Source organism: Muntiacus reevesi, chromosome 20, assembly GCF_963930625.1.
Source record: "Muntiacus reevesi chromosome 20, mMunRee1.1, whole genome shotgun sequence".
NCBI classification, from domain to species: domain Eukaryota; kingdom Metazoa; phylum Chordata; class Mammalia; order Artiodactyla; family Cervidae; genus Muntiacus; species Muntiacus reevesi.
Genome location: NC_089268.1, coordinates 19,390,582 through 19,458,796, shown reverse-complemented (window position 1 = coordinate 19,458,796; position 68,215 = coordinate 19,390,582). Strand labels below are relative to the sequence as shown.

The window sequence follows — 68,215 nt, the reverse complement described above, 5'->3', positions numbered from 1 at the left end:
GCAGCTCCAGGCCCTCCTTGGTCACGGAGACCAGACTCTTCCCATCAAACTCCTTGAGCTGCTGCACACAGTACTCATCGATGGGCTCCGTCATGTACACCACCTCAAAGCCCCGCTTCCGCACGCGTTCCACAAACGCAGAGTTGGCAACCTGTTCTTTGCTCTCACCTGTAGGATTATTCAGTGTGACTCAAAGGCCAAAATGCCTCATATCCTGCCAGTTCCCCAAGACCCTTGAGTGTTCTCCCCACACCTCTTAAAAAAGGCTTTGATTAGACCCAGGTTCCAACGCACCAGTGATGTAATAGATGGACTTCTGGGTCTCCTTCATGCGAGACACATATTCTGAGAGAGAAGTCATCTCGTCTCCAGACTGGGACGTGTGATAGCGCAGCAGCTCAGAAAGGCGTCGCCGGTTAGTGGAGTCCTCGTGGATTCCAAGCTTTATGGGTGGGGAAAAAATAATTTTGTTAAGAAGTAACTTCTTATCCTCCAAGTGAATTAAAGAAAAAAAAAATCCATTATAATTAAGCAAATACTTCCTGCTTACCTTCAGGTTTTTAGAGAATGCCTCATAGAATTTCTTGTAGTTCTCCTTGTCTTCTGCTAGCTCAGAGAAGAGCTCAAGGCACTTCTTAACAATGTTCTTACGAATAACCTTCAAGATTTTGCTCTGCTGGAGCATTTCTCGGGAGATGTTCAGAGGAAGGTCTTCAGAGTCAACCACCCCACGGATGAAGTCTGAAATCAAATATGGAAGCTGGGTTTTAAAGATACAGGAGTGGCGGGGATAAAGATAACAGGTATATAAGGTCATCTGGATTTAACAAAAGGACTGATTTTCTCACCAAACCTTCCCTTGTTAGGTTGCAGAAGCTCTTTAATCTAAGATAAGAACTCCAGTCCCCCTGAGAACGCTGAAACGAACGACATTAGGGCAAAAAGATAACTTACTGAGATATTCCGGAATCAATTCATCACAGCTGTCCATGATGAAGACACGGCGGACATACAGTTTGATGTTGTTCTTTTTCTTTTTGTTCTCGAAGAGGTCAAAAGGAGCCCGACGGGGGATGAACAGCAGTGCTCTGAATTCCAATTGACCTTCTACAGAGAAGTGCTGAAAGAAATCCAAGATAAGCCAACTATGTACTTCAAGACAAGAGTGACTTTTTGTCCCAATACCAAAATGTCCAGTTATTTGAAACAAAAATCTTCCTATCCCTGTAAAGAAAATTTAAGCCCTAATGCCCTAAATGAATCCTATATGGTACAAGCACTGTATAATCTTTGGGTCAAAGACTTCAGGTGGGTAAAGCTGCCAGAGACAGTGAGGTCACAGGGGAAGATGTCATTTCTCCACCCTGGAAGGGTCCATTAGCAAATAAAACGCGTAGCATTCATAGTTCCCAGCTACCAACCAGTTACCAAAAGTTCCATTTGTCCATATCAGCTCCTCCTATTGAGCCAACAAGCAAGACGTCTTACCTTCACTGCCAAGTGATCTTCCCAGTCATTGGTAAGACTCTTATAGAACTCGCCATATTCCTCCTGGGTGATGTCATCAGGGTTCCTGGTCCAGATGGGCTTGGTCTTGTTCAGTTCTTCCTGATCAATGTACTTCTCCTTTATCTTCTTTGTTTTCTTTTTCTTATCTTTGCCACTATCATCCTCCTCGTCTGAGCCCACATCTTCAATCTTAGGCTTCTCTTCATCATCTTTATCTTCCTCTTCTTTCTCACCTTTCTCTTCTTCAGCCTCATCATCACTGATTTCCTTCTCACGTTCTTTCTCCAGCTAGAAGTATCAAAGATGACAGTGTCAAGAGTACAAAAAAGCAAAAAAAAAAAAAAACCCCCAAAGTCCATGCAATTCTCTAAAGCAGCAGTTACCAGTCCATACTCACATAAAGTGTGATGGGATAGCCTATGAACTGTGAGTGCTTCTTTACCACTTCTTTGACCCGCCTCTCTTCTAAGTACTCTGTCTGGTCTTCCTTCAGGTGGAGAATCACTTTGGTACCACGGCCAATAGGTTCACCTAGAAAAAATTAACCAGAACAGAGTGTAAGGAACTAAAGAAACGCAGAACTGTGACTGCTTTACACATACAGTTCAAGATCTTCATTTCTGTTTCCCCAGACACCGTAACAGGAATGCTAACTCACCATGGTCAGCACGGACAGTGAAGGAACCCCCAGCAGAAGACTCCCAAGCATACTGTTCATCATCGTTGTGCTTTGTGATCACAACCACTTTCTCTGCCACTAGGTAGGCAGAGTAGAAGCCCACACCAAATTGCCCAATCATGGAGATGTCTGCACCAGCCTGCCAAAATGTTTAAAAATGTCAAACTCAAGTTTCAAAGAAATGGCAAAGCAAACACCAATAATATAAATGGGGTGTGCCTAACCAACCACGTACCTGAAGAGCCTCCATAAACGCTTTAGTGCCAGACTTGGCAATGGTTCCCAAATTATTTACAAGATCAGCTTTGGTCATGCCAATGCCCGTGTCTACCAGAGTCAGAGTACGCTCCTGGGGGTTTGGGATGATGTCAATTTTCAGCTCTTTACCACTGTCCAATTTGGAAGGGTCTGTCAGGCTCTCATAGCGAATCTTGTCCAACGCCTGAAAGTACAAGATTGCAATTTTACAATTCTGCTTCCTCAAATGCCATTTCACCCAAAAGAAAGTTTTTTAAATTCTCCAAACACCCTAATTCCGATTACCCCTTTAGCTTGTAGGTTGAGAATGACATCCAGTGGGTTACAGTACCCCATCTATCCACAGAGAGCAAGGCAATAGTTTTTGGAACGACAGTTAAGTTTATATCCCCTTTATCAGTAAACACCACAAAATGCCAAACCACTCCCACTTTCCCTCTCTTGGAGTACTTGAAAAACAAAAAACCAGTATCAATGAAGACATTCAAGGCACTCACATCAGAAGCATTACTGATCAACTCCCGAAGAAAAATTTCCTTGTTGGAATAGAAGGTGTTGATAATAAGAGACATGAGTTGGGCAATTTCTGCCTGGAAGGCAAATGTCTCCACCTCCTCCTCTCCATGGTGCACTTCCTCAGGCATCTAAAATAAAACAAGAATTTAAGACTCCTCAAGTTCACCCTCAGCCACAATACAGACTCTACTCAAGCTGCTTTGAGCTGGGTACTAAGCCTGGAAAATCCTCCCCCTCTATCAATTTCAGGCAGCATCTTAGAAACAATGTGGGGAGGGGCGCGCCTAACACGTTGAACAAATTGCGTTAATATTTCTTGTATTTTGAAGCCAAACTGCCGTTAAGTGATCATAGATCAGCACAATCTAGTTCATTGGTTAGGCACTCCAACCCAGGTATCTCGAACGCTTGAGGTAGAGCCACACAAATTTAAATACGCAAATTACTGACTATAGTTCTATCTTAAAGGTAACTAGTTTCACATTAAAGGGCAATGATTTAAAACTGTCCTCCCATTAGATAACTCCAAAGAGATAATGTGGTACTGCTGCCTCCCGTAGGGAGCTGTCCCATAGAAACAGCTAACTCGAGATTGGCGGGATGCCCATCCAGGTGGGCTATTAAGACAAAGAACCGATAAAGCAAGGGCTCCGTCGTGACCCCTCAGCACACGTGACTGAAACTCAAGACCAACCAAACACTAAGATGGTGGCCTTAGTCTGCGGGCCGACTCTCGTCACGGCTGGACATGCGTCGACCACGCGAGGAGGGGGCGCCACCGCGCAGCCTCCCTTCGCCCCAGCATCCGGGCACCAGGGCGGGGCGCCGGGCTCCACAAGCTTCCAGAACAATCTCAGCTCTCGGAGAGGGGCGGGGGGAAGGGACGTGCCCACGAATCCCAGAGCCTTCCCCCTCCGCTCGCCAGCCCCTCCTCCACCGAGACGCAGGAAAGATCTGGAAGGATGGAGGAAGCACGATATACGCCGCCGGCGACCGAAAACGGAGCTTGCCGCAGACCCTCACGGAAAAGCCCCGAACAAAAGGACTTTAAAAAAAAAAATTGCGTCCTACAAAAGAATTGGCACAACCTGGTCATGAGCAGCCTTGCTGAGTCACAGCGGGCGCGCCCACCCGCCCCGCTCGGGGACCCTCCCGGGCCCCGTAGCCGCGTCCGGAAGTGGAGAGGCAAACATGGCAGCGTCCCGGGCCGGCGCGGCCACCACGTGCAGTGCCTACCCCTCCGCCCCATTCTGCGGCCCCAAAAAACGACGCTTAATAGCTGCGGAAAAGCAGCCCCGCCGCCAACAGTAGAAAAGTGTCTAATTAAGAGCTCGCTCCCACCCCCCCCCCCCAAGAGAAGAAATGGGAGCGTTACGCCAGAAGCCGCCCCAAAACAAGATGTAGGTCTCGGAAAGGACGGATGGGCCGAAAGCTACGCGAAAGAACAAGCTACCTGAAAAGCCCAGATAAGGCCGGAACCTTACCTTCAAAGATAAGAATTACAGGTACTAGAGAACACCGAATGGGCAATGGCTGCCTCAGGCTCACTTGCCTCAAGAAGGCTGCACGGGGGTGACTCAAGAGAACGGCTGTGTGCCCCCAATCGCTTTATATAAGGCGAAGCACAGCTCAGCTGCCCGCCCCCGGATCCCTCCGCCTTAAAGGAGGATGCCTGTCGGCCGCGCACCTGCCACCGCCCGCCCGCCCGCCCACCGTGACGTCACGGTCCAAAATAAGGGAGGGGGCCGTGAAAGGCGGGAGCCGCCGGCCCGGAGAGCTCACGTATTTATTGATGTTCACAGCCCCGTTTCCGCGCTCCAAAAACAGGACACCATCAGAAACAGATGTTGGGAGTGCTCATATAACATAGGCGGTGGAACTAGAGGCGAGGATTCGCCACTGACCTCTGTAAAAACCTGCAGGTCAGGCGTCTCCACTCCCGAGAGTCCCAGCCTCGGGACTAAGGTCCAAGCCTAAACAGGGGTCACCCACTCCCCGCTACGCTCCTAGGTTCGACCTCCTCATTAGAAGCTGCCCTACACATACTCCAACTGCCTGATGCGGGAAAGGGGTCTTTTCCGCGGGCGTTGCGGAATTAAAGAGGTCCCGCTTCGTGGGCACGCCCGGAATACAAGCCCCCCCGGGGGCGGGCCGGCGTTTCGCCGCGGGGCGTGGCTCCGGCTGCGGGTCGGGCGCTGGCTCCAGCCGGCGAGGGGACTCTTTGCCTGCACACGCGGCGGAAGGAGCCAGGGCGGCGGTGCTGCGACACTTCCAGCAGCTTCCAGACCGGCCAGGGCGGCCCTGCCCCGCCCCTTCCCTTGAGGCCCCGCCCCACCCTCTGCGGCCTGGGCTGTGTCTGCGGCGGCTCCGCCCCGCAACCGTACTGCTCGGATCCTGGGGGCCAAGGAGGCTATACCCTCATCTCGTTTCCACTAGGAAACTGCAGATGGGACCCTCTACCCTACCCGCCAGGCCCAGCTAGCCCGGCACTGCGTCCTTGGTGGGGTGGAGCGGGGATGACCCCACTTCTCCTCCCATCACCGGCCGGTGGGGCGGCTCTGAGGGCTCCGGCTTCAGAGAGCAGACACGGGATGGGGTCGCGTACCCGACGGACCGCCCCCACCCTCCTCCCCCAGCTTCTGCAGCCGCCCACAGGTGCGGGAGCGCCGAGACTTGCATATCGAGTTGTTTCTCAATCTGGCTTCCTTTTTCTTTTTCCCCCCACCTTCTTCCCTCCTCCTGCAGCTGCTTACGTATGGGAAAAGTCGGGTCTCTAAGGACTCCTGCAGGGTGGCAGGAGTTCTTGTCAGCATGAGGACTCTGGTCAGAGTGTGGCCTGCTCTAGATGCCAGAACCAAGTCGTTCCCCTTCGGCTGTGGCGCCGGAGCCTCAAGGCCATGGGCCTGCCCAGGGAGTGCCAGACGGACGCCCACTTCTGCTGTCTCTGCCCCGTTTGGGTACCCTCCAGCTGGTGAGCTGGCCTTGCTTTTCCAAGGCCTTACCTCTGAAACCTCCTTCACGCAGATACCCTCCAGGAGAGAATGGCCCCTCCCTACGCCGTGACCCTTTGGATGTCCAGCAACTCCTTTTGTGACCTTCTTTGTCGGTCCCTGGCATCCTGGGGAGAGTTGCCCCACCACCCACCCGCGGACCTCCCTCAGCAGCCCTGAGACTGGTGCCCAGTCTCATTCTTTAACATTTTCTTTGTTCCTGTGTTGAGTTCCAGGGAACAAAGGGCCCTTGCCTCTCTTCTCCTTGGCCCACACTACAGCCCTCAACAGCTCTGCCCCCATTACCTCAATTTCATCTCTCCATAGACTTCTACTTCTCTCCCTTATGGTTTGGGAGAAGCCTGTGGCTGGGAGAAGTCAATGACTCTGGGAAGGGGCATGGGCGCTGCTGCTAGGAGGGGCCCCCAGCTGCTCTGTTCCTGATGGAAACCTCAAACCAGGAGCATCACCCCCGCCCCAGTGCACAGAAGGGGTTAGTTAATTAGACACCTTCGTGGTTCACTAGAGCATTCGCAGTATTTCACAGTCCTGTGAAGGGGTGGGAATGAGTCTGCACACCTAGAAAGTGGGAGAGGAAGGCCTTAGTGAGTACCCCTGGGTGGGTCAGCTCAGAGCCTTCGCTCCACTAACTCCCGTGCTCCCTGCTGCAGAAATCAGTAGTGCGGATGACGTTTCCCTTCCCAGGCTCAAGCCGGAAGCAGAACAAGAATCACTCCTGTGGACCAGCGTCGGGACCAAAAATTCCTCAGGGGGTTCCTGATGGGAAAATCTCAAATCTCAACACCAGCACAGAAATTCTGATTTCTTTTATGGAAGCCTCCCAGGATGACCTCTTCAGCTCACTGACACTCACTAAGCCCCACTTGTAAGCCTTGCCTTACCACGCAGAGATGCGGCAACAAGACAAGAAGTCCTCAGCCCACTGGGGGGAGCTGCGGCAGACCAGTTGTGAATCAGAGCGGCTAGAAGCAGGGGAGAAACCTCAGAGCCTCCCAGCTCAGCCTGGGGAAGGTGGCCGGCACAGGTCTACCCCCAGCAAAGGGGAAGCATGGGGAAGGCACAGCCCTGACAGAGGGACCAGGAACCCTCAAGGGAGGCAAAGTAAAAATGAAAGAAAGTGAAGTCGCTCAGTCGTGTCCGACTCTTTGGCTCCTCCGTCCATGAATTTTCCAGGCAAGAATACTGGAGTGGGTTGCCATTTCCTTCTCCAGGGGATCTTCCCAACCCAGAGATAGAATCCGGGTCTCCCGCACTGCAGGCAGACACTTTACCATCTGAGCCACCAGGGAAACCCAGGGAGGCAGGGGGCACTGAAAGCGGCTCAGCAGGCAGCAGTTGGGTCACATAGGGTCACAATGCCATGCTAAGTAATTCTGACCTTAACTTAGGGTCAGGGGAGTAACTTAAGGCTGTTAAAGGTGACTTGACCCCACCCCACCCCGACCTCCAGAAGTTTTTTCTCAGCAGCATTTGCAATCCTTGATGTTCCCAAGATACCCTTTATTTCCAACCAGGCCTCAAAGACCCAGCCTCACCTTCTGCTGCCTGGAGCAACGCCAGATGAACAAGGACTGACAAACCATGGCCCTCAGCCAGTGGTCTTATCACTTGCTTTTGTGTGGCCTGTGAATGAAAATGGTTTTTACGATGTTTAATGGTTGAAACAAATCAAAGAAAAGATAGTATTTTGGCATGTGAAAAGTATGTGAGGACTTTCCTGGTGGTCCAGTGGCTAAGACTCTGTACTCCCAAAGCAGGGGGCCTGGGTTCCATTGATGGTCAGGGAACTAGATCTCACATGCCACAGCTAAAAGATCCCACATGCTGCACCTAAGACCTGGTGCACCCAAGTAAAATAAATATTTTTTAAAGTAGATGAAGTTTGAATTTGTGTCCATAAAGTTTTACTGAAACACAGCTTTACTTCTCTGTGTACATGTTGTCTTCAGTTTGTTTCACACCATAATGAGGGAGATGATAGTTGAGATAGAGACCATATAGCTTGCAAAGTGTAAATATTTACCCTCTCACCTTTTTCAGAAAAGCGCTGCAGACCCCCGATCTAGCTAAAGCAAAGTAGGGTCTTGCAGGCCACACTAGACCTGGATAGAGGCTTCCTGCTGCTGCTCATTCTGGAACTTCGAGTTAGGAAGTGCAAATGGTTGTTCATGGGGGTCAGGGGGTCACTGAGGGGGGTTTAGATACAGGGCAATGGATGAATCAAACAACTTCGGGCATCAGGACATCAGAGACTGTATAAGCATGGAGACGTAATAGATGTGAATTTGATCCCTGGGTCAGGAAGATCCCCTGGAGGAGAACACAGACAACCTACTCCAGTATTCTTGCCTGGAGAATCCCATGGACAGAGGAGCCTGGCAGGCTGCAGTCCATAGGGTCACACAGAGTCAGACATGACTGAAGCGACTCAGCATGCACGTAGCTCTGGATCCTTAACCCCCAGAACAGGCAGCCCCCCAAGTTCAGAGCCTGCCAGGCATCCTCTATCAGTTTTGGTCTTCCTGGTTTCACCAAGTTTACATCTCTCAATTCCTGAGCTGACATCCTCCTTGGCCAATGGACCTGACATTAAGATACGTTGGGACAGCTGAGCAGGTCTGCAGGGCCAACCAGTGTTCCATCTCTTTGCCTTAGTTTCCATGTTCTGCTGGGACATGCCTTGCACAGCATTTGCTCATTTGATTGTTATGTTATTTTTTGATGCAGTGGCAAACGGAAATTTTTGTTCATTTTCTGTTTCCTGGAGAGTCTGAAAAGCAATTGATTGTTGTGTATTGATCCCACAACTTGGTAAGCTATGTTACTAATTCTTAATTTGTCTTTCAGTATTTGTTTTATAGTTTTTCTTGTTTTCTAGTACAACCCTAGCTATCATCTGAGAACAATGATATTTTGGTTTTTGCCTTTCTAACCCTTGTGTGTCTTATTTCTTGTTATACTGCACCAGCTAGGACCTGCAGAAAAATGATGTGTGAAAAGAGTGGTCCTGGCATCCCTGTCTCCTTTCTGATCAGAAAAGGAATCCATTATCATTGAGCATATTTACTGTCTCTGCTCCCCACTTGTGATAAATCTTAAACTGAATAAGTATCAGGATTTTTTTTTGGCATCTATTGAAAATATTGTTTTTAAAATTTCCTTTATCTATTGATATTTTTAATTCATTAACAGACTTACTAATGTTACACTGAGATTATCTATTTTCTTTTAAGTTTTGTAGAACCCATCTATAAAACTGCCTGTTGTTTCTATTGTTTTGTATATGAAAACATTTTAGGGGCTTCCCTGATGGTGCAGTGGCTGAGACTCTATGCTCCCAATGAAGGTGGCCCTGGGTTCGATCCCTGGTCAGGGAACTAGATCCCCATGTGTTGTGCCGCAACTAAGACCTGGTGCAGCCAAATAAATAAATAATACATAAGATTTAAAAATTTTTAAATAAAACATTTTAATTAGAAACTCAATTTTTTTCATGATATAAGTGCACTCAAGTTTTCTACTACTTACTCCTTGAGTGAATTTTGTTTAATAATTTTTCCGGATGTTTCTTGAAAGCTTTAAAGATTATGACATTCTATTTCCTTGACTAACTTTTAAATCTCTGTTCTGTCTCAAGTATATCTCCTTTTTCACTCCTACAATTCTTTCTTGTGTCTTTTCCTTTTTTATAATAATCAGTTTCACCAGGGACTTATCTATTTTATTTACATAATTTTTCTGCTTAATTCTTTAATTTTTTTTTTTTACTTTATTCCTTTATTTTTTAAATTTCTGCTAAACTTTTTCTCATGACTTCTATTTTCAGGGGATCGAGTCTGTTGTTCTTTTTCTATTTTCTTAACTTCAATACTTGGCATATTAAATTTCAGCCTTTCTCCTTTTCAGACATAAGGATTTAAGGCTATAAGTTTCTTCTCAAGTACTATTTTAGCTATATCCCACAAATTTCAATATATATATTATTTTTAACTCAGTTTAAAGGATTTTGATTACCCTTATGGTACCTTTGTTGATCCATTTATAAGTGCTTAAAATGGTCAGTTGTTTTATATTATCTTTTCATTTATGCCGACAATATACAATGGTATGTATGGTGCTGAACTTTTGTATTTGAGTCTTCCTTTGTAATCTAGGATGTGGTTAATATTTATAAACCCTCCATGTATGCTTGAGAAGAAGTATCTATCACCTAGCTGTTGGATAAGTCTAAATACATTAAACCTACTAAATCAAGCCAGTTAATTGTGTTGTTCCAAACAAACAAAACACCCACTTGGAGACTCCTTGGGACATAGCTTGGAGAAGGGAGAGGCTGAAGGTGGGGAGCTCACACAGGGGTGGGGCAGAGGCAGGGTGCATGCCTTTTCTGAGGTAGGGTGACAGAAGTGGGCCTGAGGCAATGCTCTGTGCTCCCAGAGCAGGGCCCGGATTCTATCCGTGGTTGGGGAACTAGATCCTGCATGCCACAACTAGAAAGATCCTACATGCTGCAGCTAAAGATCCTGCTCGCTGCATCGAGCAGATCCTACGTGCTGCAACTAAGATCTGGTGCAGCTAATAAATGTATAAAAATTAAAAATATCAAAAAAAGAAATGGGGATGGGGAGGGAGGGTCAGGATGGGGACACATGTACACCCATGGCTGATTCACGTGAATGTATGGCAAAAACCACCACAATATTGTAAAGTAATTAACCTCCAATTAAATTTAAAAAAAAAAAATGGGGGCTGAGGGGAGGAGGACCACTGGGTTGGAGGGGTCTAGAAGTCTGTTTCAGGATCGTAGGGCATCAAAGAGTGACGTTCAGGAGGCAAAGGCTGACGGCTGAAGTCAGGGGCAAGAACGAAATATGTCAGGAGAGTAGGGTGCGAAAGCCAGAAATTGTGGTCTAAGCCATTCAGGAATTGTAAATGGGGCACACCTTTGGTAACTTTCTCTTTAATATTCAATATCAGTGTCTTGACTCAAAGGGCATAGTTATAAGTGGCCTGGGGGTGTGTGGCAGTCCTGCCTACCTGCTGTGGTCAGCCCAGCCCTCAAATGCCTGTCCTCCTGCCATTACACCCACCAGGCAGCCCTTTTTGTCCTGGGTGTTGTTCAGTGTTCTGGGTCCCCTCTGACTAAGAAGGGAAAGCGTAACCCCAAACCGGCTCAGCTCAGAGCAGATTATAGTCAGAAAGGTGCAGGGGGCAGGTGACACCACAAACAGCTCTGACCTGCTTAACTCTGCTGCCTGACACCTGTCCTGCTCCAGGCACAAGGCTCAGTGTGCAGGTCTCAACTGCCTGGATTTCTGGGTTAGTCACAGGACTCAAGGCTTGCCTGGTCCACCTGCACCAGGTAAGAGACGGGCAGGGCCATGGTACTGCTGGTGGGCGGTGAGGAACTCACCGACAGGACCGGCTGAGGCTGCACATCAGGAACGACCTTGCTGGTTTCTCCCCGGAAGGATGTCAAGGGAATTGGGGGTCCTAGGGGGCTTAGAATCCTGGGATGTTAGAAGATGCCTCTCTGGAACGTTCTGGAGGCAGGTGATGGTGCCACCCTATCACGTGAGGCTCTGGACCTTTTCCCATGCCCTTCACTACCTTGAAACGTGTGTGTGAGTGAGATGAGGGCTGAGAGACACAGAGAAACAGAGACTTAAACGTACCTGGTGCTTTGAAGTTTACAAAATGTTTTCCCATCCGTTAAACTTTCCAACCTCGGTTTTATGGACGAAAACAGGCATTGGCCATCGTCAGCCCTCCTTAGGATTATTAGACGTTCGTAGGAGTCAATATATGTAAAAGGAGCCACAGGTGAGCGTTATTCATTAACTCCGTGGAGTTTCACAACCGGGAGAGGTAGGCTAGGGAAGTATTATTACCCCTGCTTTACAGATGAGCGGCTGTGAGATGGAAAGCGCTTGGCTCAAGGTCGGCCCCCCCACCCCAACTGGCAGGGGCCAGATGCGAAGGAGGGCTGCGCGGATGCAGGCCGCGCTCCCGCGAGGGGGCGCGCGCAGCACGCTGACGTCGCGCCCCCAGCCCGCCGCGGGGCGGGGCTGAGAAGGACGCAGGCGCCCCTCGTTCGCGTCCCTGCCTGGCGGTTCTCGGCTGTCGCGCGTGAGGCAGGGACCCGAGTGCTCGTTCGCACTTGGCTGGGCTGAAGGAAATGAGGTCTGGTTCTCGAGGCTTCCCGGGGCTGAAGGTGCAGGGGAGGGGCCCGAACAGCGTGGAGGGAGAAGCGGGTCGCTTAGATGGGGGCTGGGAGCCCACCAGAGGTCGCCCTAATGACTCTTGGCACCTGTCTCTAGGGCTCGCATCTCCCGCACCCAGGCTCTCCCGCAGACTCGCTTAATTCCCTTAGCAAGTCTGTACACGTCACCCCATTTAAAGAACAAGAATCTGGGCCACAGAGGATGGGTGACACAGATGGTTCTTGGCAGGACCAAGATGGAATCCTCGTCTCTGAATCTGTACCACGTCCCCACCCCGTACAAAGTTCCTGGGAGCGGGTAGCTGTCCTGAGCAGAAGCCCCTGCTCTTGTGAGGTCCTGCTGACTCATTTAGCATTTGCCCTGCTGTCTGGAGCCAGAACGCCAGCGGGCTCACTGGCAGGGATCACCCGAACCGCCAAGGCTGTGGGGCTGTGGTGAGCACACTCTCCCGAGGGCACCCACGCAGGAAGCCGGGTCAGGTGGAGATGAGCGGGAGGAACCCAGCTGGGACACAGGCTCCTGGTGGGTTGTGGGGAAACGTGGGTTCTGCTCACCTTCACCCTCCCTACCAGCTTGCCCCAGGAACCAGACAGGCCTCCCTGGAAGCCTGGCTTCCCTCCTTCAGACTGCCACTCTTCCTGTGTGTGTCAAGACTTGGGTTTCACGCAGGGCCTGCTGGCCAGAACCCGGCTATCTCTTTAAGGTGACTCTGCACTTCTCTGCTCACATCCATTTTGAATCACTATCAAGAGTTTTACATCCTGAGAATAATTTTCCCAATAATGGGGGGGGGGGAGGTGTTTCATTTCAAGCACCTGCTTGCGTCATATTACCCCACACCCTACTCTTCCCATCTTCATTCCAAAGACTACAAACAGGTATATTCCAATTCATCAGTTATACCTGATGGTTCACTTCTGTTTTTAAGGATGATGGCTAATTTTGCTGGGGCTCTTTAACTTTTCAAAGATTTGAAGCCCCAACAATTCACCAAATAAGATTAAAAAAGGAAAGTTTCTGTGGGGCTGTGGCGGCCACCTCAGGGAGTACAGCAGCCTATGCACACACCACTGCTTGGGGTATAAATGTCAAACGAAGGCAGGCGATGACCAAAACAAGCCCAGTCTTTGCCCACTTTACAGGAACCAAAGTGCCGGGAGGAAACGTGAGGCCCCAGAGGCCTGCCTCCCACAGCAACGTTGCTTGCAGAGCGCCCGCTGGTGGTCAGAAACCGTCACTGCACTTGGGCCGGCAGGAGCTGTTGTCTAACCCCCAGAGCTTTCTAAGCGCCCGGCTCTCAGGGTGAGGATGGTGATGTCATGAGTAAAATGAATGAGATTCACATTTTTTGATAATTGCGTTAGAAAAATTTTTGGAAAAGATATTCTAGTACTCATCTTCAAACATCAGTTTCAGTCAGGGGACTTCCAGTGGCTAAGACTCCACATTCCCAACGCAGGGGGCTTGGGTTCAATCCCTGCTCAGGGAACTAGATCCCACATGATCAAGCACAGTCAGATAAATAAATTTTTTTTCAAAGTTCAGAAAGATGTGACTGTAATCTAAAATGTTTGTCCTTCAAGTCACTGCTGGAGTTGAACTGAGTCCTACCACACAGCTGGAGTCTGGCCTGCAAAGACTGTGAGGGGGACAAGCAGATTCAAGGAAGTGAACATTTCTGAGTATCTCTGGGAGCTTAGAGTGAAAACGTAAAATGTGGACCTGAACCTGAAAAACATGACTGGTAACTGGAGTAAGATAAGAGCATAAGCCACAGTTACAAAAGGTGCAGAAGGGGAAGGAACTGTGGAAACTGGTGGCTGCTGGTGGTGGAGGAAAATCAGGAAATGCCTGGCGTGCTCCAGGATAGACCAGCCTGTGACCCAATGTTCTTTTCAGATTATTCTGCAGCCGTGTGTGTGATGGGCTGCAGTAGACCTGGCTGGAGTCCTGAAAAGCCAGGCAAGAGGCAGGAAGGGGCCCAGGAAAGAAGCACAGGTTCCCTGAAGGGCTGTGCTGAGGAAGGAGCCCTGTAGGACTGTCCGCTGTGGGTACCATGGGTCTGTAGAGGAGGAAAGGGAGCAGAGAAAGGGTGTGGCTTTCTCGCAGCCTCGTGACCAAAGGGCTCTGCAGGGATGGGAGAAGACTCAGGGCACCCCTTGCTTTTGAAACTGATAGGAAAGGAACACCTTGTTTCCCACCAGCCTCAGATTACGTGTCCCGGTTTGATGTGTACCCTGGGGTATATCTGTGGGCTCCAGTTCCCCATATGATAATACTTAACTCTCTGTTAGGACTTCGGAGCTAATCAAAGACCCTTAAAAATGTGCCAACAGCCCTTAAAGAAGTCTTCAATTAAACTGTCAGAAGTAAAGCCCTGACAGAAGTGTCAAGGGCATGGGGGAGCAGTGGGGGGGGGGGGGTAGGGGTCAATGTCAGCTCAGTGGCCAGAGCTCTGGTTTCACTTCCTATCAGGAAGAGCTCTTTCTGAGAAGGGGGACTCCAGTGTATGGCCCCCTCCACCGAGTCCTCTCACGGTCCTGAGTCACTGCACACCTCCCCAGGCCAAAGTCTGGGAAGAGAAAGGGGCCCAGCTTCAACAAGGACACACAGGCCCCTTGTTCGCCAAGAAGTCTGCCTTGACTTCGGGGTCAGGGCCTAGTGCCAGGCAGGGCAGAACCCTCCGGCTGCAGCCTCTTCCTGCTGGTGGGGTGGGGGTGGGGAGGTGGAGCTGGCTGCTTTTAGAGAGCTCCCTCCCCAGGGTTGGGGTGAGGACAGAAAGGAGGGGGTGACATTGAAGACAAAAGAAAGATGGGGCACTGTCTCCACGCCCAGGCCTCTGAAAGGAGGAATGAAATGGCAAAAGGAAATAGCCTTTCTCCATCTCAGCCAACAGTCTGGGTGTCCTGGCTCCAGGCCTGTCTCTCTTCTGCGGCCCCAGCAGGAGGCACTGTAGTGCCTCTGAGACTACAGAGGACCAACTCCACCCCTCATGCCTTGGACCCAGGCCCAGTGCTGGCCAAGGCCCATCTGGGTCATGCTCATCCCCCCAGACTCAGGCTGCCATCCCTCTAGCCTCTCCAGGGCGTGAAGCCAGGGCTGCAGGACACAGGGAGCCACAGAGGAAAAAAAAAAAAAGTTTATTTAATCAGCCTTTGAAGGCACCTGGTTTGAGTATAAAAAAAGGCAGTAAAATGGCAAATGTACAGGGTTCATAATGGATAGGAACATGGAGAGGTGGGAGGAAGAGGCACATGGGGAGAAGGGGGCTGCAGAAATACCAGATCAGACTTCAGAACAAGCAGTCCTGGCCCCCGGCCACCCTCGGTACAGGCAGACAGACAAAACACACAACTCACACTCTCTGAGCCTAGGAACCCCTGCCACTCTGCCCGGGCAGGCATTGGTCAGAGCCAAGAGTGGGGGGTGCACGTGAGCAGAGACTGCATCCCCTCCCTCGGCTCTGACCCTCCAGCCCATAGTGTCCCCATGTTCATCCACACAGGCTCTCTCCTTGGGGCCTGGATGCCGGGCCCAGCGCAGGCCATGAGCAAGCAGAAGATGGCTAGACAAGAAAACCTCCAGAGGACCCCTGCCCACCCCTAAAGGGGAAGGCAGAAGCCGGCAGCTGGTGCCATCTTGCTATCCATCCGTGGTCACACGACTGCCCGGAACAGGAAGGAGAAGACAGCCCCCAGGGCCAGGCCCAGAGACAGAAAGAAGGCCATGATGGCTCCAGCTGTCTCTGCCTCAGCCGGCTTCACTTTCCTAAAGGAGGGAGGACGAGCCGACCTTAGGATGTCCCCAACCCCAGTCCCCAGCCTCACCCAGAGCATCCCATTCTGCTGACCCACCCACCTGTCCTCCTCTCCCTCTTGGGGAGGGGGTGTGTCATAGGGCTGTCTCTACCTTTCCCTAGGAGCCCCTCCTTCCCTCCCACTGCCTGGGCCCCAAGAGCCAGTGGGCTCCTCTCTCAGCCTGGAAACCCTGAGCTCCACGATCAGGAGTCTCCTTCCGCCCATGCTCCCTCTGCTGAGTATCCCCAGCTGGAGCACTAGACCGCATCCGAGGCCACCATACTCCCCACTCACTTGGGCCCGAAGCACATGCAGAGACTGGCGAGGTAGCCATTGGAGAAGGCGAAGCCAGCCATGAAGATGATGAACCAGGAGTCGTGGTCAAAGACCACAGGCAGGTTGCGGCGGGGCTGGACGTTACACAGCAGCAACAGGGGCACGAAGGCCAGCCGGGCCAGCACCAGGCTCGGCAGCCAGTAGCTGTCCTTCCCAGGCTGCGGGGGCCAGGCCATGCCACAGTCAGGCTGGGCCAGCCCCCAGGGGCCCTCAGGAGGCCCTCAGGACCTGAATTGAAACCTCCAAGCCTAGTTACCCTTGTAGGGTACTGATCGGGAGTGGCCATGGTAGATAGAGCCTTCTGGCCATGTGCTACAGCGTGACCTGGGTGGTGATTATCAGGGGTATGTGTATGTTTACGTGTGTGTGTGTGTGTGTGTAGTCATTCAACTGTACATCTACAACTTTTACACCTTTTTATACACAGATGTCTCAGTTTTTAAAAAAAAGCACGTGGGGAGGGAGGCGGGAGGGGGAATCGGGATGGGGAACACATGTAAATCCATGGCTGATTCATGTCAATGTATGGCAAAAACCACTACAATATTGTAAAGTAATTAGCCTCCAACTAATAAAAATAAATGAAAATAAATAAAAGCACGGTCCCCTTTCCACCATACTTTCTCGGTTCCCTCCCTGGGTGTCTGTCTGGACTCTCCCACCTCACAGGGGCTTGGAGACCCTCCTTCACTTACCCACATGGTGATGGCTGTGAGGCTCCGGCCCAGCCAGTCAAAGACATTGAAAGTCAAGAAACAGGACACGGGAATGAAGTAGGCCTCTGGAAGACAAAGAGGAGATTAGGAGAGGGTTAGGGGGTCCAAGAAAGGCAGGATCTAGCAACCCTGACTCACTGGGACTTGGGTTTCCCAGCTGTGAAATGGAGAAGATGCTTCCAGGCCGGGGAAGGGTAAATGGACCAGCAGAGTCTGGCTGCGGAGGCAACAGCCCAGGCTCCCCTCTCCCAGGCTCCTAGCCCTGCTCTCGAGTCCCTGTCCCCCATCCGGGGAACCCATGGTTTCCTCACTCCAGGCGCTGGTGCCGTCAATGCTGGACTCAACTTCAGCTGTCACGGCAGGAAACAGCCCAATGGTGATGGTGAAGACGAAGCAGACGGAGAAGGCTGGGACTAAGATCTGGAGGAAAGGGACGCTGGTCTGTGTCTTCATGGTGGTTGTGCATCATTAAAGAATCAAAATTCCCCAATACACACACATGCACGTGCACATACATGCAGGAAAATTCAGGAAAGTGGCCAGTCTCCAGTCAGAAAGGGAAGGGATGGGCATGGGGTCAGAAAGGATCAGAAAAAAGGGAAGGGAGGGGTAGAATGCAGGATGCCCCAGCCCCACATACACTTTTGAGGATAGTGCGGACAGAGTGGCTTTCCTCGGTGGGCTGAGAGCTGGGGGCTGATAATTTGGTCTCCTCTTGGCCTGCTTTTGATTCCTCTCCTGGGGGGGTGACAGGTGGTAAGAGGGTCTTCAAGTTATGGGAGGAACAGAGCAACAGGAAATGACACAATCCCCAAAAGGGCTGCGGTCAGCTGGGGGTGGACACCCCCTTAAACCAGTGCACAGCCCCACCCAAGGCTTAGCCCAGATGGTCTCCAACCCCCAATGCCCAAGTCCTCTGGGTCCTGACCTCTCCCAGGAGTCTCAGGTCAGGCCACGCCCTGCCCCCAAATCCGTAATTGCTTCCCAGTTGCATTCAAAGTCACCCAGGATCTCCGCCAGCTTCTCTAGCCCAGCCCTTGTTTACTGGTGTTACCCCTCACCCCCGCATCCCTCTGGCATCACTGCAGGAGGCTCATTCTTGCCCCCAGCTCATGCTAGCCCCCTGCTGAGTAGCCATCCTCCACCCCAGCTTCCTCAGGTTCTTCAGACCTTTACTAATGAGGTCCAGCTTGGTCTCCTGCTCCCCAGGCCCTTCGAGCTTGAGCTGCCGGTAATAGCGGTAGAATTCCTATCAAGTGAAGGAAGGTGGATTCAGAAGCAGAATCTCAAAAAAAAAAAAAAGGAAAGAAAGAAAGAAGCAGAATCTCCAGAGCTTCTCCTTCCCACAGGTTTCGTCCCCTTGGCCTGGAGCCCTGGGCCCCCTCTCTCCCTGCCAAGATCTCCAAACCTGGGGTTCGAATGCTCACCAGCCGTGGCAGGCCCAGATAACAGATGATGGTCAAAATGATAACTCCACAGGCTGTGATAAAATAGCCAAAGGCACTTTCCGACAGCTCGGAGCCACCTGGGGCGGAGGGTGTCAGCGATCAGAGGTCGGCCCCGTCCCCTCCTCCCCGCAACCACCAGGGTGACAGGCAGACAGATGGCAGGACTTACTGGCGATGGCGCAGATCATGGCCACGGAGGCGAAGAAGCCTGCCAGGCCCTGGCCACTCATGATGGGGGCTGTGTAGCTGGCGGGCAGGAGGCCAGCCAGGCCAAACAGGCTGCCCTGCAGGATGGCGCCGAAAGCTGTGCAACAGGGTGGACAGTGGAAGGGAGAGGGGAGCCGGGTGGGTCGTGGGGCCTTGGCAAGTCCTGCTTGACTCCCAGTAAGTCCTGACGCTGAGCAGCCCCTTTTCTTCCCGCTCCCGGGGCCCCGTCTCCCAGCCCTGGTCCTTCCCTGCTCAGGCTCTTGAATCCTCACCACCCAGAGAGAGGAAGTTTCCTCTCTGACCAACCATGGGACTTTTGCCCAGGTCCCCACCCAGCCCTGCTTACAGTTAATGAGCATGATCTTGAGCATGGTGATGACGAAGAAGGACAGCGCATGCAGGGGCACCTTCACCAGGATGGCAGTGATCAGGAACACCAAGAGGATGGCCACCAGGCTGCCCAGGATCCGCACAGACTGGGGGATCCTGTTGGAGAGGAGGCCGTGGCAGAGATGGGTGGTGAAGCCGGCGGCCCAGCCCAGAGAGAGCAGGAGGCAGCGAGGGGGTCAGGGTGGGGGCCTAGGGGCTCACTTCTGATGCAGGAAGGAGTTGAGGCAGGTGAAGATCAGCAGGGGCACCATGGCACATAAGGTCATGACGTTGTTGAAGATGGCGCTGAGATGGTTCCGCTCTGGCGAGGGTGTCGGGGGGCTGGCTGAGGCCTGGATGTCCTTGCTTACTTCAGCAGGGGCCAAGGACATATTCTGGGACATGTCCAGGCGGCTTGTGAAATACTGTAAGGGTTACAGAGAGGAGTGTTGGCACCTTTCACCCTGTGCCTGCAAGCACGTATCCAGGCCCTAAATGCCCAGTGGATGAGCCCCTGGGAGCCCATTCCCTCATCTCACCTTAGTGGCTGTCATGAAGAAATTCCAGGGCAGCAGCGTGCCCAGACCCAGTACGAAGAAGATAAGCCAGACGGCTTTGTACCTGGGGATGAGAGAGAAAAGTGGGGCCAGGTGACCCACCATCCCACCTTCCTTCCCAAATCAAACCTGGGGCAGCCCCACCCCCTTCCATCTCTCCAGCTGTCCCAGGGCGCAGAACGTGCAGAGGAGGAGGTGGCCTGGGATGGGGGAAAGGGCACAGATGAGTCCCGAGGGGGAGGGGGATCAGGGACATAGGACCGAAGGGCATGGCCAGAGAACCTTGGTTCTCAGTCCCAAAGACTCGGGGGACCCTGCAGGCTTGGGAACCGATCTGACCCACACATCCGGAGGTGTTTTTGGAAATCTTGCTAAAGGCTGGGGGGTGGGCGGGTGAGTGAGAAAGCAAAACACAAGTCTTCTACCCCTGCTGGGTAGGCTGGAAGTGACTACACTGTCTGGGCAGGACTGTGTGGCTTTCTAAAAAGGAATCTGAGGTCAGGAAACTCCCAGACCATTCTGGATCTAGGAGGACAGGGATGCGGGTGTCTTGGGACAGCTGGGAAATGAGGGAGCTGTTTTTTCCTGGCCCAGACAGAACCAGCTTTGTAGGCTGCACCACATAGGAGGCCGGGAGGGATGGGCCACGAGACGTCATCTGGGCTCCAGAGTGTAAATAAGAGCCTCCCAGCCTGGGTCAGGACACTCACTTGCCCCAAGTCCTACACCTTGGGGCCTGTCTGGGATGGGACAGCTTCTCCCAGGCAGCCCTGTGGTCCCCAAATGTGTCTGCCATACTTTCCCCAGTGTCCACACCTGCTGTCTTCACAGAGCTGGCAGGGACAAGCCCAGGGCAGTGAGGAAACTGGTCGGGCCAGAGAGCAGGGCTTGGCCCCGCGTCCCAGGTGGGCAAGTCTGAGTCCTGACAAATGCAGCCCCCTCCCATCTCCCTCCTATAGTGTCACCCTGAGGAAGAGAGGCGAGGCCTGGATTCAGAGGCCCAGATGAAGGGCGCAGCTCCCAGCCAAGGTCCCACAGGATAGGGACCCAGTGTGGGGCCACTGGAGGAGGCGGAGGGGGGTTCAGAGGGCTGCCACCAGAATGGGGGTGCTGGGATGGGGTGGTAGGCAGCCTGGGAAAGAAGGACACCAGGGAGGGATCCTAGCAAACAACCTTGGGCCCTGTACTTACTACATCTCCTTAAATTCCCTCCCATCCGAGTAAACCCCACCTCTGCTTCACAAGTGGGAGGCGGTCCCAGAGAGATAAAGCTAAGTGCCTAAGATCCCACCGCCAGAAGTGACGGTATGGCGCAGAGGGCCGGGATGAGCAGGGGATGGGGCTGGGGGACTGTGATGAAAAGATGTTTTGGGGACCAGGCATGGCTTCATCAACTTTCTTGGGGTCCAGACTCCTGGAAGAACTTGAATACAGCTACAATCTCTTCCCCCAGAACACACACGCATGCCACAGCTGTGGGTCTAACTGGAGGGAAGTCCCAGGCTCCGGAGGTGGGGAAGTGAGAGGGAGGTCAAAGCCAGGACCAGGGCGGGCCAAAGTCATCTGAGGCCGAGGCCAGCTCCATCCGCTGGCCAGCCTGGGAATGAGGGGTGCTGCCAAATGTCTCCCCGCGGTGCTGGCGGGAGGAGCCGGAAGCTGCCGAAGAGCAAAACTGGGAACTCCAACAGGCCAGGGAGGGGCCACCACCACCGCCCTGGGCCTCCCTGGGGACATCGCGTTCAGCACGCAGCCATGACACGCAGGGCCCCCGGATGCAAACATGACTTGTAGCTACCTGGCTGGAAGGCTCATCAACAGTGGCAATCCCAAATTCCAAAGGATACAGCACCCAGCCCCCCTGGAGACCCATTCCCGCTCCCCTGGATCCACAGCCCAGGTCCCCCTCCCCAGTACCTGTCCTGAGGCTGGTGACTGGTTGTCATGGTGACGGCGTTCTTGGTTGTGCCTGGCTGACAGCTTCCTCCCTCCGGTGCTTGCTGGGGGCAGAAGCAGTGTGAGGCCCTGTCGTGGCCCTGCTTCCCTACAGGCCTCTTCAGACTCTTGGTGGGTGAGGAGGGCCAGGCCGACAGAGCATGCAGGCTGCAGGGTCCTGAAGGCCCCGCTCCTGGCCCTGCCTCTCAAGGCTGCTCCTTTTGACCCCCTCAGGCCAGTCCCGCTGAGCCCCCCTGCCTGCTCAGACACTACCTGGCTCCCGGCCTGGCCTGGCCACTGCCTCCGCTATTTTTATCCCGCAGCTGAGGCTGTCTGTGAGCAGGGAAACAGGGGAGGGTGGAGAGCAGGAGAGGAGGAGGAGGAGAAAGTATGGCTGAGAGGGAGGGAAAAAAACAGGCAAAGGCATGACGGGGGTCATGAGAGGATGAGAGGGGTCAGTGACAGTGGACAGTGACAACGATGGAAGTGGGGACAGAGGAGGGAAACAGAAGAGAGATAAGGGGGAAGAGGGGGGAGGAGGACGCAAAACAAACAGATCTGCTGCAGCAGCAGCCTCAGGCGTGATGACCAGGCCAGCCAGAGAGGCCGGCCTGCCTCGCTCCCTCCCTCCCCAGGGCAGCCTCCCTCCCCGGGGCTCTCCCTCTGATCTCTCTGCTCTCCTGAGGAGCCCTTGGGCTCATGGCTAGGGCAGGCTCTGGAGAGCCTGTCCCCTCCTGCAGGCAACCCAGATGCCAGCCTCTCTGTGGGTGGCACCTTAACCATCCTTTCCAGCCAATGCCCAGAGTTTTCCTGGTTCCTGTCCTGTTTTCCAGGAAAACACTTCAGGACGTGCGTGTGGGCACAGCTGCTCCCTTGACCCCCGGGGACATCCCATCCCCCCTCCCCTGCTGGGTTCCTCTCTGACTCATTCCCAGGCCCCTGGCTTCTTCCCCTTTCTGAGAGCAAAGTTGGAAGCAAGATGGAGGGATGGGAGCAAGGGCCTGCCCAGTCCTCAGCCTCTCCCCTTCACACCCCTTCCCTGCTCGCCGCTCAGGTGGGGGGGGAGGGCGTGGTTCCCTGGCACTAGGAGAGGAACCGGCTTTCCCTTGGATGGCATGGAAAGCCAAGCAGGAATCGCTTCTTGGCCTTTTGGCTAAGATCAAGTGTAGAAAGCCAGCCAGGCACGTGCGAGCTCTGGAGCCAGCTCTGCCCTTCTGGGTGAGGACTGGCTTCCTCACCCACCTGGACCAGCACTCACCGGATGCCCAGACTTGCCAGCAGAAGGTTCGGGGCAGAGGGGGTCCGGGCGGTCTGTGGGAGGTGGTCCTAGCTCAGAGGCAGGTGGCAGGTCTTGTCCATGGGCTCCTCCTGAATAAGGGTCCAGAGTGAAAATTGCGGCAGCGGGCGTATTGGGAGAGAACCCCCCAGGTCCTGCTGGGGGACAGAGCACCTCCATTCTGAGAAGCCTTCTCCACTAACACAGCCAGGGAGATAAAAGCCAGCCCTTATCTCCCACCAGCAGTCTCAGCAGGAGAGCTGAGGGGGTGGGTCCACACCCAGGTGCAGCCAGTACTCCAGGCCCCAGCCTGAGATGGACAGCCCTAGGGCCTCTGAGAAAGGACCTGGACAGACCTTTCTGCTCCTCCCCAAAATTCCTCTCCACCCCTCCCTGCGTCAACTCCAGCCTCTCCGAAGGCCTTCCTCCCCTCCTCCCCCCACCACACCTGGATGATGACAGCACAGGGGCGGGAGAGGCAGACCCAGACACCCCAGAAGGAGGCAGAGGGCTTCTTCCACTCTTCCTTCCTTTCCACAAATATGTACCGAGGACCCCTGCATGCCAGCCAGGCAATGTTCTAGGCGCTTGGGAGAGCGGTGAACGACAGTTTTTACATTTTCTAGAAGGACGGGGGTGGAGGTGAGAGGGCTCTACTCTGGGGGGTGGGCAGAGGAGGTGAGAGACTCATGTTTTCTATTAGGTAGAAGGAGGGAAACCCCCAGCTTCTCACTTCAGCCAACCCTGTGCTCCACCCACAGGCAAGATTCCTGGCAGTCAAGAGCAGGTGCAGTTTCAACATAGGTGGAGACTGGGGTGGCAGACGGAGTATCTCCTCTTTTTCAGGAAACCCTGGCTTAGGCTTAGGAGTATTCCTTTCTGCCCTCTGGCCCTCCTCTTCACCTCCCCCAGCCCCACCCCTACTCTGTGCTCTAGGCTGCCCCCAACCCCAGCCCTGGGCACAACTCAACTCCAGGGGCAGCCCACTCCTCCTGCCCACATCCTGAATGTCAGTCACCCCTTTTGCTTTTGTCTGCCTTGGCCCAATCAAGGATTTGATACCAGTTCAGAACAACTGGTTTCCCTCCAGCCATGCCCTGGCCTGCCCAGATGGGGCCCTGATAGCAGCCACCAAACTGGGCACCTCCCTCGCCCCCTGGTCCCCTGGCTCCCAACACCTCTCACCCACACCAACTTCTAGAGACATCTCTGTGGTGGCATCAAATTCACCACTTCCCTGGATCCCATATGGGGCAGCCACTACCTGCAGATACCCTCTCTGGCCCTTGGCTGCCTTCACCACCACCATAAGCTAATACAGATTGTCTCCATTGAACAGATGAGTACAGCTGAAGTTCAGAAAGGTTGAATCATTTGCCTAAGGCAACAGAACTAGTGAACGAGGGAACTGGAATTCAAAACTCAATGTGAAGTTTACTCTAGGCTCCTTCTGGGGCGGGGAGGGAGGTTTAAGGGCAGCTTCCCAGCCAGTCTCATATACTGGGAGGGGGGGTAACTCTACTCCAACTAAGGGGTTAAAAAATAAGGTGGGGGGGGGAAAATAAGGTGGGGGTTAAAAAGTAAGGTGGGGTTAAAAAGTATGGTGGGGGTCAGGTCATCTCCAGTCTGACTTGTGTTGGGTGTAAGGCGCTCCTCCACCCCATTACACACACATCCTGGCAAAGAGAGCTCACACAGAGTAAGAAAAGCCAAGATGATCTGGAGGTGACCGTGACCGAGAGGAAGGGGCAAGGAGTGGCCCCAACAGGGGTGAGAGGCAGGGGTGGGAGCAGCTTTCATCCGCCACAGCTCTCCCCCGGGAAGAAAATCTGGGATGTCCTTTAAAGTGAGGCAAGGGTGTTCTCTCTGCGAATAAACGAGGACGCGCCCAGGAAGGGAGGGAGGCCAGGTACACGGGTTCGGCCAATAAAAGGCCGGGTGTTAAAGAGACAGCGCCTCGACCTCTACTCCGCGTGCTCTCCTGTCCATTCCCCGCACCCGGCGCAGTTAACGGTGCGGCCCCTCCCCAGTCCCAACGACGAGATTGATCGAGATTAACCTTCAACTCGCCCGCCCCTTGGGGAGGTCAGCTCGGCCACAGGCAGTTTCAGGCCCGGTAGCCAGGTCGTCCCCGCCTGCTGGGGTCCAGGTCCCCGCACAGTAACCCTACGCCCGGGCCCCGGCGCGCCACGTGCTGCGCGGCTCCGCACGGGGGCCCCACCACGCATCCCCCAGTCCCGGCGGCGCAGCTGCCAGGCCCAGCCTCCCTGCCCGCGTGGCAGGAGGCAAAAGCGGCGCGCCTTCCGCCCCGGCGACCCCCGGCCCCCTCTCACCCGCCGGGCAGCACCTGCTGGGAAAGAGTTCTCCCGCGTGGGGATCTGCGCGCTCTCCCGGGCCGCTTCCCGCGCCCGCCCGAGCACATTCAAACCCGCCCTCCGCTCGCCCCGCCCCGGCGCGCCCCCGCCCGCATCCGCTCCCCGGCGCTCGCCGCGGCCCCGCCCCCGCCCCGCCCCCCGCACGCCTGCCGGGAGCAACAAGGGACCCCCGGAACCGAGACCCCGTACCTGCCTGGCCCACCCTTTGTACTATTTCTGTATACTGGACCTCTGGGGGCCCTGCCCCGCCAAACGCTGCCCCATCACGGAGCACGTGGGGCTGAGTACATCCCTGGTCTGCTTGCTGGGGTTACACAAACTCCTACACGGCCGTCTCGGGACTCTCCCAGCGACAAACCTGCTCAGGCAGATCCGGAGCCCCCCGCCCTCCCCCCTCCGCCCCCTCCAAACCGTTGTGGCTCGCGAAGCTGCCTCCTACATACACCACTCTCCCACCGCACCTTTTTCCTTTCCAGCGCTCCCTTCCCTTTTCAGTGCACTTTCTTCGTTTGGAGCTATCCTCTCAGTCCCCATGCCGGGGCATCCCTCTGACCGAATCAGTATGATGGGTGACCAGGGTTTTCCCACCTCGAACACTTACAGATCCGCTCACCCACAACTGTGATTTAGAGAGAGATGTGTGTAGGGGGTGGGGGAGAAGGTTGGGGGAGGGGGTGGCAGCCCTACTCTAGCCCTCTTATGATTCACCCTTTCTAAATCCAGAACTTTGGAAAAGCTAAGATACTGCTGGGAACGGGAAAAGTCTTACATCCTGAGTGAATCCTGTAATCCTGATACTCAGAGAGGGAAGCCTTGCTGAGCCCCACATCCTCCCAATCTGAGGAGGAAGGGGGTGGGCACGCTGAGGGATGATTAGTCCTTCTTGTACCTGCAAGGAAGGAGAAAGGATTCCCTCCTTTTTGGTTGGTCAGTAAATTTAGGGGACAGGGGATTCACTGCCCCTGCAGCAGCCCTCAGTACAGGAGGACGATCCAAAGGCTAGAGAGATGCTGAGGACAGAAAATCCAGTCCAGTCCCACTCCTTTAACCCAATTACCCAAGAGGCTTTTACCCTGGAGAAAGTCACAGACACTAATTAACAATTAGCAGTACTATGTTAGTACTAACACCGTCTCTCCAGTGAACAGACTGGGCTTTGAGGCAAAGGGTAATTTTTCTTCTTAGGACTGATCAGTGGAGTCACCCCAAGATACTCAGAACTGCTGTTGCCAGCCTACTGGCTCGGAAACCCACAGAGACATGATACACCATCATCCCCCGGCCTTAACCAGCAGAGGGCAGGAAGAGGGATATGAGTAGTGTTTATCTAGGCACTGCCCCACAGCTGGAGGGCAGCTTCATGTCTGGGTCTCCCCCACCCAATTCCTACCCTGTGTTTGTCCAGCGTCTTTCATCCTCTGTGGGCCCTCCTCTCCCCTTTTTCTTGGCCCCTGTCTCTGCCCATCCTCATTTCCCGTCTCTGAGCCTGTGGGGGTGGTGGGCTTTAGTGGCCAAATGGATCTGGCATGCATGGCCAGGCTGGTGGCCAGTGGCTGCAGTTGTGTGCAAAGGGGGCTGGAAGCGGAAAGAGACTGGGAGGAAGTGGTGAGGGTCCCAGGCCTGACAGGGGAAGGCTGGTTCCCCTCCCCACCCCCGCTGAAGCCTAGCCCGCTAGTAGATGGCAGCAGGCAGGGCTGTTATTGCTGGACAGAAGCCTGTCTGGCACTCTCCTTGCCTGGGCCCCCAGCCAGCACCCACACCCCTCCAGCACCGCCTCTCTACGCAGGGATGGTTGCTGAGGGCCAGGGCCCTCTGCTGGACAGCCTCGGAGCCCAACTCACAGTGGCCTGGGCCCACCAGGCCCAGCCATTCGCTGCCCAATCTTTTGGCTCCCTCAGGTCCAGTAGGGTGTGAAATGCTGATCCAGCTGCACCCCCACCCCCACCCGATCCCCCACCTCTGTGAGGCTGTGACCTGTGACTCCCTCCTCCCCCTTCCAGGCCCCAAGGGTGCCTCATCACCTCACACACACAGTCCTATCTTTTCCTAGCCCTGCCTCCGTCTGCATTTGCTCTAAGTGTGTTTGCTTGGCTCTGCAGTTTGTCACCAACATGACTCATGACTGTATGTTCTCAGTTGTGTTTGTGACTCTATCTCCATGGCCTAGCGGCAGGGCTGGGGCCAGAGAGAGGCCAAAGAGGCAACTTGCCTGAGGTGCAATATTTAAGGGGGAGCCCAAATATTCCAGAATCCAGATAAATAATGTGTTAATACAATATTTTAAAAAAACTTAAAGTTAATGAAAGAAACAAAAATCCATGACGAACAAAATATCAGCTAAGATGAAGACAGAATCCAGCCCTCTCAGTCAGATACCTTGTCCTTCACCTTCCTTACTGGGTGTGTAAAGGGGTCAGGGTTCAGGAAGACTGGACTTGGTTTTCCAGCTTCATGTCTCAGACCTCTGCCCCATCCTTGGCTCCGAGGTCTCTGACCCTGGACACATCTGCAAGTGATTAGGGGAGGGCAGTCATCTCACCACGGCCTCCAAAGTCCGCCAGAAACCGCAGATGCAAACTCCGTTGATTTCCACCACCCCACAAGAGCCCCGCCCACTCCGTTCTCTGCCCCGCCCCGCCCCACCCCACCCCGCCCGCCCGGGAAACAGCAGGCCCCGCCCCCTCGCCGCTGCCCCGCCCCTCGCCACTGCCCCGTCCCCTCGCCGCTGCCCGCCTCTGCTGCCCGCGCACCTGCTGGGACTTCCCAGGGGGCCTCCGGTGTCAGGGAGCCGGGACGGAAATTCCCAGGCCAGTTGGCCCCTGGTCCCCGTTTGGCCTCCTCCCTGCGGGACTGGTGTCGTCGCCATGGCCGGAAACTGCAGACAGCGCCGGGTCTGACCCTTCTGTACCACCGGGCGGGGAAGGGGCTGCCAGCTTACTACCCCGGCATCCGCCCCGCGCACGGTTGCAGACTCCCGAAAGAGGAACTCTCCGGGAGGCCAGCGGGAGGAAAAGCCTGGAGCGGACTGAATAAATAAGGCGCCCGGGGCCTTGGAAGGGACCAGGGGTTCGAATCTCCTTTACCCCGCCCCTCCCCAGGCTACCTCTCTGAGTGGGCGGGGGTGGGGCGCGAGCACGTGCACTGGCTTTTGATGACTCCAGGAGGAAGCAGATGGTGTCCGGGCGTGGGGAGGCGGGGTCTGGCGGAAAGCCCCGCGGGGCCGGCTTGGGGGCCCACAGCTCTGATCTCGAGTCTCCCCCCCAGGCCAGCCTTCTAACGGGGTGTGCAGACAGGGTGAGGGTCCTGAAAGGGGCTCGTCACCTGTCGTCCTCACTTTACCGCTTTGAACCGGGAGCCCGGGGCTGGGTGGAGGCGGGTAGGAGGGAGGAGTATTGCGGAAGAACTGTAAGCAAATTTTCTGGAAGCAGGTATGCAAATTGCCTCTGACAACTCTTGTTTGAGATCCCCAAGGGGCCTCCCACTGGAGAAGAGAAATGAAGAGGTGAATTCCTCAGATCACATGCCACCTACCCTGTACCCCCTAGATACCATACTGGGCAGAGTACCCCTCAGGGGTATGCATCTCAAGTCTGCTTCTCTGGGGTTCTGCCCACAGGATCCCTCCGAAAACAAATCTCCCTCTTCCCACACCAGTAGCTGAGAAGAGTGTCCACACTCGCTGGAGGACATTAACCTCCTTACCTTGAACTGCCAGCAAGACCCAAGACTGCTGACTCCCAGTGTGAGACATTTAGGTTAGAAAGAGAAACAGCTTCCACGGCATTGGGACTGAGAGGGACAATGACAGAGGTAGCAAAAGGAAGGCTTGAGGTGTTCCCCCACCCGTTCTCCTCTGGACAGTTTCGACTGTCCTGCAGTGCAGGAGTGTGACAGGACTGTCAAAGGCATCCTAAGAATTAAAGGCAACAAATTATTTATTGAGCCCCTATTGCATACTGGGCTTTGGGAGCAGGACTAACTCCCTAGGGAACCAAGTTCATATTATTTGGGAAATCTCAAATCAGAGACAGTCTGGATTAGCCGAATTTTCCATTGTCCCAGGGTTAAGCATTGTTCCTCTTTGGACCTCCGGTCTCCATTTGCCTGGGTGGTGGAGTGTCAGTTCCCCTCCCTCCAGGGGCCAGAGGTGATTAGAATGTAGGGAAGAATGCAGGGAGGGAGGGATGGTGATCTCTTTTCTGGAAGCAGAGCATCCTTCCAATCCTTTCTGCTGGGAGGAGGGGCCATGTCCTAGCTGGACCCCTCTCATGCTCAGTCCCCCACCGCGTCTTCTGCCCACTGGGCAGGCTGCAGTCAGTGATGGAGCCAGGACTGTCTTACTCTGAAATAAAGCATTTCAGGGGGCACAGCTGCTACCAGGATTCATGGCCTCATTTTTGGGAGGCTAGCCTCTCCCTCCTCTCCAGGCGGGCCACTCTGGAAGTCTCCCCGGTGTCCGGTGGGCGTCTCTGACTGAGGACGAACAACAGACAGCCCAGCAAAGCCTCTCGCAAATCCTGGGAGCCCAGGCGGCGGGCCAGCCGGCGCAGCAGGGGCAGGAGGTGCTGGCGGGCCAGGCGGGCAGCAGGCAGCAGCAGGCGGGCCAGCAGCGTGCGGAGCAGCAGCGGGAGCAGAGGAGCAGGCATGGCTGGCGACTTGCAAGGTGATCCAGACTCCAGGCTCTCCTTTCTGCTCCCTTCTCACCTGGCAAAGACACGAGGAGGTGGGCAGGAGTAGACTCCTGCTTCAGTTTACACCCGCCAGCCCCCAGATCTCAGTTCATGGATCGTTTTAGCTTTCTGGAAGCCCTTTCTCTGGGAAGGGTGGCTGGGGCCGGAGGAGTCTCATCACAGCACGGATGGAGATGGAGTCAAGGCAAGAGTGAAGCCCGTGCTGGGACCTCCAGCTCGCCATTTCCAGCCTCTGGGGTTCCTACTGTCCCTGGAATCCTCCCTTCCGTCAGTCACCTGCTCCTTCTACACACCCTCAGTCACCTGGCATTCCCTAACCCCTCTCCCTCAATCCAGCAAGAGTTCTTCCCTAGACAATTCTAAATTCTCTTTTCAGGGACCTTGATCCAACCAGACCTGACACTTCATACCCTCCCAGTTCCCCACCCCCACCCATGGGCAGCAGCTCTCACCAGTGAGACTGCTGCTCAGTCTGGATGTCTGGCTGAATTTGCCTGTAGGGGCCACATCCTCACTGAACACTGCACAGGGCTGCCCCGCCCAGCTCAGCCCCACCCAGAACAGCTTGCCTGGGTTGGGGGAGCAAGGGAGAGACAGCTGTGTTCTGGTATCTGGTAGGTGAAGGGAGGGGGCAACTGGGCTGGAAGAAGAGATGCAGTCATTTCTCCTACCGGATGCAGACCTCAGAGTCTAAACCCAGACTGCACTTTCTAATGGTGTGATCTGGGGCACATTGATTCTTCTAGGTTCCGGTCACCTCATCTGTTACCTCAATACTTGGGAGGAGTAACTGGAGTGGGACAATGTATGAGACCCACTGACCCAAACCTCAGAAGCACTAAGGCTGCAACCCACACACCGGGCATGCTCAGAGCAGCCTAGGCAGAGAATAGGACCAGGGCAGGCGTTGTGGGCTGTCTCCTGGGGAGTGGAGAAGTGGGGTCAGAGTTCATATCATAGCTGGACACAGCGAGGTGGAACTCCCACTCAGGGATGGGAAGAGGCATACTCATGTCAGGACCCTGCCCACATTTTTCTCTGGAAGATTAAATGGAGTTCCATGAGATAGCCAGGTAGAGACAGTTCAGATTTGTTTTTTTGTTTGTTTTTAAATACCTCATACTGACATGTGCACACTGCTATATTTGAAATAGATAGCCAACAACCACCCGCTGTATAGCACAAGAAACTCTGCTCCATGCTCCATAATAACCTAAATGGGAAAAAAATTGAAAAAGAATTTTTTTGTATATGTATACATACGTATATATTCAGGTATACAATATGTATAACTGAATCACTTTGCTGTACACCCAAAACTAACACAATATTCTTTTTTTTAACACAATATTCTTAATCAACTATACTCCAATATAAAATAAAAAATTTTTTAAATAGTACATAAGGTAAATACCTCATTCTTCTACTTCCTAAAATTGGTATAATTTCTGCCTGGATGGACTCAGATGAGATAATGGCCATAAAAGTGTTTTGTAGAATAAGGACATGGGAATATGATCATTTATCATCAACCTGTCACCACCCACCATTAGCATCATCATGATCTCCACGTCTCCACCATCAACAACCTTGAAGGAAGAAAACTTTCAGTTTTGTCAAAAAGGTCTGTCCTCCTTCTACCCAGAGGAAGCAGGGAGTGGGTGGCAGCTAGAGTACAGATGTATAGATGTGGTCTTCCTTTCCTTCCTGCCCCTTCCAGAGGAGTTGTGATGGTCAGTGTCTTCCCTGGACTATGGTTGGGACATGTATTAAGTACGTGAGTGTGTCACGCCTGTGAGTTCATTTTGTTGTTCAGTCATTCAGTCGTGTCTGACTCTTTGTGACCCCATGGACTGCAGCACGCCAGGCTTCCCTGTCCTTCACCATCTCCTAGAGTTTGCTCAAGCTCATGTCCATTGAGTTGGTGATGCCATCCAACCATCTCATCCTCTGTTGCCCCTTTCTCCTCCACCTTCAACTTTTTTCCCATTATCAGGGTCTTTTCCAATGAGTCAGCTTTTCGCATTCAGGTGGCCAAAGTGTTAGAGCTTCAGCATCAGTCCTTCCAATGAATATTCAGGATTGATTTCCTTTAGGATTGATTGGTTTGATCTTGCTCTCCAAGGGACTCTCAAGAGACTTCTCCAGCACCACAGTTCGAAGGCATCAATTCTTCGGTGCTCAGCCTTTTTTATTGTCCTGCTCTCATATCCATTCATCTCATATCCTGCTCTCATTTCCGACTGCTGGAAAAACCATAGCTTTGACTATACGGACCCTTGTAGGCAAAGTAATATCTCTGCTTTTTAATATGCTGTCTAGGTTTGTCATTGCATTTCTTTCAAGGAGCAGGCAAGGAGTTCATGATCTCACTCAGTTTTCATCATTGCTCTTCAGGGAAATGACTGTTATGACCTTTGTACAGATAAGGAGACTGAGGTTTAGAGGGGTTAAGCAATTTACCCCAGATCACACAGAGGATAAATGATCTGGTCACCCCACCAAGACCTGCCCCTCCTCCAGGCTCTCCCATATCTGTAAGAGGCAACTACCTCTTTCTAATTACTCTGACCAAAATCCTGGAAGTTATCCTTCACCTCTGTCTTCTTATCACCGTTCACTACCCGCATTAGTAAATCCTGAGGGTTCTGTTTGTCATCTTTCACCTGAATTATTATAATAGCCTTCTAACTGGTGTTCTTGTTTCTCTTTTCCATACAGTGACCAGGGTGATCTTTCTAAAACATGAGTCAGATCCTGTCCTTTTTCTGCTTAAACTACCTTTTCATTAAGAATTAAACCCAAAGTCTTTAACTGTGAACTCTGAGGCCCTGGCTTCCAAGTTCTAGCCCTTGCCTGTCTTACTGTGGCAGCCACACTGGCTTCCTGCTGCTCCTTAACTGTGCCAGACATGTTTTTTTCTCAGGGCCTTTGCACCTACCATTGCTCCTGCCTACAAGGCGCTATCTTCAGGCATCCATATGGTTCCATCGCTCACCTCTAAATCTTGGTTCAAATGTTATGCATCCACTCTATTTAACAGGACATTCACACCACTCCATCCTGCCTTTTCTCCATCCTCTCTTTTGCTTTATTGACCTCCTCAGCAAATCCTTCTCACAAACTGTATATCCTCCTTCCTTATCTTGCTGATTGTCTGTGTCCTAGAATATAAACTCCATGAGAGTAGGGACTTATGTCTGTTTTGTCTGCTGCTCTGTCCCCAGTGCTCAGCAATAAATATTTCTCGTAAGAATAAATAAGTATGTATTCTGTCGAGGGCTCCAAATCCAGGCCTGCTTGCTGCAGAGCCTGTGCTATTGAGCCCCAGAGCTCTGTGAATCTGAACACATTTCTAGGATGTGTGCAGAACCTCTGTAGGCCACAGTCAGCTGGAAAGAGCCACTCAGAGGGGAGGAACTGACCACGGTAAGCCCAAGAGAGGGGAAGTAGGTTCCCTCTGGGATCTGCCAAAGTATGTAATCTCCAGAGAAACTTAGAGGTCCCACCATGCACTGATCCAGATCTACAATTGCTGTGACCTTGGGTAAGTCACAACCCATCCCTCCCAATTCAGTATACACAGATGTGAGATCCTCTGAAACCGTGCACAAGCCCCCGTGTCCTTGTCTTCTTAAGTAAAATGTTGACTCAAGAGTTCATGACTGGGAATGTGAAGATGTAGAAGCAAAGAATAGCTGTTGGACTAAAGAGCTGGTAACAGTTTAGACTCTAATTCTGCCACATAAAACAATCACCGAACATCCAACAGTGAGATCCTTGGATCCTGGGCCTGGGGCTGGACTTCTGTCCCTTCCCTGTCCCCTGCAGACAGTGAGGGGCTCCAGGGGCCTGGGACAGTGAGGCAAGTAAAGGAAACAGGATGTTGTCTCCGGTAACAATGGGAAACCCCAAGAGGGGGTTGGGAAGGGAGGTGGGGGAAGGGCCGCAGCTGTGTCCAGGGCCTGGATCTGGTTTCAGTTCGTTCTCTACCCATTATCCCCTCTTGGGATTAACTCACTTCATCTCCTTCCCACTTTCACCTGGGATTAATCCCACCAAGTGGCCTTCCCCAAGGCAGAAAAGGATTTCCTCAGCCTTTCCTGGAAAGATAACCATCCCTTTTGGCAACAGAGCTGCCGGGGAGCAGTTCCTTCTAGTTCCTGATTTAGCTTTGTGTAATGGATCCTGATTGCATGGCTCTGACCTCTGCCCCCAATCCTCTGCTGGCAGGGGAGGAAATTGGCTAAAACTCCTGTTCCTCAAAGTCAATTAAAAAAAAAGATGTATTTGGGTGCCAACTTGTGAAGTTAAGGCCTGTAGGCTGAGTCATAAATGACCCCTGAGGTCCTTTCAGTGGTTTTCCCTGGTACCCAGGCTTCCCAGAAATGTCCTGGGGACTCCCTCCCCCCATACATAGACATCATTTTTTTATATAATTTTCTTTATTTATGTATTTATTTATTGGCTATGCTGGGTTTTAGTTGCTGCATGGGCTTTTCTCTGTTATGATGAGTGGGGGCTGCTTTCTAGTTGCAGTGTGAGGTCTTCTCATTTCAGTAGCTTCTGTTGTTGCTGAGCACAGTCTTCAGGGTGCACGGGCTTCAGCAGTTGAGGTTCCCAGGCTCTAAAGCACAGGCTCCATAGTTGTAGTGCACAGGCTTAGTTGCTCCAAGGCATGTGGGATCTTCCTGGACCAGGGATCGAACTCACATCGCCTGCATTGGCAGGTGGATTCTCTACCACTCAGCCCCCAGGGAAGCCCACATAGACATCATTTAATTGGGCCGTTCATGTCAACAGCAAGCATGTACGCAGTGCTGAGGACACAGGACACACACATCAAGAGTCAACAGCATGACCAACAAGGACATGGGCAAAAACTAGTTCAGTGGTGAGAGCTGGGAATAGAGCTGACGGGTTCTCATGAGACCTGGGAGCACTGGGCCTTCTGCTCCTCCCACCCCTGTCTGCTGTCTTCATCTAGGGCTTCAAAGCCCTGTACCACCCTGCCAGTCATTCTGCTAGGACCCAGACAGACCCGGGAAGAGTGTTTCCAATGGTCACTCCAATCTGGATTCACCCTCCGGCTCTGGGGCCCTCAGTGCTGCCCTGGATGACCAAGCATGCTGGACAAGGCCAACTGGGGGTGTGAGTGACTTCCTGGAGTTGTGCTGCTTGGCGGTCCTCCTCGCTACAGTGCTAATCATCATATAATCTGCTTCAGGCAGGATCAAGAGTTGGGAGATGTCCAGAGCTTGGCTTTTAGAAGGTGTTCAATAAATAACATTTTCCTGCCTGATTGGGAGTTGGGGATTTGCAGATACAAACTGTTATATATAAGATGGATAAACAACAGGGTCCTACTGTAAAGTACAGAGCTATCTTCAATATCCTGTGATAAACCATAATGGAAAAGAATAGGAAAAAGAATATATACAGGTAGAACTGAATCACTTTGCTATACAGCAGAAAATCAACACACACTGTAAATCAACTACACTGCAACTGAAAAAAAAGAATGTCCTTTCTTCTATCATTTTGGGTTGTCTTTCCCAGGACATCCTGCATCTAAGGCCAGCCAGACAGGTTGCTCCCTGAAGGCCTGGTACGAGGCACCCTGACACCCATAAACAGCCAGTGAGACTGGGTGCTGGGGTTCATTTATCACTTGAAGAAGCCATGGAGGCCTGGATTCTGGTTCTGCCGTGTTCCAGGGTCATCATCCCTAGGGGTGGTCAGCACTGGGCTGTAGCCAGTGGGCCATTGAGAGTGATGTCAACCCCCAAACAAGGATGCTGAAAAGAGGTCAGAGAGGCCTCACCGAGGGCAGGGAATGCTGAGGGGAGCAGGTGCCGAGAAGCAGGTGCGGAGGCCAGCCAGGTATAGGACATGTCACTGGGGAGGGGCAGAGTCCCAGCCTTATCACTATCACAGTACCTCTCAGCCTGCGACAGTAGTCACTAATCTACCTAATTGGGGCCACTGTGAGGATTTGAGACCTGAACGTGGTGACAGCTAAGAGAACACTGTCAGTCCTCCAAGGTTAGAGAGGGATGATCCATTTCCAAGACCACCTTTCCTCTGCCCACCAGTTCCAGTCAACGACAGACCCATGAACTGGCAATCAGCCCATAAGACACACACGAGAGACAGGTTCATAGGACGTTTAGAAGGGACTTTCCCTGAAGGTTAAGACTCTTTGCTCCCAATGCAGGGAGCACAGTTTTGATCCCTGATCAGGGAGCTAGATTCTGCTTGCGGGGTGGGAAGGGGTGGGGTAGGGTGGGTGGAAGACATGAAGAAAGGGGTTGCCCGAAAGAGTAGCTAGAGCTGACAGGTGCGGCCCTTCCCTACCACAAGAACAGTTGCTCTGGACTGGGGGAGGGAGGCTCAGAGAGGGGCCTGTATAGAATGCAGCTCATTGTCCCCACGGAAACAACTGCACCTCTCCCCAGACTCAGCTGACAGGCCCTGAGGTGGGAGGTGGGAGCCCCGTCCATTCGGCAAGGCATCGCAGAAACAGTCAGCTGTTGGAGTAGACAGCTGCTGCCTGGACCTGGGGGGGAGGGCGTGGACCAAGCGGGTGAGGAAGGATGCACCTGGCACGGTTGTGTGGGGGTGGGAGAGGGGGGAAAGCCAGCCACAAACCCCACAGGCCCCAGGAACAAATCTAACAAAGGCTGAACAGACCCTCATGGGCAAAACAAGCACATTTAAAAATATACATATTTATTTACTTATTTGACTGTGCTGAGTCTTAGTTGCAGCAGACAGGATCTTTGATCTTCACTGCAGGATGTGGGATCTTGTTTCCGGACCAGGGATCGAGCACAGGTCCCCTGCATTGGGAGCTTGGAGCCTTAACCACTGGACTACCAGGGAAGTCTTCAAACACACATTTTTACATAAGGACCGAAATAGAAGCCCTTGTACATGGACGGATATGACAAGGCGATGTTCAGGAGGGTATCGTGTTAGAAAGATGTTGCTTCTCGCAAAAAAGAATCTGGAATTCAACAGGATTCCAGTTAACCCAGGATTGTTGGTTTTTTTGTTTTTGTTTTTTTTCCTTTCTTTGATTGCGTAAGCTGATCATAAAATTTGTATGGAAGGAAAGAGGCTAAGAAGAGCCAAGTCAATCTGAAGAAGAAAAAGAAGAAGGGATAGCAATCTGGTCTGACAGGTACTACTGTGGCCAATCTAGTAGTATGGGAGTTAAAACTGGGGCAGAGGGGACTTCCGTGGTAGTCCAGTGGCTAAGCATTCACTCTCCCAATGTAGGGGACCTGGGCTGGATCCATGGTTAGGGAACTAGATCCCACATGCTGCAACTAAAATAAAAAGTGCTTCATGTCACAACTAAGACTCTACCTAGTTGTGTTTGTAGGCGCAGCCAAATTAATTAATTAATTAATTAAAAAAAAAAAACTGTGGCAAGATGAGAGTACACACAGTGACTAAGGAACAGAATAGAGAGCTTACAAGCAGTCTTAAGGAAATATGGGGCAGAGGGGAAATTTCTGGTCAGAGGAGAAGGGATAAACAGGATCAGAAATAGAACTGGACACAGTTGGCCATCGATGAGGGAAATATAATATTTGATCCTCTCCCACAGCAACTACAAAAATAAATTCCAGTGGCATTAGAGACCTGAATGTGGAAAGTAAAATGATGAAATATAAGAGCTGATCTTCAGGAATTTGGGATGATAGAGAATTGTTTTATGGATTTTTAAAAACCTTTTTGTTAGGGCAATTTTCAAAATTACATAAAAGTAGAGATAACAGTATAATGATTCCCCATGTATCAATCATCCAGCTTAAATAATAATTCAAAAACATTTAACAAAAGACACTATAGGAACTCCCCTGGTGGCCCAGTGGCTAAGAATCCACTTTGCAATTCAGGGGATGCAAGTTTGATCCCTAGTTGGGAAATTATATCCCTCACGCCACAACTACCGAGCCCTCACGCCAAGACTACTGAGCCTTCACGCCGCGACTACTGAGTCCTCACGCCAAGACTACCGAGGCCTCACGCCACGACTACTGAGTTCTCACGCCACGACTACTGAGTTCTCACGCCACGACTACTGAGTTCTCACGCCACGACTACTGAGTTCTCACGCCATCACTACCGAGTCCTCACGCCACAACGAGAGAGTTCATGCACCACAATGAAAGTTTCCTTGTGCCACAACTAAGACCCAATACAGCCAAATAAATCTAAAAACAAACAAAAACAAAAGACACTACAAAGTGAAAGTCTCCCACAGACTGGAAGAAGAAATTTGCAATCTACATAACTGAAAAAGATTTAGTATCAATCATAAATACTTTTGTAATCAGGAAGAAAAGGACACACACAAAAAGCATTACAGAAAAGTGAACGAAGGATGTTTGCAGGTTATTTCTTGAAAAGGAAAGATGACTGGTTCATAAATGTGAGATGCTCTTTATCCACTCTGGTTCATGGAGACGTGCAAAGTATTTGAAAAGAAGAAATTCATGGAGTACTGGACACAATCATTTTACAGGGCAATTTGGCAATATCTGGTAAAGCTAAAAACACACATTTCTTTGGAACTCAGCAATTTTACTTCTAGGTGTGACTCTAGAGGAATTCTCACAGATGTGCACAGGGAGGTATATATGAGGAAGACCATTCATGGTTTTTATAATAACAACAACTAGAAACAGCTTCACTGTCCCTCAACAAGATAACAGAAATATAAATGCGATCAAAATGGAATACTATACAGCAGATAAAATGAATGCAATCTCATATATTAACAGGGATAAGTTTCAAAAGAATGATGTTGAATAAGATAAAACCAAATGGCAAAAGAATATAAGCCAAATCATACCAAGTATTTAAAAATGTAGAACACATAAGCAAAAGTATATATTTTTTATAGATACCTAACCCACATATGCTCATGTAGTAAAAGTAGAAACATAGATGGGAGGGACTTCCGTGGTTGACCAGTGGTTAAGACTCAGAGCTTTCAATGCAGGGAGTATTGGTTCCATCCCTAGTCAGAACTAAGATCTCACATGCCATGTGGTGTATACAGAAAGTGTAAAAAAAAAAAAGTGACCTAAGAAACATAGATGGGAGAAAGGCTCTAAGTAGCTGTGTCTATAATGTATTGTGTTGTTGTTGTCTAGTTGCTCAGTCATGTCCAACTCTTTTTCCACCTGTGGACTTTAGCCTGCCAGGCTCCTCTGCCCATGAGATTTTCTAGGCAAGGATACTAGAGTGGGTTGCGCCATTTACTTCTCTAGGGGATCTTCCTGACCCACGGATCAAACCCGTATCTCCTGCATTGGCAGGCGGAGCCACCTGGGAAGCCCCTGTAAGGTACTATCCCTTGTTTAAAAAGAAATGAATGAAAAGGGCTTCCCTCGTGGCTTAGTGGTGAGTAATCCACCTGGCAATGCAGGAGACACGGGTCCAGTCCCTGAATTAGAAAGATCCCACATGCCATGGAGCAACTAAGCCCATGGGCCACAACTACTGAGCCTGTGCTCTAGAGGCTGGTGGTCCACGTGAGGCAACCGCTGAAGTTAGCGCCCTCGAGCCGTGCTCCTCAGCAAGAGACGCCACCGCAAGGAGAAGCTCCTGCACCACAACGAGAGAGCAGCCTCCATGCACCACAGCTAGGGAAAAGCCAGGCAGCAGCAAAGACCCAACGGAGCCAAAACTCCAATAAATAAATAATTTTTTTAATGAATAAAACTACAGGAAATATTGCAAAATGTTCAGTTCAGTTCAGTTCAGTTGCTCACTCGTGTCTGACTCTTTGCGACCCCATGAATTGCAGCATGCCAGGCCTCCCTGTCCATCACCAACTCTCGGAGTCTACCCAAACCCATGCCCATCGAGTCGGTGATGCCATCCAGCCATCTCATCCTCTGTTGTCCCCTTCTCCTCCTGCCCCCAATCCCTCCCAGCATCAGGGTCTTTTCCAATGAGTCAACTCTTCACATGAGATGGCCAAAGTACTGGAGTTTCAGCTTCAGCATCAGTCCTTCCAATGAACACCCAGGACTGATCTCCTTTAGGATGGACTGGTTGGATCTCCTTGCAGTCCAAGGGACTCTCAAGAGTCTTCTCCAACACCACAGTTCAAAAGCATCAATTCTTCAGCGCTCAGCTTTCTTCACAGTCCAACTCTCACATCCATACATGACCACTGGAAAAACCATAGCCTTGACCAGAAGGACCTTTGTTGGCAAAGTAATGTCTCTGCTTTTTAATATGCTATCTAGGTTGGTCATAACTTTCCTTCCAAGGAGTAAGTGCCTTTTAATTTCATGGCTGCAATCACCATCTGCAGTGATTTTGGATCCCCAAAAAATAAAGTCTGACACTGTTTCCATTGTCTCCCCATCTATTTCCCATGTGGTGATGGGACCAGATGCCATGATCTTAGTTTTCTGAATGTTAAGCTTTAAGCCAACTTTTTCACTCTCCTCTTTCACTTTCATCAAGAGGCTTTTTAGTTCCTCTTCACTTTCTGCCATACGGGTGGTGTCATCTGCATATCTGAGGTTATTGGTATTTCTCCCAGCAATCTTAATTCCAGCTTGTGCTTCATCCAGCCCAGCGTTTCTCATGATGTACTCTGCATAGAAGTTAAATAAGCAGGGTGACAGTATACTGCCTTGACGTACTCCTTTTCCTATTTGGAACCAGTCTGTTGTTCCATGTCCAGTTCTAACTGTTGCTTCCTGACCTGCATACAGGTTTCTCAAGAGTCAGGTCAGGTGGTCTGGTATTCCCATCTCCTTCAGAATTTTCCACAGTTTATTGTGATCCACACAGTCGAAGGCTTTGGCATAGTCAATAAAACAAAATGTTAACACTGTCTAATCTTGATGCTGAATACATGGACATATTCTGTTACATTAATTGCTGTCCTCTTCATCTTTACTAAATTCCGCATATCGGTCATTTATGAGACTGACGCGCTACCTACTGCGCTAACGAGGCACCTTGTATCGATCATTTAATAATGAACGTGGGTCCCCTTCACGTCTGCCCTTTTTCTCTGGATCTCTCTAACACTCTTCCATCTTTTGCCCTCTCTTTTACTCCTGGCATCCAATAAGTTTCTGGCCTCCCAGAAGTAAAGGCAGTGTGACCTAGCAGTTAGGGGGCATGGTGCCGGGAGGCAGACCTCTTTCTTCTAGCGGTCCCATGGGGAGGGGGACTCCTCCTTTCTGTCACAGTCTCTCCCTTGGTGTCCAGCACTGACCTCTTTCTGCCCTTTCTCCTTTCTCTGGTCCCCACAGTGCTTTGCGCCAGGGACGAGGCTGGCATCAGGGGGTGGGAACAGAACAGACAAGGGAGGGAGACCAGGGAAACTTCTTAGATGGAGGTGATGTAGCCATGCCACCCTCCATGGTCTGAGCTACAGACACCAAAGGATCCACAGAAACTCTCCTATCTCTCTTCTCCTGCACCCAGGCTAAGCTCTTTCCTCCTTCCCCCATCTCTCTCTTGGTGAGGAAATTCTGAAAATGAGGGGAGGGATGGGAAACCTCATCCTCAGAATGCTCGAGGACCTACAAGTGTGGGTTTGGGGACAGACGTCTTTATGTACCACTGAAGGTAAGTCCATGTCAAGTATGACAAAACAGATGTCTTTAAATGTCTCTGTTTAATTCAGCTGATGAGTATTTATTCTATTTGAACCTGACAACACAAATGTCGAAGAAGAAAAACTATGGGTGTGGTTCTTTTGTTTATTTATTTATGGCTGAGCTGGGTCTTTGTTGCTGTGCATGGGCCTTCTCTAGCTGTGGCGAGTGGGAGCTGCTCCCTAGTTGCGGAGTGCGGGCTCATCATTGCGGTGGCTTCTCTTGTTGCAGAGCACAGACTCCAGGGCGCGTGGACTTCAGTAGTTGCAGTTCGTGGGCTCAGTAGTTGTGGCTGCTTAGTGGTCTCACAGCAGGTGGGATCTTCCTGAGCCAGGGATGGACCCAGTGTCCCCTGAATTGGTAGACAATGGACTCTTAACCACTGGACCACCAGGGAAATTCAACATTTGTATTATTTTTAAGAGCTACATTTTGAACATGTCTCTATCCTCGAGAGGTAAGTGGTTATCTACACAAAAATCTACCTACAGATTTACCATTGGAGTTAGAATCGGACCAGGAGAACATGGCTGTATGACTGGGCCACAAAACCCAATTAATTAATTAAATGAAGAAGGCAGCTCTCACACCAAATAATGCTAAGTGTATTATTTAGTAGATGGGCAATACTGGGTGGTAGTTAAACAAGTGGAGTTATACGAAATGAAAGTTGCTCAGTTGTGTCTGACTCTTTGTGACCCCATGGACTGTAGCCTGCTAGGCTCCTCTGTCCATGGGATTCTCCAGGCAAGAATACTAGAGTGGGTAGCTGCTCCCTTCTCCAGGGGATCTTCCCAACACGGGGATTGAGCCCAGGTCTCCTATGGATTCTTTACCGTCTGAGCCACCAGGGAAGCCCAAGAATACTGGACTGGGTAGCCTATCCTTTCTCCAGGGGATCTTCCCAACCCAGGAATCAAACTGGGGTCTCCTGCATTACAGGCAGATTTTTTACCAGCTGAGTTGCTAGGGACGCCCGAGGAGCTATATGACCTGGGTTTAAATCCTAGCTTTTCTACTGCCAGTGTGGAATCAAGGCAAATCAGTCAAGAGCTGCTCTGAGCCTTGGTATACTTTTCTATGAAAGGGACCTAATTTGTTGGGATGAAAGGCATTAATATCAGTAGTTGGGTGTTAGAACAATGCCTGGTATAGAAAACGTGCTTGATGAACAGTAGCACTCTTTTTTATAATGTACCCGCTCCTGGTATTCCTTCATCACATTGCCATTTACAAGGTACGTCATTCACTTGGTCCTCATAATTTTCCAGAGTGTTCTCTTCTGTAGACAGCCGAGAAAAGTGAGGTTCGAAGAGGACCTCGGGGACAGTCGGAAGGAAGGCAGTCAGACCAGGTGGAGGGGCTTGCATATCAGACCTAAGAGGGTACCAAGTCCAGCCAGGCCAAGTCAGCCCTCCAGGAATCATGCTGGATGGAGAGCTTTGAGGGTTCAATGTGGGAGCAGTCACATTAGCTGGAGAGTCTTTCCTTTCCTCCTTGTCAACAAACTTGTTTAATATTCATACGTGCAGACACTCGAAATACATCAATGAAAAAAACAGTCCTGCCCCCAGTGTATGGTCAGTAGGGAGACAGAGTAAACAGGAATTACAATACAGAGAGATAAATGTTCTGCCAGGGGAAGTGCCTGGCACCTTAGGTGAATGGGGCAGCCTGCCAGCAAGAGGCCTGGGTGTGTGCATGCAGCGCGGCTTCTCAAACGGGGTCCCCCTGGAGCACAGAGCCAGGGAAGTTGGGGGGACTGTGGGGGAGCGGGGCTCGGGAGGGAAGGGAAGCCAGGGCTGCATTGGGGCAGAGGAGGGGCAGAATGTGACAAGGGTCCTGGGGAGATCTGCGGGAAGGGGACCGTGTCCAGGCGAGGAAGAGCTTGAGGAAAGCCCAGAGACCAGAGTAGCGTGAATTGGGGAAATATTTGACCTGCAAGACAAGACGTGGCCGGAAACCATGCTTAGTGAGTCTTGGATGTTACTCCTGCCTGGTTTTACTAGCAGAAGGAGGGAAACCAGCATTGTTTGGGAAGATGAGTTGATAAACTCAGGTTTCCACCTGGGTGGTTCTGAAGAACAAGGGAGACCAGGAGTTTGACGTCTCTGGCAGGCGGTGTGCAGCAGTTAAACTTGGAGCGGGTGGGAGTGGGGCAGGAAAAACAAGTCCAGGAGAGAGTGAGGCTGTTTGGGGGTGGGCAGGAAGGAGACGTTCCCCCCATGTCAGTACCTCAAGATCACCTCCTTGTGAGACAGAATAGGGACAAAGATAAACCCAAGAGGTGGGAAAGTGCAGTAATTCACTCCCAGAGGGATTGGATAAATTTAAGAAATTTACTTTGTAAATAGAAAGACCTACACACAATTAAAAACGTGCATAGGCACTGGAAAACTGAAAACGGTTATCCTGGGAGCAGTAGTATAAAGTGAGTTTTGCTTTTCATCCGTGTACTTTTCCGTGTTTTCTATGTGCTAATGAGAATGTGTAACCGCCAAAGTCAATAAAGGACAGAATAAAGGTTATTTGCTCACAAGAGGCATCTTCAGTATAGAGTCAGATGTCACCAAGAGATCAAAGGCCACCGGGAAGGATTCCATTTGTGGTCCAGTGGAAAAGAGTCCGCCTGCCAATGGCAGAGACATGCGTTCAATCCCTGGTCCGAGAAGACCCCACGTGCCTCTGAGCAGCTAAGCCAGTGCACCACAACTACTGAAGCCCGAACACCCTACAGCCTGCGCTCTGCAATGAGGGAAGCCACCTCAGGGTGCAGCTCAGTTGCTCGCCGCAACTAGAGAAAGTCTGTGTTGCAACAGAGACCCAGAGCAGCCAAAAACAAATAAATGAATACATTAAAAAAAAAAAATGCTACCAAGAAGAGTGAGGAACTAGAGGGTCTTCTGGATGTGTCTGTGAGAGGGGCCCCATGGCCTGGAGAGGTAATTTCTGAGGGAGTGAAGGGGTGGAGTCTATGGGGCAAGCTTAAAAAACAGAGTGAAGAGACACATGACCAAGGAAAATATTTGCAGCCCCTGTGCAGACAAAGGTCAAATCTTCCTAAAATGTAAATTGCTCCTAGAGCTTTATAGGGAAAAACACGAAATCCCAGTATAAAAATGAGCAAAGACTAGAAAGTGCTCACAGAAAATGAAATGCAAGGAAAACATGAATATTTGCTCAGCTTCAATTTGCAAAAAGAGAAATGCAAATTACAAGGTCAGAAACCAATTTTCTTCTATCACATTATAAATATGCAAAAGTTTGACCACATACTGCCTTGAATGGGGAAATGTGTGCTCAGTGGTTCAGTCACGCCTGACTCTTTGCGACCTTATGGACTGTAGCCTGCCAGGCTTCTCTGTCTATAGAATTGTCCAGGCAAGAATACTGGTGAGGAAATAGACACTCTCATATTGCTGGTAGGAACTAATTGGTATTACCTTTATGGAGGAGAATTTAATATGTATCTGAGTTACTGATCTATATATTCTTGAGCTCAGTACCCCCCTTTTAGAAATTTATCTTATAGAAATATTTCCACTATATAAGATGACCTTTGGACAGTGTTAACTATAGCATTGTTTATAGTAGTGAAAGGTTGCAAACAACTTAATAAATAGCTGATAAATAAATGGTGAGACTTTGCTGCAGTGGAATACTATGCCGCTATAATAAATCAAAAGGAGAGACTTCCCTGGTGGTCCAGTGGTTAAGACTCTGCACTCCCAATGCAGGGAGCCCAGGTTTGATCCCTGGTCTAGGAACTAGATCCTGCATGTCACGACTAAGACCCAGCATAGTCAACAACAGCAAAAAAAATCATAAGGAAGCTCTCTGTATACTAATAGAAAAATATCTCCAAGATATGTATCTCCTCCCCGCACCCTTCTCCCCACGAGCAACTGTTTTTTCTCTGTGTCTATAACTCTGTTTCTGTTTTTGTTTGTTCATTTGTTTTATTTTTTTAGATTCCACATGTAAGTGAACTCGTAGTGTTTGTCTTTCTCTGTCTGACTTATTGCATTTGGCATAGTTCTAAGTCCATTCATGTTGTCACAAAGGCCAGATTTCATTCTCTTTTTCGTGGCTGAGTAATTCTCCATTGTATGTATATAGTCTTGACTGTGACGATTTCTCATACTTGCCTTGTTTTTGGTGATGTTGACAGTTTGGAGGAGTATAGGTCAGGAGTTTTGCATCACGTGTCGCAACCGGGATTTGTCTGATATTTTTCTTATGATTAGACTGGGGCTTACTCTTTAAAATAAATATTTATTATTTATTTATTTACTATTCATTTTTGGTTGCAATGAGTCTTCATCCCTGCGAGCAGATTTTTCTCTAGTTGCGGCAAGCGGGGGACACTCTTGGTTGCAGTGCACAGGCTTCTCACCGCAGTGGCTTCTTGTGTTGTGGAACATGGGCTCTAGAGCACAGGCCCTGTAGTTGTGGCCCACGAGCTTAGTTGCGTCCTTGGCATATAGAATCCTCCCGGACCGGGGATTGAATCCGTGTCGCCTACCTTGGCGGGGAGATTCTTAACCACTGAGCCACCAGGGAAGTCCTGGGGTTTGCGGTTTGGGGGAAGGAAACCATAGACATAAAAAGTCATTCTCATCACATCACGTCAAAGGAATATTCTATCCATGTGGCTTTTCTCTCTTGATGTTAACCTTGATCCTCTGCCTGAAGTCGAAGGTCCTGTGTGTCAGATAATTTTTTGGCCATGCTGCACCCCCTGTGCGTTCCTAATTTCTAGTTCGGCAGTGAAAGCACAGAGTCCTAACCACTGAAGCGCCAGGGAAGTCCCAGGTTTCTCTACCTTGAAGGGACTCTCTTCTCTCACTTTCCACCCCGTCCCTCTTTGGAAGGAAGTCACTATGAGCTGCCCGCATTTAAGATGTGGGGAATTACACTTGACCTTTGACATATTCCCATCATTGTATTTTTTGTTTTTACTATTTTTTTTTTTTTTTAAAAAAGCATTTCCGTACTTTCTGGCACTCAGGATGCTCGGGGCTCATCCTGTATATTTCTTGTCACACCCTCCACCCTATTCCTAGATTTAGACATTCCTTTCTCACTTTTCTTGTGATGAGAACTTTTAAGATCTATAGTCTTAGTCATTTTCAAATACACAACACAGTATTATTATTATTTTTTTACAACACAGTATTATTAACCATAGTCACTGTGCCATATGTTACATTCCCATGACTTTTTGTTCTTTTTTTATTTCTTTGGCCAACCCCTGCAGCTTGCGGGATCTTAGTGCCTTGAGCAAGTATTGAACCCTGGCCCATGGCAGTGGAAGACTGAAATTCTAACCTCTAGATTAGCCCAAAGTGCTCAACCATCAGCTCTACAGAAACTATGGGATGACAAGGTTGACCTTTTCTGACCTCTAGACCACCAGGGAATTCCTTCCAGCACGTGTTTGTCACGGAAGTTTCTCCCTTTTGACCACTTTCACATATTCCACTCAGTCCTCACCGCCACCTCTGGCAACCACCAATCTGTCCTCTGTATCTATGAGTTGTTTTTTTTTTCTTTTACATCAGACAGGTAATGTGCCGATGTCATAACAAGGTTTGGAAAGAGGCACATGTCACGCAGCAGCGAGAACACCCAATCATCATGCTCATGAACTACAAAAGGATCTATGAGTTGTTTTTAAGTTATTTAAAACATTTTTTTAGATTCACACATGAGATCATCCTGTGTTTGTCTTTCTCTGAGTTATTTCATTTAGCACCGTGCCCGCAAGGTCCATTCCTCTTGTTGCAAACGGCGGGATTCCTGGTCTATTTTGACCCCACTTTCTCAGAGAGCAGAGGAAGAAACTCCGGAGCTATTCTGTGGGACCTATGTTCCCCAACATGATCTCATCTTTGCAATACAGATGGAGGCTGAAGAGGGGGTCTGAAGGGAACGGGGATAGCAGCTGTGGAAAGGGGTAGTGAGTCACCCCGAGGTAAACTCTACCACATGACCTCAGTCACAGGCATCCAGCGCGTGCTGAGCAGGGTGCTGGCAGCATGGTCTCATGCCCTTCCCCAGCAAAACACTGCCGTGAGCAGAGGAAGCTCCCCATGCTGAGGACCAGAGAAGAGCAGAAAGTGTGATTATGGACAATCTCTGGTGATGGCAGAGATGGCATGGGAATGGCCTCCAAGGCATTGGTGGAGAGGGGAGTCAGGGGGTGGGGAGGCAAGTGAATTTGAACGGATTGAGTCAGAAGGAGTGGTCAGGGTGTGCACGCAGAGGGCAGATTTGACCTCCAAGAGGAGGGAGCAGCCAGGCTTTTCCATAGGTGGGGGGCGGGTGGGAGGGGGGACGACTTCTGTTTTAGAGTTTGGGTGTGGAGGAATGTGATGAAGGTGTGTTTGCAAACATGTTGAATGCAAGCGTGAATTAGATACGTTTATTCAGTGTATACTGGTTCATCTCACTTCTCTAGTACAGCGCAGTCATGTGGTCAAACTCTGAGGGTGCCTCTCACATCCTAATCGGGGTGAATGGTGCCCCTTTGGGTTGTTCAGAGCACAGACTATATATGGGGTTCTGCTCAGCATGGTGACAATGGAGGCAGAGAGGGTAGGGGGTCCCTGGAGGAAAAGAACCAGATACTGTTTTTTAACATAAGAGAAGTCATTTTGAGCCTAAACCTATTTTGTGACCTTGGCCCGGCCACAATGCTTGCCCTTGAGTAGGTCTCAGTAATGACGGTCTTAGGGGAATGGAAAAACAAATGATTCATGAGGCAAGAAAAGTAAGAATGGCTAATCAGTTATAAATTATGACTTCCAGTTCTGTTTCACTGGTAAAGATTAGCCCGAAGTGCTCAACCATCAGCTCTACAGAAACTTATGGGATGACAAGTTTGACCTTTTCTGACCCCTGGTGACTTCAACTGAAGCCTGTCCTCTGTTAACCTTTGCCATAATTTCAGGCAAAATTCTCCTCCTCTCAAGCCCCTTCATGCATATGCATATACCCTCAGTTTAAAACTTCCAATAAAAATTTTAAAAATTACTTTTTTAACTTAAACACAAAAACAAAACAAAGAAAAAACTTGCCCAAATTTGCTGTTTGGGGCGACACAGCTTTGGGAAAGATCTCTGGTGTTCTCCTTATTTGCTGCAAATAATGAATCCTTCCTTCTGCTCTTTGAGTTGGTTATGTCTTTTGACTGAGCAACCACTAAGAGGGGAACCCAGTTTTCAGGTGACAATGAGAGCTTTACCATCTGTGAGAAGCACAGTGCTTCACCCTCTTAATCTTAGTCATCCATACAGCACCCCTCTGAGACAGGCACTATCACCCCCATTTTTGGGGGGGGATTATGCCGCATGGCTTGCAGGATCTTGGTCCCCAGAGCAGGGAGTTAACCCCACCCAAGGCAGTGAAAGCCTGGGATCCGAACCTCTAGGCCATCGGGGAACTCCCTGTCACCCCCAATTGACAGATGAGACAAAGGAGACTGCTAGAGAAATAAAATAACTTGCCAATGCCACCCAGCTAGAAGATGGTGACATCTCCCGCTGGGGCAAGGGATGAGGAAGGGGTGGGGTCAGCATCTCACTGGGCTCCCTAGAACCAACTGGGGCTGCCTGGTCCTCTCAAAAACTCAAGTTTTCCAGCCTCTCCAAAATGATCCCTGCTCCCACCTAGGGACCTTAGCTCCTTAGCTGCTCTGAAAAGAAAAGGTGGTGGTGGAAGACAGGGTGGAGGAATCAGTCTTTAAGACCCTTGTTAACAGACTATGGCCTCTTTCTCAGACAAGACTGCAGAGTCGAGAGGATGGGAGAGGAGGGTGGCAGGGCTGGAAAAAATGGCTCGGAGGCGGTGGGGGAGGCAATGGAGATGGGTGGTTGTCACAAAGGAGACAGGGGGCAGGGCTGGTGCTGGGAATTGGTCACCAGATCCAGGAAGACTGGAATCCCACCCCCACCCCCAAGCCTAAGAGGAATGGGTGGGTTTAGTGCAAATAGAAGGAAGTCTCTGGGCTCTTAGTGCAGGAGGAAATGAAACCAGCTACCCTTGGAAGCTGAAAGTACACAAAGCCAGGACGGATTCCAATTCATTGGGGGTTTGGATTTGTTAGACCCTATTCTAAAGGAATTTAGAGGCTGTGTCTATGCAAGAGGCTGCAAAGCTCCCAAGCAGAGTTGCCTGGGGCGGGGCGGCGGGGGTGGGGGGCGCGGGGGAGAGCCACGGGGAGATCTGGAAGGTCGAGAGAAGTGCAGCTGGGGGCACGGCTGGTGGTGTCAGCCTTCCAGCTGCAGCAGGAGGTTGGGGTCTAGGGGCCGGAAGCTGGAGGCGCCTGAAGCAGGGACTCCAAGGTCAAGGACTGGTGGACTAAGGATCCCGCCATCCTTTCGGTGAGGACAATATCCAGGCAGCAGTTTTTAAACAATAAGGGTGATTTGAATTTGAATACCTTTTAAGGCAGGAATGAAACTAATCTGTGGCCACAGTCCCCCACCCATCCCCAGCCACACATCCAGGAGGCTCCGTGCATTTCTTTGGCTGACTCCTGTAGGGTTTTTGAACTCTGAGACAGCAGCAGTGCCATCTTTGGCGATTCCAGTCTGAGGGAGGAGATGGGAGGGGATGCTCAGTGTCTGGCGGCTCAGCTCTCCCGTAGGATGTTGCTCCGGGTACCACGCTGTGATAGGGCATTCCTGGCCTTTAGCATCCCCGACACTGCCCATAAGTGCCAACAGCGCCCTCTAGCTTCTGTGACGATATCGCATTTCCAAACGCCTCCTGGACAGGGGAGTGGTACCACCCCAACGGAGAGCTACTGGGGTCCCCCTTTTTGGTGCTAAGGAAAGGACTTACACCCCCACCAGCCTCTTCCTGACGTAGAAACACAGAGACACAGAAGCCAGTGGCATGTGTTCTTCATTATAATAATGCCCCCCACACCCAGTGAGGGCGAGGAGGAAGGGGCCGTGAAACAGGGGAGCCTGAACAGGGTGGAAAGCGTGGACCACCTCCCCAGCCGGGGACACTGGGGAAAGTGTCACTTAACCTGTAGTGAAATATGCTTGGAGAGGGAGGAAACTGTGGAGTAAATCCAGCCACCGGAAGTCTTGGTGGGGTAAAAGAAAAACACTTTGAGTGGGGAGGCCGGCTGATGGAGTAAGCCTGGCATCCGGGGTCCATTCCGTCAGCAGAGACTGCTGAGCTGAGCGCCACGGGGAGTACACCGACCCCAGGCCAGAAGCCCTGGGGTCTGGTGGTGGTGCTGATGGTGCTGGTGGTGGAAGGAAGTCGGGCTCCTGCGTGACTCTAACCCCACATAGTTATTTGCAGCCACTGTGGGGTGAGCAGAACATCAGAAGATGGGCGAGGTGGGGGTGGGGCACGATGTCCGTGGAGAGGGAAGGGTCAGTGGAGCCATGGGTGGGGGTGCCTGAGATCCCTTCCATGTACCTGGTTCAGGTCCAGGGAAATCTGGCCGGTGTTCTTAGGGTCCATGGTTAGGAAGTACGCTGTTTCGGGGAGGAGGCAGAGGGAGGAGGGTTGGGAGGTGAGTCAGTGGTCACCCATTCTCAACTAGGGCAGAGGTCAGAAAGGGTATCTCCCTCAGCTACATCCCCAGTCCAGTAGGGAGATAAGGGAGATAAGGACTCCTTCCTAAAGCCTTGCTCTGAACCACGGCCAGTTCTGAGTGCTCTCAAATACTATCTCATTTAACCTCTACCGTCGTCCTATGCAGGCAGCACTGTTATCTACACTTAAAGGCACAGAGAGATACAGTGACTTGGTCAACACAACAGAGCCCACAAGTGGTGGGGCCGGAATGTGAACCCAGATTGTCTGCGCCCTGTGGAGGGGAGTGTTCTGGAGCAGTGCTTCTCGTGCGGGTATGCGGGAGAAGGCCGGTGGGCCAGTGGCCCGGGGTGGGGTGTGGGCAGGTGCCCGCCTGACTCACTGAACATGGCCTTCAGCCTCAGGAAACAGCTGATGAAGCTGTCAAAGTCCATGATCAAGTCGTCATTCGCATACCTGGCCACCAGCACCTGTATCACCTTGTTGTTCAGTTTGATGCCTGGGAGAGAGAGGGGTGCGAAGGAGAGAGTCCAGCCCTTTGGCCGCTGCCTCCCCCGTCCCAGCCCCCAGCCCCTGTCCTGCCCCTAACCCACCTGCTTTCTCAATTGCCAAGCGCATCTCATAGGAGTTCAAGGTGCCTGACTGGTCCTGGTCACACTCTCGGAAGATGTCCTGAAGGGACAGGCAGTTGTGGTAGGGCCGTGTGCAGGGCCCATGCTTCACAAGGGATGAAATGCTTTACAACCACTACGCAAGCCCCCAGGGACCCCCTGCCCCGTCCCCTGTGGCCCACACCTGAGCACCCATATTCCCACCGCCTGGTGACCGCAGAGCTGGTTCCTGGCACCCTGCCCAGGGCTCTCTGCCTGTATTCTTTATGTTAGTTGATACCTAGACTGGGCTGGTTATTGAACTTTTTTTTTTTTTTCAGCCACATTGCAAGGCAGGGATCTTAGTTTCCTGACCAGGGATCCAATTCACACCCCCCACACTGGAAGAAGTCCCAACCACTGAGACTGTCAGGAAAGTCCGGGGAACTTTTTGACTATTTCATATGGCAACATGTCAACAACTCCATCCCAGGGTGTATGTGTGTGTGTGTGTACACGTGCACGTCTAGTCAGGGGCTCCTGTTACAGTTTCGTCTTTGTTAGACCTTCTAGTCCTCATTCCTCACAAGGACCTCTCTCACCCCCATAAACTGCCCCTTCAATGCCCTTTACCGTCCATTTCTTGATTTTTCTCCATAGGACCTGAAACTCCCGAAGGCCCAGTTTGCCAGAGCCATCTTTCTGAGAGGAGAGGCAGTCAAGGATATCAGAGGAGGGGATGGGGAGGACATCCCGGGGGCTAGGAAGCAGAGAGGCTCATGGAGGTGGGGACCAAGACCGAAGGGTCCTGTAGGTAACTGTGGCAACAGCCAGAAGAACTGGCATCTTTCATCATCCCAGAGCCTAATTCCCATCCAGGAGGGCAAGGCTGGCCAGAGAGGTGGCCACCTTGGGGCCAGGCTCAGGGGTAGGGTGCTGGGGCAGGATAGCACTGGGCAGGCTGGCCCACTGACGGGAAGATACATCCAAGAGGTTGATCATGCAGCGGCACACGTCCAGGCTGAAGCCATTGGTTTTGAAGTTTTTGACTGTGAGGGAGGTAGGGGGCAGAAAGAAGGGGAGGGGTGAGCTGAGTGTTGCTGGGATGCGGGGAGGGACAGGGGTTGATTAAGGGAATGATTGTAGGGGGTGGAAGACTCACATCTGGAGACCACCTTGTTGAGCAGCTTCTGTAGCTCATACTTGCCTATCTCCTTGCCCTAGGAAGGGGGACCGTAAACTCCCGCTCTGGCCCCTTCAGCCCCCAGTCATCTCCTTTCAGCACCCCAGACCTCTGCCTCTCACCTCTCCACCTGCCACTGTGTGAAACAAACGTATGAAGTCCGGGTCTATGTCATTCTCAGAGATCCTCTCCTGGAGGGAAAGGGGTGGCAGAGGGACACAGTCCAGAGTGCTCCTTCACACCCCAACCCACACATTCTGCCTCAAATCCCCCAACCCCATGGCCTCCCCTCACCTCTTGGAGAAGCTCAGCGTAGTTGGCTTCATCCAGTTCCCTGGGCAGAAGTGGATGAAGGCGTGGAATTAGCAGGGGTCCAGGGAAACAGGGACTCCAGTGGGAAGGGTGGGGAGGTCATGTGTGTCTGAAGCAATACGAAATGTGTGCCATGGGTTTGGGGTTCCAATTCTGGCTCTGCTACTACCTTGGACTTCCCTGCCTCGTGCCTCAGTTTTCTTGACTGTAAATTAGGGACAGAGTGTCGGGGCGGGGGTACTACCAGATGACTGATCCCTGAGTATGACATCCCACAGCTCGGGGTGGAGGGCAGGTGGCCTTGGAGCAGGGAGATGGGGCCCCTCACCAGGTCTCGCTGTGCTTCTCAGTGAAGACCCTCAGCAGGAAGTCAGCGTCCTTGTGCGGCTCGAAGGTGGAGGGAATGATGATGTACTCCCCTGGGGGCAGCTGGAACTGGCTGGTCACCTCCCGCGAGTTGGTGAAGATCTCCGAGAAACCCAGGTCCTGGTACTTGACGAAGAAGTCCTTTTTCAAGTGGACATCCTGGAGGTTCTGAAACTGTACGTGCCCTGCAAGTGGGTCCAGGGTCCTTGGGGGGAGGGCAGGGAGAGAGGGACCCCCACAGTGAGGCCCAGCTGGGCAAGGTTAGGGGGACGCTGTCCGGCTGGCAGGTAACCCCAGTGTGGTCGTTTCCTTCCCTGACTCCCACCCAGGGCCCAAGGTGGCTGGAACCCTGACCCAGTGGCCCCCAGAGCCCTTCACCGAATTCCACCCCTGGCCCATCTACACGCAGCCAGGTATGGGGTGGGTGTCTGCCAGGTGTCAGGCCCCTCGTCTTCAGTACCTCCTTTGGGATCTGGAAAGGGAAGAGAGAGGAGAGTCAGATCCCCAGGATGGGTAAGGGGCTCAGGTCCGTGGAAGCCAGGCTGTATGTGTGTGTGTTGCGGGGGCTGCTAATAAGGGCCCTGGGACACCAGCGTGGGGAGGCGCGTGGGATCTAAGAGCTGTTAAGTCCCAGCTTTAATAACCTTTCCTTTTGCTTTGGACAGCAAAGTATGGTTTACGCCAAGTTTTGCCAAGGGGATATTTTATCACTTCGGGTTAAGGATGGGAAAGGAAATCCCCCAGAGGTGGTGAACTAACTCGCCCAGCCTCACACTTCTGAGCAGTTGGAGAACTGGGAAAAAACACGGGAAGAGCATTTTCCATGGAGTGCTCATTTCCCCCAGGAAGTTCATAGAAACCCAGGAATGAGCACAGAGGAGTCTATAAAAAGGTGACTTAAGCCAAGATAAATACGTTGCTCTCCTGCAGAAATATAGCTTCCTGCAGAATTAATATACTAATGGCCCAGGGGAGCTCTGGGTGGGTGTAGAGAAGGTAGCCTTTCTGGGAGGGGTCACATCTAACCTTAGAAATGGCTTCAGGTATATCTGTCAACCTGGGGGACACACAGCCTAGGAGTAGGGCGGGGCTCAAATCTGCTTTTGTTCATGATTGAGCATACAGTAGGTGCTCCATGGATACTGTTGACTATGTAAGTGAAAGGACAAATGGGCGTTTCTAGGATTTTGCAAGGCACAGTTTGGGAAACACTTGTCAGGGGTTTTTCCTGGCCAGACTCCATGCTCTTGGTGGGGTGGCTATGCGGAGGTTTGGGGGCTGTGGAGAAATCTCTGAGTGTGTCGAAACTGGTATGAGTTTGGACTTGACCTTGCCTCTGGCTCCCAGTCTCCGCTTTTTTATTAAAGGCGTTACCATTTGAAAAGCCGTTGGAACAAAGCCTGGCACAGAGGAAGTGCTCCCTAAGTGTTTTTCTTTTTTCTTTTTTTTTTTTAACTTTTTGGTTACACCACGTGGCATGTGGGATCTTTGTTCCCAACCAGGAATAGAACTGGTGCCCCCTGTGCTGGACCACTAGGGAAGTCCCTACTTAAGAGTTTTCGATTTAAAAAATTTGGAAAGAAAACTGTCAGCCCTGCCTAAAAGCTCAACACACCAGTCAAGAAAAAGCCAGGGCAGAGGATTGGGGGGGAGGGATAAACTGGAAAATTGGGATTGATATACACACACTACTGTAAATACGATAGGTAACTAATCAGAACCTGGCTTCCCCAGTGCTCAGCGGTAAAGAAACTGCCCGTAGTGCAGGAGACAAGGCAGGGGTCATGGGTTGGATTCCTGGGTCAGGGAAGATTCCCTGGAGAAGGAAATGGCAACCCACGCCAGTACTCTTGCCTGGGAAATCCCATGGACGGTCCACGGGGTCACAGAAGAGTCAGACACGACTTAGCAGCTAAACACCACCACCAATAAGGATCTACTGTTCAGCACAGGGAACTCTACGCAATACTATGTAATGACCTATGTGGGAAAAGAGTAGGTATGCGTCTATATACAACTGATCCACTTTTTTGTACACCTGAAACTAACACAACGTTGTAAATCAATTATATTCCAATTTTTTTAAAGGGGGGGGGGTGAAGAAGAAGGAAAGCTAAGGGTGCGGAGGTGGTTGAAGGGAGGGTGTCCTAGTCCTGGGGCTGTGGGGTGGGCAGTGGTCCAGGGGGGTGAGGCCACTGCGGGAGCAAGAGTGGCCAGGGGCCAGCTGGGCGCCCACCGAGTAGATGACAAAGCCGATGGTCTCCAGCTGGGCTCCGTGGGGCCGCGTCCTTCTCCAGTTCTTCTGCATCAGGGCCACCAGGCAGGTGCAGACGGCTTTGTCATCCTCTATGTCGTCATCCTCCTCGGGGAGACAGATCTTAAACTGGGGGTTGGTCCAGAATGTGTCTGTGGAAGAAGCAGGTCAGGATGGCCCTGCCCTTCCCGGGGTGGACGATCTTCCAGGCCACATGCCCGCCTCCCCAGTGGCATCCCCTGGGCCCGGCTGTGCAGTGAGTCAGTGGCCCATCACCCACTCCCTGCCCAGCCCACCCAGGTAGCTCCGGCAGCCCCCTGCGGTGCTGCCCCTCCGCCAGCTGCCTTCGTAGAACGTGGAGTGCCAGCAGCTCTTGTAGTCCCCGGAGAGCGTGTCGGGTATCACGTTGCAGATTTCCAGGAGGGTGAAGTTGCCAAGGAAATCTTGGTAGGACATCCTGTGGGGGGGGGGGGGGTGCGCAGAGCCATCAGTGGCACGCCCACACCCATGACCCCCCCCGAGAACCTCCCCATCCAGGGCTCAGGTGCAATGGGCGGCAGGAGGATGAAGGGGGCGGGCGTGGGACTGACCAGAACTCCCCGTCCTCTTTCCGGTGCAGCAGCTGCCTCTGGACGTCTGGGGCCACCTCCTCCCACTCCTTGGCGCTAGAGCAGAGACAGGTGGGGGAGCAGAGCTCGTTCCCCCCAGGGCTCCCCGCACCCCTGAGCTACTTGAGAGTCCCGGTTAGATGGAGACTCTCTCAGTGGCCTGGCCTTGCTCCGTGGGGGGGGGGGGGGGGGGGCTGCGGTGTGTCTGCCCCTCCCCCCAGAGTGCTGGCGGGCCACCTACTTGTCACTCCAGGCTCCATTCCACTCAATCCGGCCCCAGGGATTCCGGACTCGGATCAGCGTTTCTGTCCTGCCTTGGTAGGAGACCTGGGTGGGTTGTGGGCAGAGGTCAGGGGTGTAGGGTCAGAGAAGTTCTCCTTCTCGCGCCCCTCTGGGTGGGGTTGCAGGGGTCAGACTCACGTCCTGGAGGCCCGTCACTGAGTAAGCATGTCCTTTCACCAGCATACCCTGTGTCAAGGACTCCAGCTCACGTTCGTTGGTGACCTGCAGAACACAGAGGGCTCGAGAGGAACTCAGGAGCTGGTCAGGGGGACAGGGGCGCCTGAAGACAGGTGACAACTCTCTGAGCTCCCTGTTTTAAAACTTATTTTTATTAGGGAAGAGTGGCTTTACAATGAATGCCGTATTCGTTTCAGAGGTACGGCGAAGTGAATTGGCTAGATGTGTACATATTATCCCCTCTTTTTAAGACTTTCTTCTTATTTAGATCTGGGTTCACTCTTTTTTTAATTAAACTTTGCCTTTTCTTTTCTTTTTTTTAAACTTTACCTTTTCGAATGATTGCAGACTCACAAGCAATTTTAAGTAATGATACAGAGAGATCCTGTGTGCCCCATGTCCAACATCCTACAGTGGTAACATCTTCTAAAACTATAGCACGGGGACTTCCCTGGTGGTCCAGTGGTTAAAAACCCACCTTCCACTGCCCGGGACCAGGGTTCAATCCCTGGTTGTGGAACTGAGATCCCATGTACTGCCGGGCAACTAGGCCCACACCCCGCAATGAAGACCCAGCGCTGTCCAAATAGAAAAAAAGTAATTAGTTTTTAAAAACTGCTAAAAAAAAAAAGTTATAGCATGATATCAAGGTTTTTTTGTTCTGTTTTGTTTTTTTAGCTATGCCATACAGCATACAGGATCTTAGTTCCCCAGCAGGGATTGAACCTGTGTCCCGGGCAGTGGAAGCGTGGAAGTCCCTATAGCACAGTATAAAAACCAGAATGAAGATGTTGACACAATCTGTTGATCTAATACAGATGTCTCTACTTTTACTAGTATTCATTTGTGTATGTTTTATGCATTGTTATCATATGTGTAGTGTTCTGTATCTATCACCATCGTCACAATACAGAACATTTCCATCACCGCTAACATCCCACATGTTGCCCTGTTCCAGTCAACAATCACCTCTTATGACTGTCTTCCCTAAACTCTGACAACTCCTAATCTGTTCTCCATTTTTCAAGAATTTTGAAAAAAAGAAAAAAAAAAAAGAATTTTGTCATTTCAAGGCCTTCCCTAAGTGACTCAGTGGTAAAGAATCCACCTGCCAATGCAGGAAACACGGGTTCCATCCCTGATCTGGGAAGGCCCCAAATGCCTTGGGGCAACTAAGCCCGCCACCACAACTATGAAGCCTGTGCTCTAGAACTGCAGCTACTGAAGCCTGGGAGCTTTAGAGCTCGTGCTCTGCAACAAAGAAAAGCCGCAGTGAGGAGCTTGTGCGCCACGACGAGAGAGTAGCCCCTGCTTGCTCCAGCTAGAGAGTAACTTGCACAGCAGTGAAGACCCAGCACAGCCAAAAATAAATAAATTAAAAAAAAAAAATTTGTAATTTCAACACTGTTATATAAGCAATCGTATAGTATGGAACCTTTGGGGATTGGCTTTTTCCATTCAGCAGAATTCCCTTGAGACTCATCCAGGTTGTTGTGTGTGTCAATAGTTCATGTCTTTTTATTGCTGAGTAGCATCCCCTGAAATGTGTTCACTGCAGTCTGTTCAACTGTTCACCCGTTGAAAGACATCTAAGTTGTTTCCAGGTTCTGGTTATTACAAATAGACCTGCTTTGAACATTTGGGCACAGGCTTTTGTGTGGACCTGAGTTTTCATTTCTCTGGGATAAATGCCCAAGAATGCAACTGCTGGGTCTTACAGTGACACCCTTATGCTCAGTCACTCATTTATGTCTGACTCTTTGTGACACTTTGGACCATAGCCTGCCGGGCTCCTCTGTCTGTGGGGTTTCCCAGGCAAGGATACTGGAATGGGTTGTCATTTCCTCCTCCAGGGGATCTTCCCCACCCAGGGATTGAACCAGAGTCATTTGTGTCTCCTGCCTTGCAGGCAGATTCTTTACGTCGGGGAAGACTCACAGTGGCACTCTGGGTTTATTTATTTATTTGAACAAATATGTGTTGGGAACTATTGTATGCCAAGTACCACCTTAAATCCCAGCAGTCAAAGAGACAAATAAGGTCGCTGCCTTCATGGAAGGGATTCCCTAGTGGCTCAGATGGTAAAGAATCTGCCTGCAGGGCAGAAGACCTGGGTTTGATCCCCCACTCCAGTATCCACTCCAGTGTTCGTGCCTAGGAAATCCCATGGACAGAGGAGCCTGGAGGGCTACAGTGCATGGGGTCGCAAAGAGTTAGACACACCTTCGTGGAATATGGAAACTGTCTGGAGAAGTTTGGTCATGAATATACACATTAAGAAGTATGACAGTTTCTGACTGTGATAAATGTTGGGGAAAAACATCAAAACAAAGTAGAGAGGAAATCAGGGGTAGGAGCAGCTAACTGACATTGAGAGGCAGGGAAGACTAGCCTGAGGGAGAGGCACTGGCGCCAAAATGTGAATGAGAAGGGGCTAGTTATGCAGGTATCTGGAGAAAGAACATTCTAATGAAAGCAACAACAGGTGCACATGCCCTGAAGGGAGACCAAGCATGGTTTACCTCGATGGAGCAGCCCATGAGGGAAGATCGCTCTACGGCCTTCCTAAGCATCCTCTGCAGGTTCCTAGGGGGATTCTGGAGCTGGAAGCTCTGCGTCACACCCCCTGTGAAGTCCTCAAAGCCCTCCACCGTGTTGCCCCCTGACAGTGCTTCATAGGACCCGTTCAGCCTGCGGGCACAGAGAAGGCACTGTCTGGGCTCTGTCTGGGAGGCAGCTGGTTGTGAGCTTGGACCTCACAGGGGGCGGGGAGGGAAGTGAGGGATGCCCTGCGGTCCCCCTGCCTCTTCCCCTGATTCCAGGTGCTTCCGTGGCTGCCAACGGTCGGGCCAGGCTTGGCGGCCAGGCCCGTCGCTTGGCTAGGCACTCACTTGGCGTATGCCTTCTCCAGCAGGGCGCTCCAGAACTCCGTGCGTTCCGCTGAGTGCACAAACACCAGCTTGCCATTCTTTGTGGGCAGCCGGTCATCCACCACTACGTCCATCCACTCCCCAAACTGCCAGATCTTGGGGTAGCAAGGTGGGTGTCAGTGGGGTATGAGCATCTGTCTGCCCCAGGCCCCCTTCCAAGGCTGTCTCTCTCTCTCTCACACACACACACACACACCCCTCTCCTTGCAAGAGGACTGTTACACACACACACACACACACACACACACACACACACACACACACACACACACACCCCACTCCTTGCAAGAGGACTGTTACACAAGTGCCCCCTGGTGGCCAATTCGATGACACACCAGTGACAGAGGGCCCACCCACTTCAAGGAAAGCAATGAAAGACCTGAAAGGCCCTCCAGCCTCTAGTCAGGTTCTGCCACGGCCTCCAGAGGGATCCACCTGCCTTTGGACCTTGGCTGGTCTTTTATTTCTGAGGTCTTGTGATTCAGAAAAACTCTTGTGACTTTCAGAAATATTTTTATGACCCGAGGATTTTGTCCACACGTTGCATAATTTAAAGAGCAGATTACAAAAATTATGTGAAACTCCCATGTCATAGATGTTGACAGACAAACACACACATATACATGCACATATTGATACATATATGTGTGTTTCTACCGAGAGAAGGAGAGACAGAGACACAGCGAGAAGCAGGAGAAAGAGGAGGAGGAGGGTCACAAACCAATACAACTGTTTTCTTTTGGGGCTTTAAAAGCTTATACAATTTCTTTAGTGAGAGGATATTTCTCTAATAATTAGGCAAAAATCCACCCTAATAAATATAATTTTTTTTCAAAAGGAAAGGGAAGATGTAAGCTTCAAAGCATGTACTAATTCTCTCTCACACAGCCTCCACACACACATGCACACGCCTCAAACACAAACCAACTCTGGCTTTCAAATCATCTTTCACCTGAAAATGGAAGATGCCGGCGTAGTTCTTCTTGAAGCTCTGCCCCTTGGGCACCACGCGGGACAGCAGTTTGGGGTACGCGGTGAGGGAGCCAATGGCGGCCAGCAGCCAGCAGTCTCCTGAAAAGACAGCGGGACTGCCCCCCTGCGCCTCCCCCTGTGTGTGGCCCCAGAGTCCAAGCCGAGGATGGGAACCGACTGTGGGAGCCCACGCGGGAGCGGCTCTCCTTCACCTAATACCTTAGACTGAGGAAGTCGGAGCACCTGCAGGGACTTGAAAAATGTGTCCAGAAGTCCTTCTACAACCCTTCCCCCAAGAGCAGAAGGCTAGTTCCCCTCCCCTTCCAAGGGAGTTGGATTGCACGCATGCAAGTTTTTTTTTTTTGTTTCTGGCCAAGTGGGCATGTGGGATCTTAGTTTCTGGACCAGGGATCAAACCCGTGCCCCTCTGCAGGAGAAGTACAGAGTCTTAATCACTGGACCACCAGGGGAGTCCCTGCAGGTTCGTTTGCTTTTAACAGCAGAACCTGGGGGAGGTCACTGCCTGTTTCTCCTGAGACCAGCTGGTGAAGTCAGTCTAGCCTCCACTTTGTTCTGTCTCAGGTCACTCATTCTGGGGGATGCCAGCTACCATGTGGGGACACTCGAGTGTCCTACGGAGAAGCTACGTGGCAAGGATCCGAGGCCTCCTGGCACGTGAGCGTGCCATCTCAGAAGGGGACTCTCCAGCTCCCGTGGAACCTCATGAGAGACCCTGAGCCAGATCCGCCCAGCTCCATTGCTTCCTAATTCCTGCCCTAGAGAAACTGTGAGATGATAGATGTTTATTGTTGCTTTAAGTCACTGAGTCTTGGAGCAATTAATAACTAATATGTTGCTGTTCAGTCACTAAGTTATGTTGGACTCTGTGACCCCATGGTCTGTAGCCTACCAGGCTCCTCTGTCCATGGGATTTCCCAGGCAAGAAAACTGGAGTGGGTTGCCATTTCCTTCTCCAGGGGATTTTTCCCAACCTGGGATTGAACTTGCGTCTTCTGCAGGCAGGTCCTTTACTGCTTAGCCACCTGGAAAGCCTGATAACTAATATAGCACCCTGCTTATTCCCAGACCCAGATAGCAGCAGGTGGGGGGTGGAATCTGGCTTAAGGGAGGAGCAGGGAAACAGAAGAGCTGTCTGAGCCTTGGGCTCCCAGTTCCCCAGCCCCAGAAGACACTCCAAGCTTTCCCACTCCCCACTCACCGAGCACCCCCTGACAGATGTCAGTTGGGCTGACCCCATTCACGATGAATTGAGGATTGCTTGTGATTTGCTGCAGAGAAGGTAGAAAGGTTTCAGAGAGACCAAGCCATCCCCCCTCTTCACCTCCCTCCTACCTCCTCGGGGATTGCTGCCTGTGTCTTGGGAGTTCTAGGGGAAATATGGATGGCGGAGATGGGGTGGAGGGGGGGAAGCTGGCATAGTTGTAAGCCATGACAGCAAAAGTCAGTGAGTGACCTTCCCAGGGTCATCTGAGAGATTTTACTTAAGCACTTCCAGAGCTGTCCTTAACCCGAATGGGGGTGGAATCCAGGGCAGAGCCAAGAGAGGGTGGTGGGGGATTGGAAGTTATGCAAGCGACTGGGGCATCACTACATGCCCCATCCCCCAGGAGTCCACGCCTCCCCTCCCGGTGCCCACACTGGGCCGCTGCCAGCTGATGTTCTGCACGTGTTTGGAGTTGGGTGCCAGTTCCTTGAAGCCCAGTGAAGTGGGTTCTGCAGGGAAAAGGGGGTCCTCGAACAGCTCTCCCCTCCGCAGGCAGAGTGCTCGCAGGTCCTCAAAGCTCTGGTTGTTGTAGTTCTGGGCGTTGTGGTGTTGGCCCATGCCCTTGGCCTTGAGTCGGTTCTGGCTTATGTGGGCTGCAATCCCTTTGTCAAAAACAGTCTCTGCTTAATAATCAAAGGACAAATAACCCATTAAAAATGGACAAAGGAGTCCAGCGCTCCAATCTGCTCCAGCCCAGTTGCCTGCCCCGGATCCGGCGCCACCATGCCCAGGTGCCCCGTGTGCAACAAGGAGGTGTACTTTGCTGAACCGGTGACACCCCTGGGGAAGGACTGGCATTGGCCTTGCCTGAAGCGTGAGAAATGTGGAAAGACACCTACCTCGGGGCAGGGGATCAGGTGGAACATGAAGGCAGGCCTTGCTATGCGGCCTTGCTCAGACCCAAAGGTTTTGGGCATGGTGGAGCCGAGAACCACACTTTCAAGTAAAGCCAGGTTTTGGAGACCCCTCTCTCCAGCTGCCTGCCCTCCAGACCGACAGCAGGCCTTCCCCACAGGTACTGGGCTTCCCGGTAGACCCCCATCCCTCCATAAACCTGGATCCTTAGGAGAAAAAAAAATGGACAAAGAATCTGAATCAGGGTCTCTCTGAAGAAGATATACAAATGATCAATAATCACATGAAAAATGCTCAGTTATTATTCATCACCAGACAAATGCAAGTCAAGTTCAGTTCATACCCACTGAAAGTCAAGTGTTAGTCGTTCAGTCATGTCCGACTCTTTGCGACCCCATGGACTATAACCTGCCAGGCTCCTCTGTCCATGGAATTCTGCAGGCAAAATTACTGGAGTGGGTTCCCATTCCCTTCTCCAGGGGATTTTTCCGACCCAGGGATCGAACCTGGGTCTCCCACATTGCAAGCAGACTCTTTACCGTCTCAGCTATCAGGGAAGCCTGCTGCTGCTGCTAAGTCACTTCAGTCGTGTTTAACTCTGTGTGACCCCAAAGACAGCAGCCCACCAGGCTCCCCTGTCCCTGGGATTCTCCAGGCAAGAACACTGGAGTGGGTTGCCATTTCCTTCTCCAATGCATGAAAGTGAAAAGTGAAAGTGAAGTCGCTCAGTGTCCGACTTTTAGCAACCCCCATGGACTGCAGCCTACCAGGCTTTAGCAACCCCCATGGACTGCAGCCTACCAGGCTCCTCCGTCCATGGGATTTTCCAGGCAAGAGTACTGGAGTGGGGTGCCATTGCCTTCTCCGGGGAAGCCTGCTATAGGACAGCTCTAATCCAAAAGATTGGTAATGAGACGTGTTGGTGAGGATGTGGGGAAATTGGCGTTCTCAGACACTGCTGGTGGGGATGTGAAAGGGTGCACCCGCTTTGGAAAATAGTCTGGCAACTCCTCAGTTAAACACAGAATTACCACAAGATCCAGCAATTTCACCTCTAGGTATATACACCCAAGAGAGCTGAAAGAATGTTAATACGTCCAGGACTTCCTTGGTGGTCCAGTGGTTAAGAATCCACCTGCCAATGCAGAGGACACGAGTTCAATCCCTGGTTCTGGAAGATTCCATGTGAGTCGGGGCAACTAAGCCTGTGTGGCACTAGTGAGCTCCGCAACAAGAGAATCCACTGCAGTGAGAAGCCTGTGCGCTGAAACTAGAGGCCTGCCCCACTTGTCACAACTAGGGAGAGCCTGCGTGCAGCAACCAAGACCCGGCGCAGCCAAAAATAAATAAGTAAATAAAATTAAAAAAAAACTGTCTATACAAAAACCTGTACTCAAATGTTTATAGCAGCAGGATTAGTCACAATAGCCAAAACGTGGGGGGGAAAACCCAAATGTCCATCAGCTGATGAATGGACAAGCAAAATGACGGACACATGGACGATGAAAATAAATCAAGCAATGAGAGGAACCTTAAAAACACTTGGCTAAGTGAAGACAGTGGTCACAAAGGACTACATATGGTATGATTCCAATTATGCAAAGTGCTCCAAATGGGCCAATTCATATAGAGACAGGAAATATAATTATGGTTGCCTAGGGCTTAGGGGGTTGCAGGGTTGGAAATTGATGGCTACAGGGCATGGGATTTCTTTGGGGGCAGAATGAGAAGTTTCTAAAACTGACTGTGGCGATGGTTGCACAACTCTGTGAATGCCCTGAAAGCCATTGCCTCCTACACTTTAAATGGGTGAATTATGCGGTAGGTGAATCACAGGTCAATTAGAGTTGTTTTTTTTTTTTTTTGAAAAATGATCTCCAAACCGTGCAAACAGACACTGCCTTTTGGGGAGAGGGGAAATAACGGAGGGGAGAGGGGAAATGACGGAGAGTCAAGGGCAGCAGGGCAGAAGGAGAGGAGCGACTCAGGGGTGAGAGTCAGTTAGGGAATGGCCCCGCGACTGAGTAAAGGTCAGGCCGGCTGACAGACCCTGGGTCAGCGGCAGTGGGGGGACCCGGGATCCGTCCTCCTGCATAGGGACTGCAGGCTCTTACCCGCTTCCTGAGGATTCCCTAACCGTGGGGCTGACTCCCCTCTGCCACCAACAGTGAACCCCAGGGCAGAGCACGGAGGAGGGGCAAGAGGAACTGAGACCTCAGAGCGAGACCCACTCTGAACGTCCAGTCCTACCCCCCGGGCACCCAAGGACGGTCCTCCCATCTCCCCATATTCTCAGCTGTTTCTGAAATAAGGAAGCACTTAGCGGGGAAGGTGGAAGGATGTGGTTAAACAGAACCCAGTGGGGCCCGGGGTGAGGGAGGAACCCAGAGTGAGGGAAAGAAGGGGGCAGCTGCAGAGAGAGGCGGGGGTCCTGGGCTGTCCAGAGGGGAGACCGGATTGGGCCCCCAAAGGGGTGCTGTGTTCTTCAGAGGCGGGAGCCGGGGGCTCAGCTGTGTTTCCTCCCTTGAGCTGGTCAAGAAGAGTTAGAGCAGCTGAGCTGACGGGCCCGAATGCCTGCTCTGTGCCAGGCACACCAGGCCCGAGAGAGGGCCGTGCGTTACCCACAGTTATCAGAACAGGAAGCCGCAGCGCCAAGGTCAGTGGTTGGCCCAAGGTCTCAGAGTCAGGGTTGGATTCAATCTGACCGCAAACCCCAGGCTAGGCTCGTGACCTTCACGCCACACTGCCCTGGAGGGAGGCATGTCTCCTCGGCCGGAAGGCCTGGGGACACCTCCCCATCCTCCGCAACTAGGGAGGTCACAGGCTATTTGTAGCTGAAATTGCCTAATGACCCCTTACTCTTCCCACCACCCCACGCAAGCAAACCCATTCTTCAATCCCTCGTCCGTGTGTCTCCTGGGACATCCGTGGGTCCAGAAATGACCCCTATTCTCTCCGCTTATTAGCCTGACAAACCCACCCAGACTGCCCCTGACCAGCCCAGAACCTTGGACCACAGGCTGCCTCGGTGCCTCTGCTTGGACTCATTCCTGACCCCATGCTCACATCTGTCCACTGGGAAAAGTCCTGGCTCAATGTCACCCGCTCGGTGAGGCCACCTCCAGACAGGCCTGTGCAAAGTTGGGACTGTCCTGATGTCCACCACTGAGGTTGGTGGGTTTCCGTTTGTGGAAGACCAGAGTGGGAGCCAGGGGAGAGGGTAGGTGGGTGGGGCCAGAATCTGGGACTTATTCCCTCCACCCCCTTTCCCTCCAGCCCTTTCTCTTCCAACCTAAGCCCTCTGGGCTTCTCTTAGGAATGATCAGGAGAGGGTTGTTTGTGTGTGTGTGTCTGTGTGTCCCGTGTGTGCATCTGTGGAGTGTCTGTGTGTGTGATGCGTATGTGTGTGTGCATGTGTAGTATGTGTGTGTATCTGCGGAGGATGTGTGTGTGTGTGTCTGTAGAGAATGTGTGTATGTGTGTCTGTGTAGTACGTGCAGTATGTGTGTATTTGTGGAGAATGTGTGTGTGTGTAGTATGCGTATGTATATGTCTGTGCTTCTGTGGAGTATATGTGTATCTCTGTGTGCATGTGTAGTATGTGTGTGTATTTCTGTGGAGTATGTGTATCTGTGTATGTGTCTCTGTGGAGAATGTGTGTGTGTGTCTGTGTAGTGTGTCAGTGTGTGTGGAGTATGTGTTTCTGTGGAGAATGTACATGTGTTGTCTGTATACTGTGTATGTGTCTGTGTAGTTGTGTCTCTGTGAATGGAGTACGTGTGTATGTATATGTGTGTATCTGTGTGTGCACATGTAGCATGTGTGTGCATCTGTGGAGTATGTGTGTATGTATATGTGTGTGCATCTGTGGAGTACGTGTGTATGTATATTTGTGTATCTGTGTGTGCACATGTAGCATGTGTGTGCATCTGTGGAGTACGTGTGTATGTATATGTGCGTGTATCTGTGTGTGCACATGTAGCATGTGTGTGCATCTGTGGAGTATGTGTGTATATATATGTGTGTACCTGTGTGTGCACATGTAGCATGTGTGTGCATCTGTGGAGTACGTGTGTATGTATATGTGTGTATCTGTGTGTGCACATGTAGCATGTGTGTGCATCTGTGGAGTACGTGTGTATGTATATGTGTGTATCTGTGTGTGCACATGTAGCATGTGTGTGCATCTGTGGAGTACGTGTGTATATATATGTGTGTACCTGTGTGTGCACATGTAGCATGTGTGTGCATCTGTGGAGTACGTGTGTATGTATATGTGTGTATCTGTGTGTGCACATGTAGCATGTGTGTGCATCTGTGGAGTACGTGTGTATGTATATGTGTGTATCTGTGTGTGCACATGTAGCATGTGTGTGCATCTGTGGAGTACGTGTGTATATATATGTGTGTACCTGTGTGTGCACATGTAGCATGTGTGTGCATCTGTGGAGTATGTGTGTATGTATATGTGTGTATCTGTGTGTGCACATGTAGCATGTGTGTGCATCTGTGGAGTATGTGTGTATGTATATGTGTGTACCTGTGTGTGCACATGTAGCATGTGTGTGCATCTGTGGAGTATGTGTGTATGTATATGTGTGTATCTGTGTGTGCACATGTAGCATGTGTGTGCATCTGTGGAGTATGTGTGTATGTATATGTGTGTATCTGTGTGTGCACATGTAGCATGTGTGTGCATCTGTGGAGTACGTGTGTATGTATATTTGTGTATCTGTGTGTGCACATGTAGCATGTGTGTGCATCTGTGGAGTACGTGTGTATGTATATGTGCGTGTATCTGTGTGTGCACATGTAGCATGTGTGTGCATCTGTGGAGTATGTGTGTATATATATGTGTGTACCTGTGTGTGCACATGTAGCATGTGTGTGCATCTGTGGAGTACGTGTGTATGTATATGTGTGTATCTGTGTGTGCACATGTAGCATGTGTGTGCATCTGTGGAGTACGTGTGTATGTATATGTGTGTATCTGTGTGTGCACATGTAGCATGTGTGTGCATCTGTGGAGTACGTGTGTATATATATGTGTGTACCTGTGTGTGCACATGTAGCATGTGTGTGCATCTGTGGAGTATGTGTGTATGTATATGTGTGTATCTGTGTGTGCACATGTAGCATGTGTGTGCATCTGTGGAGTATGTGTGTATGTATATGTGTGTATCTGTGTGTGCACATGTAGCATGTGTGTGCATCTGTGGAGTATGTGTGTATGTATATGTGTGTATCTGTGTGTGCACATGTAGCATGTGTGTGCATCTGTG

At 51.4% G+C, this 68,215-nt stretch overlaps 4 protein-coding genes, 2 non-coding genes and 1 pseudogene across 7 annotated transcripts in view; 2 read left to right on the top strand and 5 right to left on the bottom strand.

Annotated features, from left to right (window-relative positions):
- HSP90AB1 (heat shock protein 90 alpha family class B member 1) overlaps positions 1–4,579 on the bottom strand; it is a 5,720-nt gene extending 1,141 nt beyond the window's left edge. The window contains exons 1-10 of the mRNA XM_065911917.1: positions 4,447–4,579; positions 2,944–3,090; positions 2,424–2,630; positions 2,168–2,327; positions 1,907–2,040; positions 1,489–1,797; positions 955–1,120; positions 551–741; positions 295–442; positions 1–168 (exon numbers count right to left, since the gene is read on the bottom strand). The exon at positions 1–168 is cut by the window's left edge and continues 101 nt beyond it. Coding sequence (XP_065767989.1) covers positions 1–168; positions 295–442; positions 551–741; positions 955–1,120; positions 1,489–1,797; positions 1,907–2,040; positions 2,168–2,327; positions 2,424–2,630; positions 2,944–3,090 — 1,630 coding nt within the window. The 5' untranslated portion in view covers positions 4,447–4,579. The remainder of the gene's footprint in view (positions 169–294; positions 443–550; positions 742–954; positions 1,121–1,488; positions 1,798–1,906; positions 2,041–2,167; positions 2,328–2,423; positions 2,631–2,943; positions 3,091–4,446) is intronic.
- A 10,741-nt stretch (positions 4,580–15,320) lies between these two features.
- SLC29A1 (solute carrier family 29 member 1 (Augustine blood group)) lies at positions 15,321–25,279 on the bottom strand. Of its 2 annotated transcripts, none has more exons than XM_065912966.1 (14): positions 25,183–25,279; positions 22,818–22,927; positions 21,542–21,624; positions 19,610–19,691; positions 19,293–19,495; positions 19,048–19,187; positions 18,664–18,798; positions 18,474–18,571; positions 18,217–18,295; positions 17,687–17,784; positions 17,358–17,466; positions 17,026–17,111; positions 16,289–16,488; positions 15,321–15,965 (listed from the first exon to the last, which is right to left on the bottom strand). In XM_065912966.1, the coding sequence occupies exons 3-14, from the start codon at positions 21,568–21,570 to the stop codon at positions 15,854–15,856; spliced, it is 1,371 nt and encodes a 456-aa protein (XP_065769038.1). In that variant the 5' UTR covers positions 21,571–21,624; positions 22,818–22,927; positions 25,183–25,279; the 3' UTR covers positions 15,321–15,853. The 2 variants fall into 2 exon arrangements, with proteins under 2 accessions (XP_065769038.1, XP_065769037.1); XM_065912965.1 differs by having other exon boundaries at positions 25,169–25,267.
- Positions 25,280–29,601: 4,322 nt separating this feature from the next.
- MYMX (myomixer, myoblast fusion factor) lies at positions 29,602–30,384 on the bottom strand. The gene is made up of 2 exons (XM_065911965.1): positions 30,354–30,384; positions 29,602–29,914 (listed from the first exon to the last, which is right to left on the bottom strand). Exon 2 carries the CDS (start codon positions 29,854–29,856, stop codon positions 29,602–29,604), a length of 255 nt encoding a protein of 84 aa, XP_065768037.1. The 5' UTR covers positions 29,857–29,914; positions 30,354–30,384.
- Positions 30,385–45,246: 14,862 nt separating this feature from the next.
- On the top strand, positions 45,247–45,319 carry TRNAG-CCC (transfer RNA glycine (anticodon CCC)). Its single transcript has one exon. It is a non-coding gene; the product is annotated as a tRNA-Gly (tRNA).
- Positions 45,320–47,110: 1,791 nt separating this feature from the next.
- LOC136152029 (small nucleolar RNA U13) lies at positions 47,111–47,215 on the bottom strand. Its single transcript, XR_010660185.1, has one exon. It is a non-coding gene; the product is annotated as a small nucleolar RNA U13 (small nucleolar RNA).
- Positions 47,216–50,855: 3,640 nt separating this feature from the next.
- CAPN11 (calpain 11) lies at positions 50,856–62,803 on the bottom strand. The gene is made up of 22 exons (XM_065912132.1): positions 62,780–62,803; positions 62,451–62,696; positions 62,013–62,082; positions 60,774–60,892; positions 59,783–59,916; positions 59,414–59,582; positions 56,853–56,936; positions 56,674–56,759; positions 56,415–56,489; positions 56,121–56,281; positions 55,807–55,976; positions 54,031–54,042; positions 53,533–53,744; positions 53,187–53,226; positions 53,015–53,083; positions 52,872–52,929; positions 52,694–52,758; positions 52,343–52,411; positions 51,713–51,791; positions 51,502–51,618; positions 51,000–51,058; positions 50,856–50,882 (listed from the first exon to the last, which is right to left on the bottom strand). Exons 1-22 carry the CDS (start codon positions 62,801–62,803, stop codon positions 50,856–50,858), a joined length of 2,145 nt encoding a protein of 714 aa, XP_065768204.1.
- LOC136151890 (cysteine-rich protein 1 pseudogene) lies at positions 62,790–63,025 on the top strand (annotated as a pseudogene).
- Positions 63,026–68,215: the final 5,190 nt, after the last annotated feature.

Excerpts from the sequence above, each read along its gene's own strand:
- SLC29A1 (XM_065912966.1), bottom strand. The coding sequence starts at position 21,570 with ATGACAACCAGTCACCAGCCTCAGGACAG. Across the intron at positions 19,692-21,541 it reads AGTCACCAGCCTCAGGACAG|GTACAAAGCCGTCTGGCTTA; the intron begins GTACTGGGGAGG and ends TCTCATCCCCAG. Across the intron at positions 18,799-19,047 it reads CAAGATCATGCTCATTAACT|CTTTCGGCGCCATCCTGCAG; the intron begins GTAAGCAGGGCT and ends CCTGTTGCACAG.
- MYMX (XM_065911965.1), bottom strand. The coding sequence starts at position 29,856 with ATGCCTGCTCCTCTGCTCCCGCTGCTGCTCCGCACGCTGCTGGCCCGC.
- CAPN11 (XM_065912132.1), bottom strand. The coding sequence starts at position 62,803 with ATGGTGGCGCCGGATCCGGGGCAG. Across the intron at positions 56,282-56,414 it reads AAAGAGGACGGGGAGTTCTG|GATGTCCTACCAAGATTTCC; the intron begins GTCAGTCCCACG and ends CCCCCCCCACAG. Across the intron at positions 52,412-52,693 it reads GCATGATCAACCTCTTGGAT|AAAGATGGCTCTGGCAAACT; the intron begins GTATCTTCCCGT and ends CTCTCCTCTCAG.